The sequence below is a fragment of the Rhodamnia argentea genome, chromosome 1 (genome assembly GCF_020921035.1).
Source record: "Rhodamnia argentea isolate NSW1041297 chromosome 1, ASM2092103v1, whole genome shotgun sequence".
Classification (NCBI taxonomy): domain Eukaryota; kingdom Viridiplantae; phylum Streptophyta; class Magnoliopsida; order Myrtales; family Myrtaceae; genus Rhodamnia; species Rhodamnia argentea.
The window spans coordinates 13,951,191-14,006,164 of NC_063150.1; the positions used below are offsets into that span (position 1 = coordinate 13,951,191).

Sequence of the window (54,974 nt, forward strand, 5' to 3'; positions counted from 1 at the left end):
GGTGATAATGTGTTCGCATTGGTATTTGTGCATGTACTTGTTGGTTTTAGAGTAGCAATATTGGTATGACAAATGTGTGATATTCGTGGACCAGCATAACTGCTGATATTTTAGAATATAGCCATTTAACCGTTTGGATTCAACAAACAAACCTGCAAAAGGACTATTGAAAGTTGACACTTTACGCAATGCGGATGAACAACGTTTATCCAGGATCATTCCTTGCATGCGAATTAGAGTTGTACCATTTGATATTCTAACAAAGACTGAAGTTGTTGATCTCTTGACAAAGACTGAAGTTGTACTAATCGCCCGCTTCCCTTACGAGCACGTACATCCATAACACGCCGTAAGTACTATCCTAGGATACTCTTCATGTACGGCAAATGAAATGAAACTTGCAAGCGAAAAGCGAAAGAAAATAAACCCAACTCCAGTACATCGTCTCAATACATCCACTTAATGAGATGCGGGAAAACTAAAAGACTTTATTCATAAAAAAAAATACCAATAAATAAATAAATACAGGTCCGTACAAACGATACAAAAAAAAAAAACTAACAATATACGCAACTGAGGTCAAAGAGACAAGACGGCAAACCAAAAATGAAACCACCAAGCCACCAAGCCCTAACCTAACACCGTCTCCAACAAAAAGTAGCATCAAAGTCAACCAACAACGAAGACTCTAGAAAGTACTTTTCCTACTTCTCGTCCTCGTCGGGATCATACTCGAGAGGAAAGCATCGCACTTGATTGAATCCTCGTCCATCTCGTCATCCTCCCGAATCCAAATCTCTATTACTTCTATATTCTCCTCTCCCACTAGTTCTATTTCAGGTATATTCCTTGAACCTAAAGTGGACGCTTCAACTTCTATCTCATCCTTGGTAGGGTGGCACCAAGAAGGTACAACTCCTTTTGGCACATCTTGGGGCCTTAACCGTTCGGATACGACGCCGTTTACTCTACGGAACCATGCCTCGAACTTATGAGGCTTATAAGATGCTTCAAACTCATCTACCCAAACCATGGTCGTCCTTCTAACATATACTACATCTCCTCGTTCAGGAAACTCCTCAATATACCTAGTCATTTCTTGGGGTTCACCTAGTCGGACAGGCAACATCTTCAATTTCTAGGTTCTGAAAAAGAAAGGTCCCACGATGGGGTGAGATTTACATCTCGGTAAGGCAAGTCCTATCCCTAGGTTAGACCGAATTAGCTCTTTTGTAAAAGCAACATAAGCTCAATATGCACAGTAACGTGATGCATACAACAACCATATTAAGTACATGTATAACGATAAGTATCAATTACTCAATCATGGCAATATATCTCATCACTTTACTTAAGACAGGTGCACATAACGAAACCAAGCCACGCCTTCCTTTCTTTCCACCTTCATTCGATTCAAGCTCGCGTGTGAAACGCCTCAGGCTAGGTCTGTGTACTTACGCATCAGACTGTCTCATCGATAAAACCCACGTAAAACGGCTCAGGTTTTCAAAATCATCTCGGGCCTGTGTCGATACATCATAATTTCCGTCCCGCGTCACTTACGCATCGGGACGTTGGCCATTTCCACCCCGAGTCTTTACACATCAGGGTACCACAATTTCTCAAGCATGCCAGCAATTCATCCTAATTATGACTTCAAGTTCAAATATAGCTCACACATAGAGCTAACAATAAAAGGTATGCGAGAACATAAATTTTCAACAAACAAAAGGCAATCAATACATATCAAGGCTATTCAATAAGCCTTTAAGCAATTGGCACAACACGATATCATATATCAAACAACATCACCGTAACTCACCAAAATTTGCATAATCCTCATCGTATTCACCCAATTGAGCCCAATCGTTTTAGCCAAGGTATAAGAACTTTCTTACCTTAAGCTTAATCAGCAAAACACTTCTTTCCTGGCCCTTAAACACCTCGGCTCCCACAATTTCAGAACAGGGCAGCAAGCAGCCTAGAGAAAATCAATCAATTCATCAATATTCCTTCGCCTAAACACAAAATCATCGATCATACACTTCCTCAACATATCACTCCACACCCTAACATGCCTCAAGGATCAAATTAAATCTCAATTCCATCACAAATAGCCCCATCTAACTCAGTAAGAACGGAACTAAAACAGGGTACCCCCTGTTCTATTTCAATCCAGCTCAAACAGTCCACAACTCAACCTAATCCTTCAATTTATCCATCAATATCCTTGTTAACACCAAGTTCTATGTATTAAGGAGCCTCACCGAAAATTTTGGCTCAAGGCGACACCGGTTGGTCTTCGTTTGGCGCTAATTCCTTCCGATCCGCCATTGGACAGTTTCTGCTCCTTTGAACACAACAATGTTCAAGGTCAAGATATCATTCATTTTCGCCCAAAAATTTCCAGCAACATTATATACATGTCTACTAAACGTCACCAAAATTTGAGCTCAAAATTCGTCTGTTTGGTGGTCCAATAAAATACCAACAGCAGCCTACCTCCGGTTGAGTCAGTTTCCAGCGACTCGCGGGAGATTGGCCGCCTTGAATTCCACAGTGGTTGAAATGGTGCACTTCCACTTGGAAAAGTTCGATAACAGGCTGATCTTCGCAGTGGTAGGTGGCTCACTGGCTGGTTGTCGACGTTTGAAAAGTTGGACGGCCGGGAAGTTGGCAATCGAAGCGACGTGCGTGAGGGAGTGAAGGAAGGAGAAAATGGAGGTGATGGTGGTGCTGTTCTGTTCTTGAATGTAAGTATCCGGAAGAAAGAAAGAGAAGACGACTCATTCTCATCCCAAATTCTCTTAGGTGTCAAGTTCATTAATTGAGCACCATGGATTAATGACATTTGGCATTGTACACATAATATCACACTTTCCTTCCAATTTTGCCCCTCCAATTTCAGCTGATATAAAGGGAATAATCAAATGACAAGAATGCCCTTGTCCGATTAATAAAAATAGGGTCGAAGCTCCAGGGGCAAAATCGTCTTTTCACACCCTTCGTCCGAAAATCCAATTTTTTTTTCACGATTTTCATTCCCGACTAGGCGTCGTCCAATCCAAACTCATTTTTTTTACAAATCTTCATTTCCATTTTTTTTTTCCATTTCTGAGATCCCATTTCGTGATCGATTTCTCGTCGTCCGTAATTTCAATTTATCTTGAACTAATGGGCGGCTTTTGTGGACATTACACGTATTGACTCTGTGATTCTCATCACACTTAGGAAAATTCAAATCACGGCTATCTTGGTTGTCATGAAATCGCAAGGGTCTATTACTAGCCCCGACGGCTGCGATCGTCATATATCGATTTAGGGAAATTTGCAAATCATACGTTGGTTATGCGGCATCACCCGCGTCCGAATCGTATAACACTAGCAATGAATCCCTTAATCGTTCTTAGATCAGCCTCGGCTCTAAATATTCCCTCAATGACCTTTATGGTTAAAATGCCGTTTTCGAATTGAATTTCCTAGGTCTACGTATCTCGTCATGCGTTAGCCTTTCCCCTTCGATTAGTTAACTCGCGATTGATCAGATCCGAGGGAGATATAACTGAAATACTTCAACGGATATCTTATAGTCAAAGATCTCGAAATGACAGGAAAATCAGACTGCCACATGTACTACCCGACACATACGGATTGTCTCTTACTAGGACCAATACTATTTGTCTTTTTCCTGGATCGTTGTTATTTGCTGTTTTCCATGCGGATAAGGATGTCCATTGTGCTTGTTGTCTAGCTATACGCCCTTGATCGCCAGCTATACATCCTTTGTAGACATCCAAAGGCTAGTGTGAAGCCCGTAGGTCTATATAAGGAGAAGGATAGCTAAAGAGCAAAGTGTGATGTAGTGTGAAGGGAGAGAAAACATTTGCGCGAGTTGAGCGAGCAAAGCAATAGAGTTAAAAAAAAAAAAAGGGAGTGAACCTTCTCCGAACCTCATAAACACCTCGACTTCCTTGTGCAACCAAGATCCGTGCTCATTATCTGTAATCACCGTAATAGACTGAGTATTCATACAAGTGTAAGAACAATGCTCGTATTTTGATAGTGTGATGTATTGTGATATAAGAAAGACACTTGGTGGTTATAATCTCCAGTGTTGATTACTAGTGGAATTCAAACGCTGTTAAAGCTATTAGTCCGAGAGTGGACCTATGTTTTCTATAAACCGAACCACTATATATATTCGTATGTGACTTGGTCTATTATTATATGCTTTACTTAATAGCATCACTCACACTAGTTCATTGCACGAAAACATTATCACTGGTGATAGTTTGTTATTCCACAAGAGTTTTTAAACATCACCACTCAACCTATTCAATCTCCCAATCTAGGTTGTATTGTTAGCCCAAACAAAGACACTAATTGACCATCGGGGGCGGGACGAGCCCGATCACCGCCCAATCGGCACCGAAAGGCATTGGGCAAATGCCATGCCCAGCCGGAGTACGCTCGGCTGGGGTTGTGCCGATCCCCCCAACTGGGCGGTACACGGTCGGTCGACGTCGCCGTTGCCCAATCATGCCGCCATGACGCTTCCATCCCCATCCCGACACCTACGATTATAAAATAGTAATAAAAAGTAAATCAATGCAAAGTCAAGTAAAAAAAGATGAGTGAGTGGATGTCATTTTCAAAAGATAAGATAAGATAAAATAAATGTCATTTTCAAAAGATAGGATAAAATGAATATCATTTTCATAGCATAAGATAAGATGTCATAAATGAACATACAAATGGACCAATCAAATGAAGATATATACCTAGCCTAGAGATAATTATTACACCTAGAATAATAGCCTAAATAAGTACCAGAATAATAAAATTTAGAAAATATCAATCAAACGAAGGACGAATAAAAATCGACGGACTGAGAGCGAGGAGTACTAGTACCCGGCCGTGGCAACGCCGGATCGTGACGCGTCGCCCGGTCCGCCAACGCTAGGCTAAACCGCCCGGACCACGTCACCACCCCTCACCGGAGGTCTTCCTATCCCAATTTCAAAGGTTAGGATTAGTTTAACAATAATTACCATGGTTTAGCTATTGAATAAGCCAGTAATGATTGTCATTAATCTAATTAATCTTCTTGATACATGGACCAATGAAAAATTGCCAAAAATCTAGTTGAAAACCTTAAGGATAATGTGGACAATAGAAAAATGATAAGTAGCTACCCTAAGATAGGATGACACATTTGATTAATAGGCTTGCTAGGTGGTCCAATTGGATTAAGACAAGAAACATATGTATTAATGACAAAATTTTAGGCTACAAAAGGAGATTAATCTCCCATTTTGAGACCACAATAAACTTCACCATCTTCCTTCTCCTCTCTCTACCACTGGCTTTCTCTATCTCCCTCACCTCACGTTGCCACCTCATTCGCCACCTCACCACCGACACCCACACCATCGTCATGCCACCAATGCCGTTCCGGCGCCGCCATCGCCGCCTCACGCTGCCCATGCCGCACCTCACACATTACACGTTGAAGCTCTAAGTCTTCGTATTCGGGTACGGGTAAATGGGATTACTAGTTCTAAGATGGTAATGTTTGCTTAATACTTCCATGAAGTGTTACATTGATGTTGAACGAGTGCATTTGCGTGAATACATGCGTTATTGCATTAGATCACACCGATACTGTCTTGCATGATATAGTTTTGAAATGATTCATGCGATTGCAAGAATGTGTTGAGCATGTCATCCGAGGAATGATGTAATTGCAAGCCAGAGTTGGCTTGATTCGAGGAGCCATGAGTAGCTGGGGCCAAAAATGATCGTTTAGTTCCCTTAAAGACCCAAGGGTTCGTTATTATGGGTAAATTTATGGGCTGTCATTCCAATGAAGGTGATTATGTGAGACATTTCTGTTTGTGTAATGTTGGACCCGCGAGTAAGCGTTCTCGTGAAACGATTATGCTAGCCAAAGTGGGCTTGTTTATGAGATTATGAAATTGAGCTGATGAGTTCATGATGCTTATGGGTGAAAAGCTATGTGATGGAATCTTTGAGTTCTACATATTGATATGTGAGATATGTTGCATTCTTATAATAGATCGCAGGATAGCTTTGTTGTGTACTAGGCTGGCATTCTTGCTTTAGGCCTAATAGTTTCATTTGCTGGATTGCTTGCACATCCCTTTATTTTTCAGGAAATTAAATGGATCCGCCACAAGCTCCTCTTTTTGGAGTGCCCACTCATATGGAATTATCCTAGCGCGAGGTCATCGATGTAGAGTGTGACATAATCTCACACAAAAATGTTCATTTGAGTGCCGTAACTTTTAATCGATCAATTAAGTGCCAATTTTATTTTTAAAACATTCACTCAAATGCTGAAAATCTAACGTGGCATGGCACTTGTGATGACTATTTTTAGAAAGATATGGCACTCAAGTGATCGATTGAAAAGTTATGTGGCAATCAAGTGATCGGAAGAAAAGTTATGACACTTAAGTGAGTGTTGTACGTAAGTTATGGCACTCAAGTGAGCGTTGTACGAAAATTATGGTACTTATGGTATCCTTATCCCCAGTATTCAATGTTCATTAATAAAATTATCACCGCTCTCATATTAAAAAAAATATCAACTCTCCATTTTCAATGCTTAATTTTGTTAGTACATTTTTCTCATTTTTATCGGATAAAGCACTACGTCTCATTCATCATTAAGCAAATGGAAAAAAACAGTCATTCATACATTTGGTTTGACTTCCTCAGGACGTGACCTTAAAGGTGGCGTTAGTAAAAACAAATTAGTAGTTATTCTTTGAGGTATAATAATATGCTTTTTTAGAACTTAATTAACTTCTATTTAGACTGCGTCTTTTTTGGTCAGGAGGCATGCTGATGAAATAATCCCAAATATAATCTCCTAAGAGGATAAAATTTTATTAAGATATTCCCGGAGCAACCTAGTAATAGATTGCTAAAGTTTGGAAGGATAGTTAAGAGGGTTTGTGTGGCAATGGTTGATTGATTCGCAATATTCTCTAAAGCAGCTTTACTTTGTTTGATCCCTTCTAACCAATTTTGAATGGATTTGAAGTTTTCAACCTCTGGTTGACACTACCGTTAGAGATATTGAGGCGTTCCTTTAGTCTGAAAATGGAGACAATGTGAGTTGATAATGATAGAAGGCTAATCACATTTATCCCTCGAAGTTATTTGTCGGTCTGCTTCATCGTTTTACCTGCCGTAAATCTTGTACTCTTTTTACTTTATTTGGTGCACATATTTGGGATGTTTTTACCAGTTGTCGTAACTGATGTCTAGGCATCAGTTAAAAGGGTTTGTGTGACAATGGTTGATTAATTCACCATATTCTCTAAAGCAGCTTTACTTTGTTTGATCCCTTCTGACCAATTTTGAATGGGTTTGAAGTTTTCAACCTCTGGTTGACACTCCCGTTAGAGATATTGAGGCGTTCCTTTAGTCTGAAAATGGAGACAATGTGAGTTGATAATGATAGAAGGCTAATCACATTTATCCCTCGAAGTTATTTGTCGGTCTGCTTCATCGTTTTACCCACCGTAAATCTTGTACTCTTTCACTTGATTTGGTGCACAAATTTGGGATGTTTTTACAAGTCTGGTCGTAACTGATGTTTAGACACTTCCCAGAAGGAGAACATGCATTCTTTAATCGTCTTTATCCTTGACGAGGGGCCAAGATGGAATTTTCTACCTTTTTTTCCGATGCTCTTGTCATCTTTTACATTTATACGCTGAATTCTGCAGGGAGCTCATCCAATCATCAAGTGCATACTAGGAACTTGTGTTGAAGGACATTGAAGATGCGCGCAAGCTTTTCGACGTATACGTGGTCAAACTGATGTGGCCATGGTTTTGCTTCTGTTGGTATTTTTTCAGACTGGCAGATGATTCTGAAGGGTGACTGCTGGGGCAGCAAAATGGCTTCATAGAGTGGATTTATCCTTCATCATATCTAAGTGATCATTCTTCACTTATTCACTTGACTGCTCTTACTCTTCCTTGTACTTTTTGCTTAAAGCAAACTGAAATGAGTATTAGTGCTCCATTCTGGACCCGAGGATAATGGCTGGAAGCATGTTTATGTGAAATCGTTGGGGGCTAATATAGTCTATTAGGCTAAGTCGATTATTTATGGAGACAGTCAGATCGACATCGGTAAGATTAGAATAATGTCACATGTTCTGTACTATGATTAAGACTGTCTGTTGTTTGTACGAGGTAGCCGAGAGATGCTCAGGGAGTATGCCTGGCCCTGGTGAAAGGCGGGCTTCTATGAATTCCTTGGAGAGAGGTCTCCTTCTTGATCATGTTCATGGCTCAATTAGTATGGTCTTTCTCCTCTCACATGCATACCATGCTCACAAATGCCAGGCGAGAAGCGATTCAAGAGCTATCGCGCGTTTAAAGTACTGCCACTCTTCAAAAGATTTGCATGTCCAACAATTGTACTGCAGAAATGAAGTATGAAACAACTTGATACTGGCTGCAAATGACAAAGCGAGACGAGTTTGGACTTTCGAATGTCGCCAGCAACATATCCTTACTTGTCGGGTTAGGGACGTGGACGACAGTGTTTTCTGCGCATTAAAAAGGCAAAGGATGAAGACGGAATAAGATGTCGTATCAGATCCTCTCCTCCTCTTCTCTCGCAGAGAGGCTCGAGATTGATCTTGAAGGACCCTATGGACCTGGTTCGACAAATTCACTGCCGTGCATGCGCGAGCTCTTTCTAAAAGCACTGCTCCGACCAATCTGTTGGTGTGGTTTGTTAGAACGGATTAAGCACGTTGTTATGGCAAAAGTCATGTTCATCACCAACCTCACTTATTGCTCAGATTTGTTTCACATTTTGCTACTTTGTATCAAGGATTGGAACGTGGAATGTGAACTTTTAAGTCTGAATGAATTGCTGTGATTATCTCTACAATTCATGAACCTGTAATGCATCTTTGATGGGCATATATGAGTTACCCATGAATGATTTCAGCTTTGCATTTCTATTTCCAATGAGCTGGGCCAATGCATGTTTTGAACCATCACAATTGGTCTATTAAGTGACAAATTCGAACAGGTAAATGAATCCCTCCTTCGTTAAAAACTTTTAGGGAAGGTTTTTCTTTTTACCAAGTGGGGAAATCTAAAATGCGCTGTTGGGACCGCTCTTCATCTCTATGTATAGCGACAGCTTTAGGAGCCGCCCCAAGAATGCTAAGGCCCCGTTTGTTTCCGAAAAAATGAATGATTGAAAAATATTTTCTTATAAATGATTTTTTTGTATACTCAAATCTTGTCTTTGCCGGTGATCTCCTAATCCGGCAATAGCGAAAGCTTTATTGGGAGACTTCCACATGAGAGAAGGGATCCTCGAAGGGGAGAGTCCGTGAATAACTAATATCGCAACATAAGATGAGTAAAAAGAGAGGGGATCTTGCGCGACAAAACGGATTTCTTTCTAGAATGACTTTTAGCTTGATGAAGGTGGCCAGTTGTGACTTTTTCAATAGTGGTCTCCCGTGCCGGTTATGGAACGTTCGGTATGAGATATAGCTACACACCAACTATTGATATACCAACTATTAGAATTCCCACACCTAACATGGAATATTACTAAAAGCGTATAAATCCCTCTACATGAAGTAGTCAGTGCCCAAGACACGAGCAAATCGGAGATTTGCTCACGATATGGCTCGAACTTGTGATTTCAGGAAAGAAAATATAATCTCGGAGGAAGATAATATGACCCTTTTACCCACTTTGGCTACCATGCTCAGTAGTACACGACTACCATGATCCCCGGGTACCCGCCTAGTTATCTTAAACAGCAACATCCTTAGATGGTGTCGAATTAAAGGGGAAACAAATAACAGAAAGTTGGAAGGAGAATAATTTGGGCAGCAACACTAACGTTCCCTTTATCTTTACTGCTTGTCCTCTACCCTTGATGGCATCACTTAAACTCCAACAGCCAATCGTGACATCTGTGATTAATGCCTACAAATTTGGCAAGAAACACTTCTTTAATCAGAAGAAAATTGACCATCTCATTCCATTCTAAATAATATTTCACAGCCCGGACGGTCTTCTCCGCACTATTGGAATCAACAATATCATACTTACAAAAATAACAAAAGCTGAGGAAAACGGCAGGCACAATGTGGAGACCCAGCAACATTCTCCTCCCCCTCCTCCGTGTTTGATTATAACTAAAACCAGCCATTTGGCTCATTGGCATCTTTGGTTCATGTCCTTCCAAGGAGCTGTCTCTTTCACACAAGATTAAGAAATTCTGGATAGAAAAAGTCAGAAAGTTGTCCTAATGGCAGCAACTCTTGTTTTAAGTCCTTGTTTATGGTGAATACAGATGAGGGAAGTGATAATTTCTAGATACTCTTCTCACAATCTCCAGCTAAAAGCTATAGCCCTCCTGGATTCTATTCATCACGTTTCCCCTCTATAGTTGACCCCCAAAGTATATACCTTTGCCTTAATCCTATCATCATGAATCACCTTGTCTAACTCATACTTCTCTCATAGTGTTTCAAATTCTTTCAATAGACCAACCCTTCATGACCATGGCTAAGTCCTGCAGATTTCACAAACTGGAGAATGAAGAGCGATTCTCCTTTATTCTAATAATATCAGTCGTCTTTGCCGCGATGAATCTCGTGTCCTCTGAAACTGCGACAGCCAACTGTTCTTTGGATGGTAAATTCACCCTTTACGATGTTAACCAAACTTGCCAAAATGCGAGTTGGGGTGGCTTCATCAACCACGAGTGCTGCGGAGTACCCTTTGATGAGTATCTCTATGCTCTAGGCCAGCGAGCGAACCTGACTGGACAAATATTCCTTGGTGCCACGGAGCAGAAGAACTGCTTAGCCTCGATGAACACTACTGAGACGAATGTCCTCGGATGTGGAATCGAGAAGCTGACAAGAGGGGCTGGCGGCTGCTCCGAGTATTCGGTCACAGATGTGGTGACTCGGCTAGGAGATAGCTTAAGGAACTTAAGGGGAGGATTGCGACCTGGGTCGAGATCAAAATGGCTCATTTACTCAAGGTTGCAGCCCTTGTTCGGCTAGGTGGGAGGAGATTGGTGAATCATCTGTTAATGGTACAGAGACAGCAAAGCTTGAGGCCGATCTATGTCGGTTTGCGGTTTTGATTACGTTAACAGGCAAAATGTCTGGTGATAAATATTGGGTAGAGACAGTATACAAATGCCTTGGGGAGCAGAGTCTTCCCGTAGGTAAAAGTTCTATTGCTTTGCAGATGAATTGATCAGTTCTGCATTTTATTTCCATGCACAATGACTATCAATTACCTACCATGATAAGGCTTTCAAGTGATCTAAGCATTTTTTTTTTTTTTAGTCATGTCAGATGAAACGGCCACTAACAACAAGAAGAGTAGCATCATATCTATAACAGGCAAGCTCATCGGAGGAGTCCTTTCAACTGATGATTTCCAAGGCTTAATGTTTCTCTGTGCTGCAATTATCTGTTGTAATTTTCTGTCTTGGATGATCCACAGGCCTAGGGATTCTAATTGCTGGTCTGGTAGGAATCGTCATAGTAATAATAGCTATTGTATTATGGATTTTGTTCAAGAAAAGGGTTACAGTTAATGTCCCAAGAGAAAAGGAAGGTACTGTTGAAGTCACTTGAAGATCATGCTTCAACCATTTCCTCATCTGCTTTTCTTTTTTTCTTTTTCTTTTTTGTAATCTTGTTTTTGCATATTTTAAATCATGACAGATGCACCAAAGCTGCCTTCCGAGGATTCCAGCAGTCTCAAGATATCGATTAAGGAAGTTTATTCGGCGACAAACAATCTCAGCCCGACAAAGTTCATTGGGCAAGGCATAGCAGGTAAGAATCAAAGATCTTGCTCTCTTTTTCTTATTCAGATTCATTACATGCTAGCAGGATTGAATAGGTAGAACACATTGCATTCCATCATCACCGGCAAGAAGACGGCAGAAAAGCCTGGTCTTTTGGCAATAAGCACTTCAAGATCTTTTGGCATCGACCTATCTAGCAAGACAATGGTTTCACTTAATTTGCAGAAAGGGAAGCATTGATAAGAAGGCACAAAGGCCTGGTATCATCTTCTGCATGCCCCAACTGCTGCTTAGGGGCATCTCCAAGAGCAAGGGAACAAAACAGGAGCAAAAACCAAAACTAGAAAGCTGTAAATGAACCAAAAACATACATGAAGAAATTTTTGCACTTACATGGAAAGTATTATCTATGTCGTGACAGGCAAGGTGTACAGGGGCATACTTTCCAATGGTCAACACGTGGCCATAAAGCACATCATCAGCGAAGGCCATACAGATACATACGTTAGAGAAGTCGCGAGCCTGTCGGATGTCCGGCACCCAAACTTGGTACCTCTGCTGGGCTATTGTGAGAATGAAGATGAATGTTTCCTTGTTTATGAGCTATGCCACAACGGTAACCTCTCAGAGTGGCTGTTTGGTATGAATCGATACCCTATCATGTCTATCCGTTCCCGAGTAATCACATTAACCACCGTTGACCTCTTACTAAGATTGTGAATTGCAGGAAAAGATAAAGTTCTCTCGTGGATCCAAAGACTCAAAATCGCCATTGACGGTGCAAGGGGACTCTGGTTTCTCCACACCTATCCAGAAGGCTGTATTGTTCACCGTGATATTAAAGTGCGTTTTCGAGTTCACACAGTGAATGCTTCTCTCTTAACCAATCTCTGTAGTTTTGCTCTGGACTGTCTCTAAGCTTCAACCATTACTTGCTCAATTCCCAGCCTACAAACATTCTTATTACTGCCAACTTCGAAGGCAAGCTCTCAGATTTCGGATTGTCCAAGGTGATGGACGTGGGCCAGTCGTTTGTGAGCTCAGAAGTCAGGGGAACATTTGGTTATGTTGATCCTGAGTACAGAAGAAACCGTCATGTCAATGCTTCAGGTGATGTCTATAGCTTCGGGATAGTACTTCTGCAGCTTCTCTCTGCACAGAGGGTTATCAATCTAACTGTGAATAGACCAATGCCTCTAGAGAGAAGGGTACGGATCAATGCTTTTATCAAATTCGGCAAAGTCATTTTCCCTATGATTAGTTGTCATATGAATGTGCTTTCTACCTCACAGGCCAAACTCCTTACGAAAGGCGGGAACATAGCAGAGTTTGCTGATCAGAAACTCAATGGAGAGTACTCGGCCGAAGCTTTTGATCTCGTACTCAAGCTGGCATTGTCATGCACGGGACTTAAGCAGCAAAGGCCGTCTATGGAGCAAGTTGTATCAAAACTAGAACAGGCACTAGATATGTCTGACTGAAGGGAAATCAACAATATTGCGTGACAAGAGAGAGGAACTCGGCATACAAAGAATGATAGGAAAAGAAAAAAGTTTTCTGATTCAATGCAGCATAATCAACTATATGTTACAGGGGTACATAATATTTTATTTTCAGTGACATTGAAAAGAGAATCAGAATACAAGGGTTTATTTGTACAGAAGGCTTCATGGGTAAAAAAAGCAGAAGCCAACATGACTCAACTAGCTCTTCAAAAATTGAGCTAATTTTGTCAATGCATCACAAAGGATGAAAACAAGAAAGCATCTGCACACATTCTTCTATCTACAAGACTGACGACTGCAACGAAGTAAAAATTTTTCCCTCAAAAAATCGGGTTACCAATCATGGACAAACTGTCCTGTTGGAAAATTGAAAGCAGTGAACCACAAGATCTTCTTTCAGAAAAATCCTGCAGAAGCCTGATGAGAGCGCTGGCCTTCTTGCTTGCGCGAGAAGTGCCCTCACTGAGTAAGGAATAGAGTGATTGCATGAGAGAGCTACTCTTCACCAAATTGGAGATAACTTCTGCACCACCATTGATGCCCAGAGCCAGCAACAGAGTCACACAATGCTCCCTCCCCACCCTTGAGGTAGAAGAATTTAGAATCCCCATGATTATATACAAAGCATCAGCATGTAAAATTGCTGATGTTCCCTCAGGGTTCTCTGCTATGCTTGACAGAACAGCCAGACAATCATTAACGAAATCTTCTCTATCAGAAGACTTCAACTGTTGAACCAGCACCGGGACCACTCCGGATGCAAGAACTCTCCTGCGATTGCCATGGTGCATTAGAAGCCCAAAAACTGCAACTAATGCGTTCTTCTTGCCACGACTGGTTCCATTCTTGACCATCTCCACTAAAACTGCGATGGTTTCTGGAATTTCCCCAATCAATTTCCTATACTCCTCCATCGAGGCAAGGTAAAACAGTGTTGCAGCTGCGTGCTGCCTAGCTTCAACCTTATGCCCATATTTGAGAACCTCCACAACCAATACCAAACCACCATTCTCGACGATAATTGCTTTGCTCTTTGAATGCTTCGAGAGATTCAAAAGAGCTGCAATAGCATTTTCTTGGATTGATGAATCCCTCGACGTCAGCAACTTTAACAAGTGAGGAATAGTTCCAGCTTCAACCAAGCACGATCTATTAAAAATGCTCCTCTTGGCAAGAAGCCGGATCTCATAGGCAGCTTTATTCCTCTCCACACGAGTCCCAACCTCCAGCCTGAAAGCTAGATAGCTCGCGAGCATTTTCATGGCACCTTCTGCTGCCACACTCCCGGCAAGAACAGTCCTCGAAATATCGTGATTCTTGTGAGCTGATTCAGCGAAAGGAATGCCATTCTCGGAACAGTATTGCTCGATCAACCTCCTAATCGTTGCATTTTGAACTAGTTTCGTGCTTGCAAGCATCTCACCTGTCTTAGGACAGGTGAAATTTCCAGCCCTGAACCACTTCACTATGGAAGCTCGATCATATGTATGTCCTGTAACGGTGGTCACTGGATCAACCATCAACTCGAGAGAAATTGGGCACCGAAAATCATCTGGATTGATGCGATCGAGCACTTTAACAGCATGCTCTTCATTGGATTGTCCATTGGATTCGATGTCAACAACCTCGAAAAGCATGCATCTACAGTAGTACATCAACCCCATCAAACTACTCAGAATCTCCACCTCCCGCTTCTCAACACTTAAAAACTCGAACCCTAATTCAGCATCCAAAAACCTAATCTCCTTATGGCAATCGCTCCAGCTCCGCACACCAACATAATCAAGCACACGCTCTAAACCACTCCTCTCCGGAGCAATCCCGCACGCGAACCTACTCAAAATCCAATTCAAATTACTAACCGCTGTCCGATCATCTACACCAACTTCGAATCTCACCTTACGCGCTTGCCTCACGAACAAACCGGCGACCTCCCTCGCTTCGACAGGCACGTCGACGTCTTCCATGGGCAGCACATCCAGCGCCGTCGCCATCGCACGAACCGAGGCGCGAAACTGGTCCGCCACGTGCTCCGACTTCATCAGCATCCACACGCGCGCGCCGTCGCGCGTGCAGTCTTCCAGGAGGTACCGGAGCTGCTGGAGCGCCAAGTGGAGCTCCGAGAGGCTGAGGGCGATGGAGCCGGGAGCGTGCGGAGGGACTTCTTCGAGGAAGATGAGGAGGTTGGAAACGTGCCGGATCGATTCGGCGGCGCTCCGCTTGTTGCACGCGAAGCGTTTGCATTTGTACGCCAGGATCGACCTCGCGAGGCCGGTGAGGGAGGAGAGGATAGTGGACGGAGATGCGTAGTCGCAGGGGGGAACCGCCGGGAACGTGAGAGTCCGGCGAGTCGACTCAGTGGTCGGCTTTTTGGTCATTGGGTTTGGGCGGAAGAGATTTTGTGGGAAAATAATTAAAGAATTGAAAAAAGGAAAGGTTGTTTTTGTCTTTTTACGTGTTGTAGCTTTGCGTTTGTCTCGACTTCGGTTTGCGCTTTAGGAGCTGACAATATATAGGGTGGGGAGAGGGGTAGGAGGCACTGGACTGATTTGCCGCAGGGACACGTGTAGGAACCCAATTGGTCCTTGGGGATGAGTCAGATCTCAAGCGCACAGTTCTTTTTAGCTGGCGATCCTGGGACACGTGGCGAGAGGACAAGCGTGGGGTGGCTTTCCTGGATCGTTCGTGAGGTGACGGAGAGAGTGACACGTGGAGCGAGAGCATGGGAGGCCTCGTGGGACGTGAAGGCACGTGTAGCGTAGTTTTTGTTTTGTTTTTTTTTTTTTTCTCACGTTGAACATTGAGCAATTATCGGGGGATACTTTAGTAACTTTACTTTCGCCGTGCAACTCCCTTCCATTGACAGTACGATTGAAAAATATTGTTTATTTTGCTTATAAAATTGAATGGCCCAAAAAAAGTCGACCCCTCGTAAAAATATTTAAACACAAATCGTCGACGATAAGAAAAACGTTTTTCATTGTTTAATTGTTACAAATGATACAAACGATTATTTTTAGTACAAATGAAGCCTAAGTGGATGCGTGTATTAGGAAACTGTGACAACTTAAGTTATTAATTTATTACTTTTATCCCGATAATTTCATAAGATGTTGATAGAACAACTCAACTTTAGTGATATAGATTATTCAAATCTTTTCAAACATGCGGTTAATTCATTTAATAGGGACGAGTTTATTTTGTCCCATTGTATACTGTAACCTCCGACGGTGGGATTGAATGGCTTGTCGGAGTGGCATGTGAGTGCGAGAGAGTAAATTTAAAAGACGGCGGAATGGGAGGTTTAAGTAATGCTCGCATGTTGATATTCTGCATCTCTTGCTCGCATGTTGATACTCTCTCTCTTCTCTCTCTCTCTCTCTCTCTCTCTCCCGTTTAGTGAAAGACATCCATTTATTGGGAAACATGTGTGGTCAATTTTCAAGGAGGCTCCAATAGAAACTACAAAATGCGATCAGAATATACATTTCGAATAAAGAGAGTAGCATACATTTTATGTCCTAGTTAATTTGCATGCTAATCTAATATGAGCCGTTACCGATTGTTCGAAAAATTGGAACTAATTTCCTCACAAAACAAAAAGATATCTCATTTATTAAAGGTCGGGTTCTTGCATTTTAGATTATTTGGGCATTTACCGTAATTTCTAAAATGGGGTTAGTTTTCTTGAAATCTATTTTGACGGAAAAGAATAAAAAATCTTAATATAAAGAAATAATAGAATAAATATAAAGATAAAGAGGCACAGGACAATAGGACATGGCCGCACAGTACAAGGAAATAAGAGGCATGGGCACAGCCTCGGACGCGCTTTACCTCCACCAAGCCCGAATGCTACGGCTCACCTACTTTTATTTCGCGAAAACTAAATAATTTAAAAAAAATATTTATTTAAAAATGATCTTTTTAAAAAAATTTAAGCAATAAACATTTCTATCATCCGTGAAAATATTTTCGATGATGAAAATATTTTTAATTGACTAATTATTTTAAGGCTCCGTTTATTTTGCAAAAAACGAAGGATTTGCAAAATATTTTTTTAAAACGACCGCTCGTACTGCTTACACAATTAAATAAAGGAAACATATTTTCTAGGGGTGAACATGGTTCCGGGATAGAAGCGAGAACCTGAAACCGGAACCTGTAGGATCCGGCCTGGTTCCAGGTTCCAATGTATGCGGGGTAGGTTCTAGGTTCCAAAAATTGAGAAACATGTTCCAACGGGTAGGTTCATTTACATAGAACGGAACCTGACCTAGATAAATAAATTTTTATATTTTTCTTGGTATATGTTTTTGCACGATCATATAATGTTCTATGGCATCTGATGACGAATGTATGATTTGGAGCCAAACAAATTTTTAGGTTTCGTGTTCAATGGATTGGTTTGGGTTTTAAATGTAACATGTACGAGTCTAAAATCACTCACCCTTTTTTAGATGTTATAGCTTACTCTTTTTTGCTTAATTAAAAATGAAAAATAAAAGAATTGATAGGTTCTCCTGAACGTAGGGTGTTCTGGTTCCGGTATGACGGATGTTCCAGTTTAAAATAAGAACTTTGGAAACCTATATTTTCAACATCCATGAAGATGTTTAGATGTAAATTGTGTCGATAATTAAACATTTTTCATTGGCTAATAATTTTAAGAAGTAAAATTTCATTTGTTTTGTGGAAAATTGATGATTTAAAAAATACTTTCCTAAAAATAAATGCTTGTATCGTTCTCGGGAAACATGTGACAATTTATGTCTAAACATCTTTGTGGACGATGGTTTTCTTTTTCGTTTGTTGATTTTAACAAACAATACAAATGACTACTTTTAGGAAAATACTGTCTAAACCATAAGCCTCCGTTTATTTCTTGAAAATTAAATCATTCGAAAAATAATTTCTTAAAAATAACTACTTACAAAAAATAAATGAACGAAAAAATATTTTTCCTCATGAACAAAAAAATTCAAATTTACATTTTTGCCAATTTACAAGTACTATAAAAGATCATTTTTAAGAAACTATATTTCAAATCATTTAGTTTTCCCGAAACAAACTATACCTGAATTTTTGAATGCTCAAATAATATAGATAAATCAGACTTTTTATTTTTTTGCTTTTCTATTCATTAGGATGCACAGGTGTCAAATGGGTATTTCGGGTTAGGTTTGGGTCGGGTTAAATATGGTCCGGCCCATATTGATCCATTTAATCCGTTTTGACCCATTTTCACATAATACAAATTTTATGACCCATACCCGACTCAATCCAAATTTGACCAATGCCCGACTTGACCCGTATAATTTAAATACTTACATATTTAACCAAATCATGAAATATCTATTTCATAAAATTAAAAAATATAAAAATTGTTTCGCCAATCGACCACCCACCGTAGCCCGCCCAAAGCCACTCCCATGGCTCGCCCGCCTACCACCTTTGTGGTCCCCCTACATGTCCCCACCATGGCCCGCCCACTGCCGCCCTTGTAGCCCGCTCGTCTGCGGCCACCGTGGCTCGCCCGTCTCTGTCGCTCGCTTGCCGCGACAGCCTGTCCTCCGCCATGACCGTGGCCCGCGCACCTCCTGCTGCCGCCATTAGCCTCGCAACCACCGGCCCATCGCTAACCATCGCTTTGTTCAAGGGAAGATTCAGCCCTTCATCCTGAGCCGTGTACTCCCATAGCCTCTTCCCATGCTTCGTCAAGAAGGGCGTGCTCGGGCTCGGGCTCGGGCTCTCTTGAGTCACTTGCCCGGGCAGTGCAATGGGCCTTGTAGGATGGGGTCGAGGATGAACGATACCACCGGCGACATGCCACCGGGCTCGCTTAGCGGGATCGCACGTGAAATGGTAGTGAGAGAGTACGCCAACCATAGTTGCTCCTCGCCATTTTTAGCTGCAAACTTTTGGTGAGAGACAAAGCCGGGTTGGGCAAGGGCATTCATGAGGTGGCGCGGGAAGGGGGAGACCGACGATGCGGTGACAAGCTCAAGAAAGGTCATGGGATGGCCGTGGTGGTGTGAGGGCGTCGGGGATGCCAAGTTCGATGGCGCATTTGAGGGACATGGAGTAGATGGAGTTGAAAGCATAGGTCCATATGTGAGCATGGGCTTGCTCCATCCCGCTCATCACTCCATTATCAATTGAGTCCATTATTCGGGGGGAATGACTAGTGAGATTGGATTAGGTTTGCTGTTACGGTGGGCGGGCGGACGGGCGATGAAGGCGAGGTCCGGGTGGGTGGGCGGAGGGGCGAGTGGAGGTGGCGGGAGGAGGGCAGGCGGCGGTGGTAGTGGCGGTGGGTGGGCGGGCTTTGTGGCGGGCGGGCGATAGAGGCGGTGGGCAGCACATTACAAGCAAATAAAAGTCGTCTTGCGAAGCTATAGATCATGAGTTGAAAATGGGTCAAAAATGGATTGAGTTAAAACCCATATTTGAATACACTTTTAAGCCTCAACCCATATTTGGCCCCATTTTTTTAAGTTTGTTGAACCCATATTTGACCTAAATCAATAAAAGTGAGTTAAAACATGGGCAAAGACCCATATTGACACATCTTATAGTTGCATGCTAAAACCCAAGTTAGCCTCCTTTTTTGAAAAGAAAATTTACTTATCTTTCTTGGTTTGGGATAATAAATAGAAAAAAAAATCAAATTACAATATGATGCAAGAAGTAAGTTGAATACAAACTGTTTCGTACCGATGATGACCTTTTTGATTTAGCAGAAAGACCCACTCGAGTATGACATGAATTCATTGAGAAATTCAAATCTAAATTGGATACGAGATAATACAAAGTGGTTAACTTTCAATTGACATAATTAGCAATCTGTCATAAATTTAATAAAAGAAAATGTTGGTCATCAAGTTGGAACACTTTGTAATACACGAGTTAAGTCAAATGAGTGTTATTTGGCATTTGTGATTATCCGGATTTTTGGTCATTACTAATTTTAGGTTTTTTTTTTCCTTTTTTTTTTTAGGCTCCGTTTATTTTGCTGAAAATAGATGATTTCGAAAATGTTTTTCAAAACATTATGGCTTGTATCAGCTAAGATAATTAGTCAATGAATCTTTTTTTATTGCCAACAACAATATATGTGTAGATAATTTTTAGGAAAATATTTTTCAAATTATTCATTTTTCGTGAAACAAACGGAACCTTAATAAAGAAAGTGTGGGTAATGAATCAATGAATGTGGGTGATCAGTCATTACGACGTTAAGAGCGAGAAGAAGAGAGTCAAAGTTACAATCATAACATCACCAATTAGCTATATATATATATATTTTCATTTTTGCTGGGGGTGACTCGAGATTAAGGTAATGTCTATTTTTAAGGGAAATGAATGATCAAAGTAAATATTTTTTTTATCAATTATAAATTATGCCTAAATATTTTCGTTGGTTCATTTTCATAAGCATTTTTTTTTTCAAAAGGACAACTCAAACGCTAAATTTTACACGGCACTCACTTTGATGCCAATATTTTTGTTGTGAATCACTCAAGTGCCAATTTTTTGAAAAATGATTATTTAAGTGCCGATCCTGGTAAGGTCGTCGAATTTCTTTCCGTTGGCACTAAAGTAATCATTTTTCTCTGATTTGGCACTAAAATGGTCGTTTCTTAGATTACTTAAATGCTAATTTAAAAAAAAAACAATTATTTAAGTGTCAACTCTGATGAGGTCATCGGAATTTCTCGCCGTTGGCACTAAATTGATTTTTTTCTCCGATTTGGTACTCAAGCAATCTAAAATAATAATAATATTAAAGTGATTGTCGTACATAAATATTGACACTTGAAGTATACTTATGTCCATTTTTTTTTCAGAAAAAGGTTTTTCAAAGTGGGCTTGTATGAACTCGTACCTGGGCTGATCTCGTTATGAGCCCATCATCTTGGTATCCAGCTTCGTCTCTTCTTCGCGAAGGTCGGTCGGTTTGCCTGGTTTCTCCATCGCTCAGCGGGATCGTTGCTCTTGCTGCCGGAGAAATCAGCTTGCTCGAAGAGGTACTTTCGCTCGGGGTGGATTCGAATTTCTCTCGTTCCTTCTGTCTTGTATATTTGTTCGGCTAGGGTTTCGAATTTCGACTCCGTCGCTTCTGACGTTCGCTCTCCCTCTGCTCGAACGTTCCGTGGTCAGGGTGGGAATCGGGAGACTCGGCTTAAGCTTCAAGCGTTAGGTTTCGGAATCATGGTGAGTTTCTTTGCACTGTCGTGGCCATTTTGACGACGACTGTTCTTCCGTCACATGCTTTTTTTTTTTAGTTTGGTCCCCGAGTCGTTGAACTGCCTTTCTGTTGGATACGGAATGGGTCCGCTGTTCATTGGTGAATTGGTTCGTGAATTCAACCTAGTTTGAGCTATGCCCACTGTCTGTTTGTTATGTTGCAACCTCAGTAAATGGGGGTGTTTGTCCTTTCATGTAACATTCGTGTTCTGTGCATGGCACCCTGGACTCGTTTCTGTCTCGAATTTTGAAGTTTCCAAGTGTTTTGGATTCTTGTCGGTTGAAGGGAATTATATTAGTAGAGGTGATGCCAAGGATATCGTGGAACACTAATGGATTTTGAGTTACACTGCTATCTAAATGCTTATTGCTTCCTTGAAAGTGAAGCTTCTGTCATCACCTAGCTTCTATAGAACTGTTTATTTTTTCTTTTTGGACCAGAGACATTTCAGTTGACTGGTCAATTTGCAGGTTTTATACAAGTATGCTAGTTATTTAACTTATGATGATACTGTGCTTGACATCGTGTCATCTGGCGGTTTCAGGCTGCTCTGGCTGATTCTTTCCTTGCAGACTTGGATGAGTTATCTGACAATGAGGCTGATCTGCATGTGAGTGACTAAACTATACTTCTTGGTTTCATTACTATAGGCATCTTGCATTGACTTGGTGACATGCTTTCTTTATGATTTTCTTTGAGGATTCTCATCTTATTAATTGGATGTCGATTAAATCTAGGCCAGGCTTTTTTGGTAGAACATTAGCCAAGCCTTCATTTCTAATTTCCAATTACAGGCTTAGCCAATCATGTTCATTCTTATATTGTGAGATTTGAGATGTTTATACCCTTAGGAAGAAGAGGAAAATGATGCTGGAAACATGGAGGAAGATGTTGATGGGGAACTAGCTGACATAGAGACCCTCAATTATGAGGATCTTGATAATGTTTCCAAATTACAGAAGTCACAAAGATACAAGGACATAATGCAGGTTAGTCCACAACCACTGGTTTCTATTATAATATACTAGCATGTTCTTTGGTCTTGAAAACCTCAGTGCTAAGTCTTTCTTTTTCTTTTTTCTCTGTCATTCTTTTTTAGTTTTTTTTAGTTTTTTTGCGTTCTTTTTTCTGATGTTGTTTGTGGTGTTAGCCAGTAAGTAGTCTTGTATTGCAACAAATTGAATGTGGGGTGACAATTCCTGCTGCTACATGCCAACACATTTCTTCCCTGTCTCAAGGAAATTGAGTGGAGGGTGACAAGTCCCGCTACATGCCAAATTTAGTCACTAATACCACAAATTTCACATAAAAACCAATGATTGGCTGACACAAAAAAATTTCCTCTCATTCTCATCAACAAAATCTGAAGCTAACCCCATGTTTAACTAATTGAATTAAACGCCTTTGTCATATCTGCATTTGTATTATATGGGAGATAACTTTGCGATGATAATTCCTTGCAAGTCATGTGCAATCATCAGATTGTCCCCAATTTTCCTCCCTCAATGATTGCAATTTGATTCAAGCTAATAAGATATGGCAAAATCAGCTTTAATCGTAAAACAAGAATTTCAGTGATGCATTTGCCCACAACTTTGCAGCAAGGATTAGGTCTAAACTGTATTGTTCTTTTTAGGAGCAAATGTGTATGAGCTGACAAAATTCATCATTTGTATCTATGAGCTGAAAACATCATTTCTCCTTTTCACTTTTGTGTTTTACTAACTCCTTGTGTATCGTTGGTTGTGAGTAGTATCCTCTGCTTGGAATGGCTTCATTTTTTTGTCACCGGTGACTCATTCATTTCCACTAAAATTTGCTTTTGGTACTGTACTGCTCCATTTATCCTTTAAAGCATGTTGAAATGAACATATGTATGCTTGTGCTATACTTAGGAATTTATTAAATCATGGTCTTGATGTCAAGATTCCAACTTTGATTGGAAATAATTTGATTTATGTGTGGGAATGACAGAAAGTGGAAGATGCTCTTCAAAAAGGTTCTGATATCTCATATCATGGGATGGTGTTGGAAGATGATCCGGAATATCAGCTCATTGTGGACTGTAATTCCCTCTCAGTTGAAATTGAGAATGAAATAATGATTATCCACAATTTTATTCGTGGCAAGTACCATGTGAAATTTCCAGAGCTTGAATCGCTTGTGCATCATCCAATAGATTATGCTAGGGTGGTTAAGAAAATTGGAAATGAGGTGGATTTGACCCTTGTTGATTTGGAAGGACTTTTACCTTCAGCCATTATCATGGTTGTCTCAGTTACAGCATCCACTACAAGTGGCAAGCCACTTCCAGAAGAGGACCTTAATAAAACAATTGATGCATGTGATCGAGCTCTTGCTCTCGATTCAGCGAAAAAGAAGGTTCTTGATTTTGTAGAAAGTAGAATGGGATACATTGCACCAAATCTTTCTGCCATTGTTGGGAGCGCGGTTGCTGCAAAACTGATGGGCACTGCTGGTGGGCTCTCAGCCTTGGCTAAGATGCCAGCTTGTAATGTCCAGCTTCTTGGTGCAAAGAAAAAAACTTTAGCTGGTTTTTCAACTGCAACATCGCAGTTTCGAGTAGGTTACATTGAGCAAACAGAGGTATTCCAGACTACTCCACCTTCTCTAAGGATGCGTGCTTGCCGGCTTTTGGCTGCAAAGTCAACCCTCGCTGCACGTGTAGATGCTACTAGAGGAGATCCATCAGGAAATACAGGGAGGGCATTTAGAGAGGAGATTCGAAAGAAAATTGAAAAATGGCAGGAGCCGCCTCCTGCAAAGCAGCCAAAACCGCTTCCAGTTCCTGACTCTGAGCCCAAGAAAAAAAGAGGTGGTCGTCGGCTAAGGAAGATGAAGGAGAGGTCTGTCTCGCTCTCTCAAAAAGTAGCTTTTTTTCCATGCACATGTGGTTCGACGTGCAGGCTTATTTTTTTATTTTTCAGGTATGCAATAACGGATATGAGAAAACTGGCCAACAGAATGCAGTTTGGTGTACCTGAAGAGAGTTCTTTAGGTAAAGTTGCCTTCTCCACTTTCTTCAGATTATAAACGAGTTTTGAGTATGGTCCGTGTATACTTCGCTGTCTCCTGTTGACCTATTTGTGTTGGGGAAAAAGCTCTCACAGCTACATATATTTCTCTTTGTTAGGTGATGGACTGGGGGAAGGCTATGGAATGCTTGGTCAGGCGGGGAGTGGAAAGCTGCGAGTATCTATGGGTCAGAGTAAACTTGCTGCAAAAGTTTCCAAAAAGTATGTTTCTTTGGTCCTCCCAGGCTAAGATTCACATTTAAATGTTGCAGATCTAGATTGCTAATTTTTCCCTCTAGTCATCTTTTCCTAAGAATCTACATTATCTTTAGGTTCAAGGAAAAACAGTTTGGAAGCAGTGGTGCCACCTCTGGGCTTACATCAAGTCTGGCATTTACTCCTGTCCAGGTCTGTGCTGTCTTTTGTGGCCCGTAATTTATATCTTATCTTCTTGTATCAGTGCCTTGGAATTTTTCTGTTCAAGCAAGAAATGATAAGCTACTGCCTTGACTCCCAATTCCGGTTTGATGCCAAGACTCTGCATAATCATTTCCATCATCGACCTGAAATAAAAAGAAAAGAAAAGAAAAGATCTGCTCTGTAGCCTCCTTGAAATCAGCTTGGCAACTGTATGTGGTGGTTTAGTGTTGTTCTTGTCTTAATGTAGAACCAATCAATCCAAATATTCTCTGGGAGAGACATCCTTATGATGGGTTGTTGTAGGAAGTGCTAATAGTTTCCTAATTTGATCGGTACTGCCCAAATCAGAGGTGTGACTTGCAGGTGCTTATTAAAAATAGGAACAAATCACCGAATTGATTTCATGGATTTACCTAGTTCAGGTTATGGACCAAGAAGCGGTGGACATGCTGCAGTTAATATACAAACCTTGGTGAACCAATGGAAAACCAGGCTAAATGAAATGCTTACTGTGCATTCTTTCTAGTCCCCCAATACAATTAGATAATGTCTTAGTTTGGAGCCTTTTGGACTTCATGACAATTATAAACGTTGGTTTGGATTCCTATATGCTGGTTCTTGTCGTTTGGGTTACACAGTTTTCTGAGCATTGAGCAGAATCAATTGCGTTGTTCCATAATTTCCATTTCAAGTAGTGGTGAGACATTCTGGGGGCAGATGTGCTGATCCTGTAATGGTAGTTAATGCTTTGTTGGAAAGGTGGAGAAGGGAAGATAATGAGAGGTGGAGGAGGTAAGTGGGACAAAATTTATACCCTTTATGAGGAATAAGTCTATTCTCTTTCTTTCTTCCCTCAAAGCATAAAGAGTTATTATTTGCCTGAGGACCATCAAATTGGACAACTCGAGAAAATTTCTCGAGGGGCAAGCATGGCCTGCTGGGCACTAAACATCCTTTCTCCAACACATTCCTCTTGGTGGGCCTGATCAGTCTTCCTTATTGCACCAGATTTACACTTAATAATGCTAATGCACTGGGTGTTGTGAAAGAGACTAATAGGTTCCATTATGTCTGTTTGTATATCTGACCACTCTGGCCTATTACATGAGATGCAAATTTCTTCATTGCTTGTTCTTATTCTTTGCCATAATTCGTTGTTCATTGTTCAAGTCTACTAGACTGCTCATTTGTGGGGTTGGATTGAAGATTTACATATTTATGGCCTCTATCTTTTTGGTGACATTATGGGGCAACCAAAAAGAATGAAAGAAGTGGGTGGAGATGGTCCATCTTATCATTTCTAAACATGAAATTTTCAAACAAATTCAACATGGAATGCTTTGCCCTTCTTGCACTTGCTTGATTTAATTAAAGCTGGATTTCCGCATAAAAGAGGATTGTTTGTCTACTTACAGACACATGCTAAGAAGGAAGAAATCCAACCTAAGTCAGTGTGAAAATAGTTTCTCATCGGGCAAAATTTGTTTCCAAGAAGGAAGAATCAGTACCGACCTTAGATTTTTGAGAAACATTTGAGTTAATGTAGTTCAAACTTCGAACCACCAATATATTACTTTGGTGCTGTTTTAGTGATGACTGTTGTTTCGTCGATATGCTTTAAACGTCTCTTTAAAACTGAAAGGTTCAAGAACAGAAGCACAAGCTGTCTTTTGTATTTTAGGTCGAAAACTTGGCCTTGAATAGTAATTTCCTATAATGTATTGACATGGCATATACGATCAGTCTTTTTCTTTTGAGCTTTTTATATTTTATCATATCTCGGTCTCTTAAACATTATAATTGCAAGTAGAAGTTTTCTGGGTGATTTCTGACTCCAATTTAGTTTTTCCTCGTTTTCTTCATTGTTATTTGGAATGATTTTTCAGCATGATTAGAAAAAAAAAAATGGTACTTCTCATCCACAGGGGATCGAGCTTTCAAATCCACAGGCTCATGCAAACCAGCTTGGCAGTGGAACTCAAAGTACGTACTTCTCAGAGACGGGAACGTTTTCAAAGATAAAGAGGACTTGAAAATTACCTCTCTTTGTATCTGAGTGGAGACTGAACTCAACTATGGGGAGAGAGGACTGAAATTTACACGAGCAGTTAACCACAAGCATTTGTGTATTGACAGACATCCAACCTTCATGTTTGTGATCACCTAGTGTCCACATCAGTTCAAGTTGCGTTTTCTGCTAAATTGTGTTTTTTCCTCCAGTTTAGGTGATGGATCGGTGCAATGCTTTATGCCATATTAGTTCATTAAGTTTTTTAGACTTTGGCCCACGATGGTTGGGTTATAAAGTAGCGACCTGATTTTCAAAATCGGTTCATATTGAATATATCGGTTCACTAGTGAATGTATGATTTGTACATTTTACTTACTACATGTAATACAATCATACTTCAGTGCATGTTTATTTTATTATGACGTGGATGGACACTTTAGATAGGTAAGCCCAAGGCCTAACGAATACTCTCGATACGCAATAGACCATGTTATACGCGAGCTAAAATCTCAGGGCGACACTCAAATCAAACACGGAACTTGTCTAAATTGTGTACTTCATAATGAATGGAATGACACGTACAGTTGTGAATTCATATTACAATGTAATCAATGACTCCTCTACATGGGAAAATTATCCAAAAAATTTTAAATCTATTGCATTTTTACCGATTCAATTCAAGCATTTTAGTTTTGTCAATTGAGTTTTAGACATTTTCCCCTTTTTTCCAATATAATTGATTAAATCAATTTTAGTTGGAAATAGCTAATATGGATACCGGTCGTCTTACGTTAAAGTGGATAACTTTAACAATATTATAAGATTTTTTGTTTTTTTTTTCCTTCTTTGCTTGTTTCTTTTGGGCGGTGGATGGTGGAGAGGAAAAAAATAAAAAAAATAAAAAGAAAAAAAAAGGTAAAGAAGGAAAACCAAAAAAAAAATTAATAATAAAAAGTATTTCCGAAAAATATTGAAATACTATCGACGAGAAAATGTAATGACCTAAAAATACCACGTCGAAAGTTAATACATAGATTTGAAAGCCACAATTAAGATACATGTCGAAATTTAATCGATGACGAAATATCTGAAAATTACAGTTAAGGTACGGGAAGTGAAAATAATTGAATGATAACAGATTTTTGTTATTTGTTCAAGGGCGATCTACAATACACGAACACTAGTATATTATCATATGCTTAACATAACTGCCGGCAGACTTTTCTTCAGCGGTTTCAACCTCACTTTCGTGTCTTAATTTCGGCTTCACATCTTCACGTTGCCGTGCCATCTCATCTCTGGGCGGTTACTACTCCAAAATTTTGCCTTCAAACGATCAAAAATCATCGTGCTCCGTCTTCCTGTCTGTCTTATCAGCAGTTCCATAGCCAGTAGTTCATCGTTTCATTGTACATGATCTCGAGTTATCTGTTTACTTAAATCGACATTATGTTGATTATAAAGACTTGGTTATTTTTGCGTGTATATATATCATTATCATCATATATGTATAGAACATGAAGCAGTTGAGATACCGAGGATATCTCATATACAGATACGACATTTACGTTGAATAAAGGAGAAAAATCATTCAAACGGGGCGTCCTAAATAATATAATAGAAGATTTCATCGACGAAACCGTTGTCTGAGCTTTTGAATCAGTAGTACCAATCGACAGCGAATCAGCGATGTATGCACGTGTGTAGTAACCGAACAAAAGGAAACCTTCCAAACTCTGTAAAAATTGCAGTGGTGCTATTGATAATGATCTCGATTCAAAAATCAATTATTTCCATAATTGATTTTTTATGATTCTGCTTCCTAGTCAAGTTTTAGAGAATCGGAACGCTTTTGGTAATTGTATAAAATTTTTTTTCCCGTAACATAAATGCGTTTGGTACCTGGATAAAATTTCTATTTCTAGAATAATTTCCCTTCTCAATTTTTTCATTTAAGTTAAATAATTACGTTTTGTCACTGTAAAGTCAACCTATATAACATCACTAATAAAATGAATACAAATTATATATGATTCATAATTAATCTATTTATTTTGTGGAACATGAAGATATATACAAGATCAACCTAAGCTCAATAGGCAATGTGTATTTAAAATTTGGTCAGATTTCTTGGGAAAATTATCAAAAAATTCTAAACCTATTACTTATCAATTCATATTTTTTTTTTTTTTTTTTGTCTAATTGAGTTTAAAATCTTTTACAATTGTGCCAACTCAAGTCATTTAGTCACCTAATGCCGACGTGACAAATTTTTAGTAATTTTATAACATTTTTAATTTTTTTAATTATTATTAATTATTTTGATATTGTTTTCTTTTTTTCTTTTTATTTTGGTTTGGGCTGGCATGCGGGCCACCGGGCAAGGGCCGGGGACCTTCCATGGTCCCCGAGTGAGCTGGCCCAAACCAAAAAAAAAACCAAATAAAAGATAGAAAAAAATTATTGAAATAATAAAAATTAAAAAATTGAGAAAATATTAAAATATTTAAAGAAGTGCATGCGTTAGCTAAAAATTTTAGATCAATTGGCAATTAGTGTTAAAATTTTAAGACTCAATTGGCCAAAAAAAAAATTTTAGGACTTTTTTTCACAATTCTACCATTATTTTCTTGAAAACGGAATCAACACTTTTTTTATTCTTGATTTTACTCCAAATATGTTCTCGAGAATATAATTAGAGAATTCGAGAATCAAAATCATTGACGTTACTAAATAAGTTTCTCATCTTTTTATGTTCCAAGAAACAAAATTAGAGAGTTGCCTCCTAATTTTACTTTTATGCACTGAAAGCAAATCCAATTTATATATTAAAAAAATTTCCCATCTTTATTCATTATTTGATCGAACCAAAGCATCTTTTGCTAAGCTAAAGCTAATACCCCATTACTAACAAAAATATTTGGATTCTATGAGAAGTTCCTAATACCTAGATCAATGATCATGGACTTTCCCCTTTTCTTGGAATGTTTCAATGTCCGACTTCAGTGAATTTTCAGAATGAATATGTTAGTTATTTTCCAAGGATCAAGTGGATTTATCGGACACTCGGTAGCTATATTTAGAATATGCGCATTTACTGACAAATAAAAAAATATATATATGTATTTGAAATTAGGTGCGACGGGACTAAATAAAATGCAAACATGTTATGTTTTAAATAAGTCGTGAAATGAAAATGCTAAAGTATCTTATGCTTAATTTCCTTATTGGGTGGTACTCATATTTAGAAAAAGAAAGATAAATTTAGGGGATTTGTAGATTAAAAACTCTTTAATCTTTACTTAAATAGATTTGACTGAAATATATCCGCAAGCTAATTGCGCCGGGGCCGTTTTGGATTGTAGCAATTAGCAACTGCGCCTCCACCTAATTTTTTTTTTTTTTTGTTTTAATTATTATGATTATTAATTTCCGAATCCTTGCGCGAGTTGGAAGGACAGAGAGATCGACAATCCAGATGCGCCCTCTCTGATTTCTCGATTTTGCTTACGATTCTCCTTCCTCCCCCTGCGCAACAATGGCGTCCTCCCGCCGTCCGCTGCCGCTGATCCTTCTCCTCCTGGTCGGAGGCGTTCTGCTCGCGTGCGCGTCGGACAGCTCGCGGGACGACAAGGCCGCCCCGGCCTCTCCCTCCTGCCACAACGTCTTCCAATTGGTGATTCTTTCTGGAACGCTCTCCTCTTTCTCTTTCGATAGATTTCGAGCTGCTTTATTGCCTTTTTCGCCTCCGAGAAGTCAGATTCTGGTGCCGCATTCGTCCTACGGGGCTGGGGCTTCGTTCGATTTTTAGCTCCTGATTTGGGGGGCTGTCGAAGCGGATTGGGTTGGTCGCCTGTTTGTTTTGCTGTTGAATTATCCCGAGTTCGATTCCTAGAGCTGCGTGTAGCTGTTGGGATAGTTGTTGCTTGGTGCATTAATTTGCCAATAGTCAGTTGCGATTGCTCAGGAATAAGATGGAATTGGACTGGATAGAGTGAGAGATGCTTGCCATTTGCATAGAGGGAAATAATAAGTAGGATCCAGAATGACAAGATGTTGTGTCAATGAAGTAAGCTTTCTTCGTTGAAGCTGAGAGAGTTGAAGAAGCGCTAGAAAATCGAACTAGTCACGGTGGAAGTTTTAGGAGACCTAGCATGAGTAATGCAGCCATGTGTTTGTTTGCTTTAGGAATTAAAGTTCCAGGAAGATATTTGGCAGTTCCGAACTCTTTTTTTTTTTTTTTTTCACTGAAGGAAATTGTTTTAGTTTTGTCATTTTTTAGGTTGGAACTGGGCTTACATCCTATAGAACAATGGTCTTCCTTAAATTTCCAAGGTTAGGAAGGTAGCAGAAGGTGTGTTTCTACAATAGCAATATGTAAAGGTCGGTTGAGAAAAAAACCGGTTTATTCTTCCTAAGAAGCTTCTAAGTTCTTTCACAAGTTTTTCTGGTATGTATCTATGAAGTAAACAATGGTGACTACTCCAATTGTCTTTCAGTGGAGGCAACACGAATTACGCATGATTGTATATTTATATCATTTACAAGTTGCATTTGAGTCATCATGTCAAAGTAAATCTTGATTTGGCTGTTGCTTTATTTTCTGGAACAATTACTTAAAGGTGAAATGAAAATTCTCTCAATGCCATACCAGACATGCTGGAAAGTACTGGTGAGAGTATAACAATGATTTTTTTGGAGGTTATACTTTTTGAGGACATTTGAGGTCTCTTTCAAGACATGTCAATAATTTTGGCATGTGGCTCATGCTATTGTTGGTTGAGGATTGGTGTAAAGTGTCCCAGGGAACTAAGATTGTTAGCATTAAAGTCAAGGAACCGAGCTTTATTTTGGAAATGACACCTCCATCTCTGTGGATAAGAAGTTGTAGAATGTCTGTTTTTAAACTGGATTTTTGGTGGTTTATTCGTATTTGGAGACACCTGAAATGGGTTAGCTATAGAAAGTTAAAAAGAAAATTTAGGGATGTGAGTAGAAACCTTCCTTCATCGATGAGGCTGCAGAAGCTCTGCGACTTGAGCAGGCTTCAGTTTTCTAAATGCTATGGCAAAGATATTTCTTGTTAACATCAAGATACAGGCTTTATCTTACGCGAAACAATCAATCTATGCCCTTCATTAAGGCGGGAAACTATTTTTTTTTTTTTTTTTGTGTCACTAGTGTTCTTAACACTCATATGCACCTAACCACATGACATCACCATGTACCAATTCCATCTGTAATCGTTAATCCCAAGGCTGACTAGTTTTTTATCTATCTGGATTTGAAAATACTGATATTGGTAGTTGGCCAGCAGAATTTATTCTTTTTCTCCCCTTGGTACGAGAGAATTAAATAAGCTTTGTGACACTTGCAGTAACATTTGTCAGCTCAAGATCTATGCTTACTTATGTTTGAAATTCTTTATTCTGCATGATGGATGAATATGATCATTCTTTTGGGAGGCTGACTCTCTGATATACTGAGGTAAAACCTTCAGGTAAAAGTTAAAAGTTGGGTTAATGGCGGCCAAGGTAAAACTTTAGGTGGTCTAAGTGCAAGATTTGGGGCCTTGCTGCCTTCTGATGCTGAAAAAGGTGTCAAACTACCTCTTGTTTTGTCAAATCCTGCAAACTGCTGCTCAAATTCCTCCACAGAGGTATTCCTTTCCTCATAAAGTGTCTTATTGTGATCGTCAATTTACTACTCATTTGACAGGATTAAGATCAACCTGTTGTTGATGTTATCTTTGTTTTGATTTCTTTATTTTTTGGCAGCTAAAGGGATCTATCGCTTTAGCCACACGTGGAGATTGTGACTTCACAACCAAGGCGGAAATTGCACAAGTAGAAAGTGCTGCAGGCCTTTTGGTGATAAATGATGAAGAAGGTAGTATAACAAATGCATCATTATGAGGAATTTGGAGCATTTATTCGATCCTTTTTCTGCTTTAGCTTCTTTATTCTTCTACATCTATTGCAATAGCAGCGAAAGTTAAAGCTAGGTGTTACACGTGGTTCAGTATTGCCTGATATTCATCTATCAAAACATTGCAGATCTTTTTGAGATGGTTTGCCCTGAAAATGGTACTGCTCTCAACATATCAATTCCTGTCATAATGGTGTCAAAGTCCGCTGGAAGTATTCTGAAGTCTATGCTAGTTGATGGAAGAGGTGAGCTTTCTACTGTCTAGAGCATGCTTAAATTTTTCATACTGCTCTTGATACTTCCTGACATTATGTGCTCCCCTTGAGTGCACTTGATTTTGAGATTTGGTACTGAGGAAAAATCTTTTGTACCTTTCAAAAAGTCTATATCTACATATTCAATGGTTTAAAAATTTGATATTAATTGACATTCATAAGTTAGTGTTGACATTAGGATTATTGATTTATTATCTTTTTCTGTTATGGTACTTTTGTAGCAATATAACAGAAAGGAGACTGCTGTTAATGAGTTTGAGAGAGAGAAAGGGGGTGGGGATTGGGGAAGGGGCACAACACATCAGAAAAATTGAAGGACATACCTTGCAAAGTGTCAACTCTGAAAGTATAGGGGACCGTAGTTTCTTTGGATTTTTTTTTCCTTTTGCATCTTTTGCTAATTATAAGTCATGCTGGACAAGACAAAAGGCCTAACCGCTGCTTGACTGATAGGCGGATGAAAAGATTGAGTACTTCTACTGAAATGCCTTTTTGTTCTTTTAATCGCTTCTATGAAAATGAGGATAAAATGGTGAAAATAATTTGACCCAATCAACTTTCCTAAAGCTAGCCAAATACAAATCATCTTCACTGAAGCAATGCCTTGGGCGAAGGCACGCCTTGGCTGAGCCACTGATCTTAGTGATGCCCCGGTAAAGGTGTGTTGCTTACTACCAGGCAAGGGGGATTGATGCCTAGCCTGGGTACCTAAGATGCCTGGAGTATCTTTTTTTGACAAAACACAACATATAGCTTGTAGAAGGGATTAACCATGGCGCAAAGTAACATCATTGCTTTAAAATAGAGTAACTACAGTCTATTTCCCAAGTTGTCAGGATTGGCACCCTATGTAGCATCATTTTGAGGTCTTCGGGGATGTGATCGGGTAAGCATAATGAGATCTGGAAAGCTCAACAAATTGAGGCCTAAAACATGATATATATATATTTTAACTTTGTTTGATGGAATTATTTACCTATTAAAATCAAAAGGAGGGAATAAAGCCCAAAAGTCAACCTCTACTTAAGATGAGGTCAATGGTTGAATTGGTGCTACTGTATATTCCTGATATTTAATGTAAGAATAGTGTTATTGGTATTGTTCAGATTTCACCATTCACCATAAGCATGGCAGTTGCAAAAGCAAATGAGTTTCGCATGAGTAGATCAACAAACGACGGAAAACGTCGCTACAAGAACTTGCATTTCTAAAATCCTTTGATGTATAAATACTTTACGGGCACATCCACCATGGCCTCATCCATAAAAGTTTCCTCGTGTCACTCCTCTTCACATCTCTTTTTGGAAATGATACTGATCATCATCTCATTTGTAATGACTTAATGAATTCTGATATCTTGTCAAATCTGTCAGATCCTCCAACCAAAATTGAAACAAAAAACAAAGAAATCAATGAGTTGCTTTTTGATAGAAGTGATATTCACTATATAGACTTTAGTAAGATAATATGTTCATATAATTCACACGCTCGGTCTAAGGTTGATGCTGTGTCTTCCACTTCATTGTCCTCACTATTGTCGCTGCAGACTCTTGTTGAATGGTCCCGTCAATAATATTCACCACTTTGTTTTATATGGACCTCATCTTTTGATAGGATTTATTCAAAGTTATGGATTCTCTCCTTCATTTTGGTATCTCTCTTCTTGCCGTAACTTCAACCTCAAGTCATGCATTGCAAAAGCCAAATCATTCATTTTCTTTTGTTTGCAAATGACTTCTTTTCAATTTCACCTAATTTCAAAAGAAGCAAACATTCCCTCACAGAAATGATAAAACTAGGTGAGGTGATATAAGTAACTTAATGCCTCACCATCTCAAATGTGCTCCAATTTGTTCACATCCAGTGGAGCTACAAGTTAAACTCAAAAATTTTCAAACATCTTCAATCCTGGACATTGATCTTAATAAGAATCCCACCACTCAGCTATAGTCGTATGAAAATGTATCTTCTTGGCTATCTAATGGGAAGGTTCTACCTCAGACCTAAGATAAGAAAGGTGGCTCGAAGGTCTTGCTCTGAAAACATCGACATAGGAGCAGAAGTCCAGTATGCTGCAAAAGTATAAGGATCACTAGTGGCATTACACCTATTAAAAGCTGCAACCTGTTTACCTCCTTTTAACATTATCACAACTCAGCTAAATATTGTCCGTCAAAACTAAGCTAAATTTTGTCCTTTGCTTGATCCATCTGCTCTTAAATGAACCCCATAGCATGACTTGCATCAGAATTGGTCATCCTTAACTCCTTGATAAGTGGAAATGCATCTCTCAAACATGTCAACACATTAGACCAAATTCCATGCGAGTGGGAAATTGTTGCCTAAATTTTGTTACCCTCCTTCACACTAGTAAATCTAGGTAACCTCCATTCGTTAGAAGTAAACATTGATATCAGCGCATCTTTATTTTCGGAAAGGTTGTATCCGAAGGTGGAGTAAGCTATTGCAAAAAGTGTAACTTAAGTACAATGAATTCCTTTCCTTTGGTAAAATACCTTAACCATGCGAGGAACAAAGTTCTTCAGTGTTAAGTTGTGATCCTCCTACCCTGAGCAATGGTCGCTTGATAAACTGTTTTTCTCCTCAAAATTTTCAAACATCAAATCTATACAATGAGCTGCACAATTTGTCCAACACAACTTTTTCCTTTTCTCCATTAACATTTTTCAGCCAACTCATAGTTTGAAGCATAACCGTACAACTTGAATGATGTTTTCTTTAATGTTGTCTAGCTATGAAAAAGTTTAGCAGCAGATGTTGAAATGTCAGATATATCTATGGGTGCTAAGAACACTGCTCTTGGTCTATTCACCGCAGAGCTGCAAATTGATCCCCTCCTTCTATCACCAACCATCAGACACAATAGTAGATTCCTGTTTTCTCCGCTCTTGTTTATACTCGTCAAGCACTCCGTTGTCCTTTCTACCTCCTTTCTCAGGTATCTCCCTAGTATCATTGTAGGATGGTGGTTTCAGATCAGGCATGTTGTGCTATCAGTTCAATCATATTCACTAGTTCTAGGTTTTTAATGTAATTAAAAGGAACTGCACTACTATGAAAAATGTCCAATAGGTTGGCATGCTATATCATGTTAATCATCCTTAAAAAGATTACTAATGGTTGATTGTTTTGACTTCTTCACATAGCCATAGATTGTCTCCTTGTCTCTTTTGCTTCTTCAATTGCTTTATCTCATTATCATTATTTAAATAATAAAATTTTTCTTTCTTTCTTTTCAAATTCTTCTGTTTGACTTCGGAGAATGCCAAAAAATTTGTGTTCTAACAATCTCAGGAGCCTTAGAACATGGTTTGACATTATGACTTGTCCCGATTAGATGATGTTTTAATCGATAAGTTCCACTAGCAAGGGCAACCTCACAAAATTCATATTTGAAATTTCTACTAGCATCATCAATCTCAATTGCATGCTGGCTATCCAGGTTCAGCCTAGTACTTGAAGTATTCTCCCTAGTTTTCTTAACACCAAACATGACGGTCCAACAACTCCTAAAGCATAGATTGGTGAATTGATTCAACAAATAGTCATCTTTACTTTAGCCAAAAAGTAAAGAACAGAGAACACAGAGAACTCAATAGTAACAAATGAGAGCAAGGTGACCAACAGAGTTTCAGAATTGAGGATGGAGAAAAACTTTACCTTCAAATAGCATTGCTCTCCTGCTTGAGCTCCCAAAGCTCATGAATCTTTTCTTCACTACTGCTCGAGCTCTGGATTTGGTCTTCAACCCTTGCACAAACAGGGAATAAATGAGAGAGATGACTCAGTCACTCATCTGATCTTTTTTCTTGTCTTACGGGTTTGGGCTGTAAAAGAAAGCATATTTCTACAAATGGGTCTTGGGCTGGCAAAAGATGGGTCCATGTTCCATAATCTTAAGCCAAATTGGCATATTTGCGGGGCATAAAATGATCCCTGTGATCATATGTGGGTGCAACTCTTCATAATCCTGTGGCCCTGGATTGCAATCCTGCTTCGCTTCCTATTACCTGCTATTTTTTTTTAGTAACCTTGGATCATTTATGGAACTTCGGATCTTAGGATCACTTACAATCCAATTTGCGATCCTGACAACCATGCCTGACAGGGTTGCTTACATGAGGAAACTTGGAGATACTGTAAATGGGGGAAGCCATATTACAAACCAGAGAGAACCTAGAGCACTTTTGACAACACTGGACCACATCATTTGGTCATCCCCAGAACCATGGGCTTTAGCTAAATAAAGAAGAGCTAGGGAAGCTGGATTCCAACAAATGATGCCATGCTCTGAAAACATATGGTCTGAAACCATTACATGCTTGTTGACTGCTTGAGAGCCAAAATGAATTTCTTCTACCATCTCCATTTTCAAACACAATCTTTTTGGATAAAAGAGTTCCATCTCTTGATCAAATGTTCCCAACACAAACCCCATAAGGTGAGGAGATACTTTTGTCGCTCCAACCATTTGAGATCAACAACATACTTGCTTTGACAACTTTCACCAAACAGAATTACATTATGAATCGAATCTCAATAGCGATTCACTCAAGAGGCTTGCTTAAAGATAAATAAGTTCTTAAATCTCAATAAGGCGTGTGATGGCCTTTTTGTGATGTCAACCATACTATCCCAAATGCTGTACCTTTGGAGCTGTTCAATTCTCTTGGAAAGCAAAACAGTAATTGGCTATAAAGAGAGAAAAAGAGTTATGATGTCTTTAATACCACCCCAAGGGCTGTACCTTTGGAGCCGTTCGATTCTCTTTCGGCAATGAAGACAGAAAATGAGTTGGGAGACTGGAGAGTAATCCTTTTTAAAACCACTAGGTGTATACCTTTCAACCTTCTTGAGGGTTCCCTCCCTAATATTAGATGATTGAAAAGAAGAGCCTAATGAAAGTTCAAAGTGTTACAGAGGAAGAGCCCCAAGCCATACCTTCATCTGTGCGTACTTTTCTAATTTTTTACGCAACTTTGAAGTGATAGAAAGATTGTGCTAAGTAGTGCTTCTACCCAATGTTTCTTGACAATTTTTCCTATCCACTTTCACTATCTAAGCAGAATTACTGTAGCTCGGTTTTTATATATCTTTGTTTGGATGCTGTCAGTGTTTCTAATGACATTTTCATTTGCAGTGGAGATACTATTATACTCCCCAGTTCGCCCACTAGTTGACTTCTCTGTTGTCTTTCTATGGATGATGGCTGTTGGAACGGTTGTCTGTGCTTCACTTTGGTCTGATTTCACTGCTGCTGAGCAGATCGATGAGCGATATAATGAGCTATCACCAAAGGTTATTCTTCTTCTTATTTTGAAGCTTATGGTCTCTCGACGAAGTGCATTAATATGGTTTTAATTGATATTGATTTTTACAGCTGTTTCTTTTAAGTCAGCATATTTGTCCTTCTATGCATGTGGACAATGTCAAATACATTCCGTCCTTTGTACCTGTCAATTTGACAGATAGACTATTTGAATATTGTTTTTCTTTTGATGGATAGGTGTCTTCAAATGGTGGAATAGCCAAAGATGATTCTGAGAAGGAAGTCTTGGATATAAGTGTAATGGGTGCTGTTTGTTTTGTCATTACAGCATCGATATTTCTTGTGCTACTCTATTTCTTCATGTCATCATGGGTCTTATGGGTGCTGATAGTTCTCTTCTGCATTGGTGGTATCGAGGTAATTGCTCATTTTAGCTATTCATTTTTGCTGTAGTGAACTTTTGAAGGTATGACCAAATGCTTAGCATGATCCCTTGCCAACATCTGCGTGAAGTTCCTAGTAGCAGCGGACAATGTGTATTAGATCCTTTCTGTGTACCCGTAGTCCTCAGTCTTTATTTTGTTCTTTATCCATTTTTCTCTTCTTTTATCATCTGGGGATTTTCTCTCTTTGGGGGGAAGCGGGGGTGTTACTTCTCGAGGAGCGAAGGCAGGATGTGTGGAAGTTGGGGAACAAATGGTTGTAGTCCCTAAAAGATATTTTGATTCTGCAAAAGGAAAAACTAATACAATATCTGATCGATACAAAAAATTCAGATATGCCGATGTCTCCAAAGTTATTGTTCATTAAGTTTGAATCAGTAAGAACGAGGAAAACATTACATGGGACAGTTTATTTTTTTTTTTAATTTTTTTAAATTTTTTTTTTTTTCAGTCAAATGCATGGGACAGTTAAGGAGGAGAAAATTTAAACATATATAATACAATCACTGAATATAATACAGAGTGTTATCTTCCGTGGAAGTCAGTTGTCTTCCTTTTAGGCCTTATTTCGTAGGCATTTTATTTCAAGATCCTCTAAGCTACTAATCAAAGCTAATGAATGTGAAAATATTTATAGAGAAACCACCAAACGTAGAGTTACAATCTAATGTTAACCCCCAACAGTATTGGAGTAGATCCATTTCCATATAGGTTATCAAGATGATTCTGTCTGTGTTGCTACAGTTTCTGTTAGTAATCACAACTTGCTTGGCACTTATCACATGTAAAAAAAATTGAGACATTTTTCTGAGTCCTTCACATGAACGTTTAGATAGCTTTTGTCAGAGAATGTGGAGGACTGTAGGTTGTTTTTGCTTCATTGAGTAATGTGGAGATGGAAATATATACTGCTTTAATTGCTGCAGAGAGGAGATAGAGTTACAGCTCTGTAAGCTCACGGATGATTACCCAAATTTCACTTTCAATCTGCACTCACTGCAGTGTGCGATTTTACATTTCTATAGACTAGTCCTTTATATGCCAGTTTTGTAGTATATGGATCTTGTTCATCTGTCCATTGGTTTTTCTCAGTATAAGTGGGAAATTGGTAATATTAGTGTGTTATAATTTTTTTTTTTCACTTACATGATTCTTTTCACAGGGAATGCATTCTATTATATTAGGTTTAATCTCAAGGTATCCTCTTAATCCTTTATTTCCATTATCAAAGATGTTAAATTTCTCTATGTCAGACATGCTTACTTTGTTTAGTCTTATGAAAGCAGAAAATCCAGGAACTGTAGCCAGAAGATGGTTGGTATACCTCTGATAGGAGAGGTGTCGTTGATCTCTATTATTGTGCTAGTTCCTTGCATGGCATTTGCCATATTCTGGGCTGTACATCAGAAGGCTTCGTGGGCTTGGATTGGACAAGATATTCTTGTGAGTTCACTACATTGGACTTTATCTATTTATTTATTTGTTTTGCTTGGCGTGGGCTGGAGATAAATAAGTTGTCATCTTGATGCTTCATATTACTTGTTTATCATGTTTGTCTAGAACTTTAAGTGTGCTTACGCAATTTAAGGTTGCTTATTCGCCCTGGGTCCATCTATGGACAATCTTTGCACAAGGTGGAGTGTATGACAATAGCTAGTTCCCAATGAGGAATTGTTGGATTTGTGCCAATAAATGGATAAACTTATTAATCGTGTTATGTGTAGACCAGAAATTCCCATAGAGCAGCGAGACTTAAGTAGTAATTCATGTTCGTACAATGTTTTGATAGCAAGCGGTGTTTCTCTTTGGAAGATTGCCAAAATTTGTGTCTCCTTCAAGTTGAAAAGACACATTTATCCCCAAACCCTACACCGATCGCTTTCCCATCCCTCTCTTTTTCTCCACCCTCCTTACTTAGTCACAAACAATAGGCTCTCTCTCTCTCCTCCCCTAACTGCTGCTACCTCTGTTGCCTGCCGCTGCCTCCTCCTATGCCCCTTGCCACTGAGCCACCCTATCTTATCTCATAGAGGTTCGCCTTGCAGTCATGGGAAGTTGAGTTTGCGCAAGACGCATGCTAGACTGAGATGGGCTTGCGTGAGTTGTGAGATCCCAGGGCTCACGCAAGCCTGGCAAGCTTGGTGACAAAGCTCAAGATGGCAATGTGAAGTCTGTCACAAAGCCTGCACATCTCCATGGCAGTGGGCTCCGATCTGGACTGGTAGGAGGGAGATGGCGGAGGGGAGAGAGTGTCTTAGGGTTGTTGTTTCTTTTTTTTTTTGTTTTTGGGGGGGGGGGGGGAGGGGGTAGGATAGTTTGGCAAGGAAAAGGGAAATTTTTAAATAAGTGAAGTTCTGAGGATGCAAGTTAATATGAAAATGACAAAAAAGATCTAACTTGTAGTTTTTAAAAGGGGGGATGGTATTTGATATGTGGGTGCAAATCTCAGGAGGTTTTTTTTTCACTTATTGATATTTATGTTATTTGGGATGATTTGTACCTCTATCAATCCTGATATCCTGTAAATGCTCCTCATTGGCCCCCTACCTCAACTGACTTTATAATGCTCATTGAAAAGGATGACGTTTTGTCTAAATTTTTTCAAATCCTTACCCTAGGTCATTACCTAAATTGATCAGCAATCATGATCTATTTCTTGAGTTAATCCTGAACATAGAAATCCAAGGTAACATGAAAGTCTGGTCTATTTGTGGGAAAACAAACAACCTCAGGTTTGAGGTTTTGGTTATTGTTGATAAGGGTTAGTACTCCCTTATCATTGCAAAAGCACCTCACGACATGATACCATCATATCCCTCTCCTAGGCGACAAATTGACAATGGACAATCAGGGAATGATTGACGAATTGATCGTTTATCTTCGATGGCGACGGCAATGGGGGATGACATTGGGCGATGGTGATGAGATTGATCAGTTTACATGGTGGGTGATTGTTGAATGTGTAATGGGCTTAGGCTGTCTACACTGTCATCTGCTTTGTACTGGTGGCAGTCCTCTAGATGTTTAGTGTGTATTTTTGCAATGTGCTCCGCTACCTTGTAACAGTGGAAACAAAGACTAGAGAAAACCGTGTGTGTAATTAGGATGGCGCTTAAGTATTTATTCAAATTTATCAATTGCAATCTAGAAAACATGAAATTACAGAATATCACAATCACTAAATATGAAAGTTACGCAGTTTCCTTTATTCCTAACAAAGAGTATCATGCATTTCTGTAAAGCAATGTTAGAAGTCGATGATTTTACTGCTATGATGTGGTGTTCTTCCAAACCTAGATTTTTCGAGGCAGTAGCTTGACAGGCTGCATGTGTTCATTTGTCTCATCAGAGCAATGCCATCATTTTTTGTTTCTCATTTTGCTCCATCATTTAGGTCTGCACTTGGAGGCAGTGGGGACTTGCAAATAAAGATAATCAACATACATGTGCTTTTCTTTTGCATTTTTTACCTTTGTTTCTTCATTGTATAACAGTAGCTGGCTTCTGCTTTCCCTGTAATGCTAGTTGACATTTGTTAGTGATATATGTCCTTGAAGTGTATCTTTCCACTTACTTCATATGTTTTCTTCAGGGAATTTGCATGATGATAACAGTGTTGCAGGTTGCACGTCTTCCAAATATTAAGGTAGCTCTAGTTATACTCATGTTTTGCGCATGTGATTTCTGTTGCCATACTGAAAATTGTATTCCAATCAGGTTGCATCGGTATTACTATGTTGCGCATTTCTTTATGACATCTTTTGGGTCTTCCTCTCGCCTCTTCTCTTCAAAGAAAGCGTCATGGTTGCGGTAAGGTCTACACCACTCTTCTACACCAGTTTTTACTCTTTTAAACCTGAAAGTGTAGGAGTCCTGATTAATAACGGCATTGTTGATGTTATGAATATTAAAATAGAAGGTATATTGAGACTGAAAGATTGGGGTTAGTGTAACCTGCCTGTCTATTTATAGTGAATATTGTAAAAAAGCTATTTACAAATACACCTCTGCCATTACAAGAGCTCTCAACTTTTCCCCCTCAACATGAAGATATATGTCATATTTTCCAAGCTTGTTAATGTAATTCACTTGAGAACCATGGAGAGGCTATGTAGATATGTCAGAAAGCCAACCATTGGACCTCAAAAAGGCTAATTAAATTTCTCTAATGATTAACTTTCCCTTATAAAGTGAGGTCAAGCATAATATGGTTAGGTCTCTGAGGAAACACAGGATCATAGGCTACAATGTAGTGCAAGGAAATGTTTTTGAATAATTTAGGTCTTCATTTAGTTCACTAATGAGATTTAGTTGGATAGGTTTTAATATTCATTTTGGAAGTTACTCATGTGCGTATGAGTTTTATTTTCTTAAATGATTTTTTCCCCTTCGTGTAGGTTGCTCGAGGTGACAATAGTGGTGGAGCTTCTATTCCAATGCTGTTGAGAGTCCCTCGGCTCTTTGACCCTTGGGGTGGTTATGACATGATTGGGTTTGGGGACATTCTTTTTCCTGGTCTTCTTGTTTCACTTCTTTACAGGTACAGATTTAAAATGTGCTTAATTACCCCTTAGCATTGGAAACGAAATAGATAAAAAGTATTTCTCCCGGCTTTTTATGTAATGAAGAGAATAAACGAATGGAGCTCTCATAAACACAAGAATGTTTGCTTGTGCGGATTCCTGATTTGATAAGGAGATATGGGTTAGAGAATAAAGAGTTAGAAAATAGAGTACAAGCATTTTCACTAATATAAAATTACAGTTGGGAGCATTTTCTTGGACTATGAATGACTTTGAAAAATCATATGGACAACGTACTAATTTAATTTACCACTCTTTTCATCTTTGTTCATTTACAAGATAACGTAATTAGGCCTTCCATCATATTAATTCCATCAGGGACAATCGTCATACCCTTTGCACACTGCTACTATATACATATACATGCCTTGTATTCAGCATTCACATTTCTATAACTTATGTTGGTCATTATGCTAGTTATAGGCCTGAGTACTTGCTAATGTGAAACTGCATATGTAAAGAAAAGTCCAATTTATGTTAAAATATGACTGATGTCTCATGTCAAGTAGACTGTAGATTGTGGGAAAAAGTTCAAGTTGCTGAGATATAAAGAATCTGCTCACAACTTTTGTTAGGAATGTGCCATATGATAACATGTTGAACTCATTGCTTTTTCCATTATCCGGATAGAATCAAACAACTAACTGTTGGAAGTTGTTTGAATCCTTCGATTGTTCATTTCTTTTTCCACTTAGGCTCATTCAGTTGTTTTCTTTCGACTCATATTGGAAGTTATTCCAATACTACCCTCTCTCTCTCTCTCTCTCTCTCTCTGCCCTGCATATAGCTGTATCGTCCAAGAAACTGTTTATGCCCAACCCTTGGAACATACTACAGCTCCAGGTGGCGAAGAGCCGACATAAGACTTTCTGTTGGCTTTGCCCAAAAAACAAAATCAGTCTTTGGGCATTCTCTTGGTCGTAGTAATTGGGGTAATTGCTCTTGCGGAGGATGCCTTAACAGAAACTTATCATCAAAGATCAAAACAATCTGCGAAAGCTATCGTTCTTTTTCTCTCGTCTCAATGTTGCGTACTCTCCTTTTCTGTCTTTGACTTTGCCACTTGAGTACTTGGACTCTGCTTGTTCACACTACATGGTTCTGGTGTAAACAATCGTCATTGGAGTGGGGTTGTAACCAATGAAACTGTGTATTATCTTTTGATATGGCAATGCATTTTGAGACAATTTCAAACACCAACCATGATTGCTTGGTCCTTGTACTTCCTTCTCTCTCTCTCTCTCTCTTTCTCTCTCTCTCTATGTGTGTGCGCACGCGTGCATGTGTATGTGACAAGTGTATCATCGAATCTTAACTCGGTGTTTCATCTTATTTGACAAATGATTTCATTTTCAATATTTCAAATTTCTAGGAGTTCCCATCAGCTTTTTCTACCAAAGTAATCTATTGGTTTTTTGTCTCATTTTTAGATAATTAATAATGGTTAGATGATTGGTTAGTGGATTCTCTTATTGTTCTTGCGACTTTTATATGATCGGCGTGTCCTTAAATTGGTGGTTGGGTTGAATTCTATATATGTATATCATGTATTTCTAACCTTTGCAACTATGAAATCAACCTCATAGGAATTTACTCTTCTCATATTTTTTAACTCATAAATGATGTCGATATTAGGAGCTATCTAGGTAGAGTACAATGGTTATGACTTTATATGACTGGTGTGATTGAATGTCATAAATAGTGGATAGAAAAAAGTTATGCAAAATGGACAAGATCAAAAGCTGAGTTTTTGGACAAGGATATAGTAGGCTTTAGAATTCTTCAAGGGAAAATACACTTTGCCCTTGAATTTTTCTATGAATTTCTTTACCTCCTAAAATTTGTTTGTTCTCACTTCAGTTGTACCCTTTTGCTATATCAATTTGCACCAAATTTTTTCATCTTTCATCTGTTCAAGTTGGGATATGTGATTTCTAATGAATAGAAACTTGTTCAAATGATATTTTGGACTTAACATTTGCCATTAGAAGATGGAGCTTTAGTTGGGAGTTTCATTGTTTTGTAATTGTAGTTGGGAAATTGATACCAAGAATCTCTTTTGACTACTTAAGTGACCAATTCTAACGAGGGTTTCATAGGTATGGACTTGGAGTTAACTGATGCATGTTTTGAAAGTGCAATAGAAACAAACTTCAAAGTGAAAAATAAAGACGACACTTGATGGTGCAGATTGTACTTTTGCCTTATGGATATTTTATTCAACCTGGGAACAGCTATAAAAGGCAGGATATGTCTAACACCCAAATGCCCAATGGCTGCTTTTTCTTTTATGTGCTAGGTAAACAATCGATCGAATATAAATTTTGAAAGTAGATTAATCCTTCTGCAAGCCCAACTATGTCAAAGATTACTCAAGCTATGACTATACCAATTGTAACCACAAAAGCATTGACAGCTTCAACAAATTACATAAATTTGTCAAGAACCCACTTCTTACAAATTAGGAATTGCCAAAAACAATTAATTCTATACTTTTACCTATATTTTTGTGAAACCATAGCCTAGACTGTGGTGTTGCTGGCTTTGTTGAAGATAATGAATAGTAGGGGTAACGGTAGACGTGACAATGGTGAATGGTGGTAATTGCAAATGTGGTGGTGGTTAGAGGTAATTCCAAGGACAGTAAAGGCAACAGAGGAGGTGATGTTGTGACTGATGCTGTGATGCATTAATGTTTTACTGATGTTGGAGTTGGTGAAAAGGTGGATGGCATGAGAGACAGCAAAGAATTGGTTTTGATGAACTCGTTTTTGTCCTTGCTTTGTTTTTCCTGTAATCCTCTTGTAGCTTTCGCTGTGGATACCATGTTCTGTATATGTACTATAAAGTGGAGTTTGCTCCTGATTTCGCTCCCCCCCCCCCAAAAAAAAAAAAAAAAAAGAGAAACACCTTAAGGAATCTGTAGTGTTTAAGATTGATATTCAAAAGAACTTGTGGATATACTTGCCTGTGATGCTCAAGTAATTATTCGCTTAAACCTATCCATGCATGATATTACAAATGGATGTGTAGAGTTTGCTTTTTTTTTTTGCAAATCTTGTGTCAACATCATGTATGACTGTAAATGCAATAGTTCTGATTATTTTTGAGTTGGTTGTCTCAGATTTGACAAAGAAAATAAGAGAGGTTCAGTAAATGGATATTTTCTCTGGAGCACAGTTGGATATGGAGTTGGTAAATACTTACGATTTTCTATGTCTCACTATTTGCTGTCTCCTCTAGCATCGCTTTTATTATGCTCTAAAGATATTTTATTTCCTTCTCATGTATAATAGGAGTTGGTTGTATTGTCTGTCTTAAGTGAATGAATTTCTAGTTCCTGTTCTTTGTGAATAACGTGTATCATGAAATCATTTTGTGTTCAAATGCTTCTCGAGTTGGTGTTGGTTTTGTCCTCCCAGCCACCATTTTATATTCCTATTGCTTTTTTTCTCTGCGTCATCTATTTCCTCCTTGTTCAAGTGGGTTGTTAGTGGCATGCTTGGCTTTTCTCAGTTTGTTGCTGTTTTTGAGACCAACCAAAAAATTTTGGCTGGTCATGAGATCATACTGAACTTCCAAGGATAAGGCGAAAATAGATAACGATGGCTTTTTACTCTTACCTAACTTTTTGGTCAGAACTATTGGCATTCAGGATATTAGAATATGAAATAGCTACCATATAGCAATTTCTTTTTTTTTTTCCTTTTTTGTGAGCTTCTATCGAAAAGATGCAATTCTTTATCCAAGCGGCTTTTATGAGAAAAGTAGGCATAGGTCAATCTTGCTAAAATGCATTCATGTGATGGCATCAATATGGACATGCATCAGGGGTTAATTTTCACCCTGGGTATTTAAACTACTTTTGATCATGATCATCTGATTTACTATCAAACCAGTGAGTTCATCTTTAGAGCAGTCTCTAGTCAAATATGGACATGCATCGGGGGTTATTTTACACTAATGGTATTTGAGCTACTTTTGATCAGGATCATTTGATTACTATCTCACCAGTGGCTTCAACTTTAGAGCAGTCTCTAGTTAAATAATTTTACTTGAAAGAAATGGTGTAGTGCTAGCAGTTGAAACCATAGCTCTAGAAACAGCTGGGACTGGCCTGTTAACTGGGCTTCAGCCTTAGTTCAATCCGGCTAGCTTGGATTGGTGGCTCTCAAAATCAGATTAAATTGGTGTTCAACACTGTTATGTTGCTGTCCCAAATCCTGATCGTCTGGATCCAACTGCAGTAGAACTTCACTGGAATGTGAGCATGGGAGCTATGTTCCTCTATCCTCAAAGTCATGAAAATTGCTTCATTCTGTTGGAGCTACTTTAGTATTTTAAGAGAATATGTTGATGTTGTATTGATACAAATGAACCGAGGTCCAAGATGTAAACATTTTTAGCGCCTCAGCCATAAAAATAAGCTCCTTGGCAATTTGTGTGGGAGCGCTCTGGTTCTGCACGAAGAAGAATTATACATTCGTTATGTTTCCAATCCTGATGACTTCAGCATTTTGACCTGCCTTTCAAACATTGATCTGATTGACAAATGAGCTGCTTCCATTACTAGATTTTGCACTTGACTTTCAAGAAATTGCTTTAATATTCATTTGGGATTTTTGTGATCAGATTAAATGCCATCTACTTATTGATCGCTCTTCATTTTTGCTTATTAATGTAATCTTTACTTAATTAATCGTATATTCAGTTTTTTTAATTTAAAGAATATTAATATTCTTTAAATAATTTGATATTCGCTCTATTTTCATTTTCTATTAAAAAGAATGAATATAAATTATAGAAAATAGAATATAAGAAAGAACATAAATTGACTCCTGATAGTTTTCCTGCAGTTTGGTTTATTGAAAGTTTTTATCTCTTTGTTATGTTCACCTGACTACTTTTTATGTGATATCATGGTTGTTTGGACACTGGCATGTACTTTTTACCATTTCTGATGTAGCTTTCTATTCTTTTTGCAGGCCTCTGTCTTACATACCTAGGCTTATACCTTATGAATGGTCATGGCCAACCTGCTCTTCTTTACCTTGTTCCTTGTACATTAGGTACCCAAATGCGTGATTCGCTTGACTCATGATGGCTTTCTGCTTAATTGTTGACTAACATGCCCTTTTTTTGGTCCAGGGCTGTCTCTAGTTTTGGCTTTGGCGAGAGGAGAATTGAAACACCTTTTGAGCTATGGAAACGAGCCATCATCCTCAGATGATCGTGCTGGGGAAGCTTGAGTGTTTTCAGCTGTAGAAGCACCTGCAAGAACGAGGTGTGACGAAAGCTGATACATGAGGAAGCTTATTGGGTAATGACAACGACTTTTTTCCCTTCTGGATGTATTAAATACATATATATTAACTAATTAGGGAAAAGAGCACCCGGAAAAGTTGAATATTGGTCGTAAATATGGCAAATTACTGTAAGATCCCATTGTAATTTCCATCTGGATGTATCACCATTCACAATGCAATTGTTGTCGCAATGATATTTGCCTTTCCTTTTTTTTTCTTCTTTTTCCTTTTCTTAGATCTTTGCATATGGCATTTCTAGCCCTAAAATCCCATACTAAGAATAGATTATACTGAGAGAATTGTAATTGGCATGATTATATGATGGTTCCATGTTGTCTAGTCTGTGAGCCTGTTATTTTATGGACGAGCCGATTGTTGATTCCATGTGGGTCTTAATCTTGTTTTGTTTTTCCATTGATTTGCTTTTAAGCGCCTTTGCCATCTTTGCCCAACACAAGATGTGTCATTCAGGTGTTGTATTTTATATATGATAGTGATTTTGTTCTATTTCAAAAAGAACGTTTGATTTAAATATCACCATGCAATTCAAGATTAGCTTTGATATTAGCGACCCATTTTGATCGGCTTGTAATTCAAAGTCTGCTTGCAGTTTCACCATATTAGCATACAACCCAGTATTATCGTTCAAATTTCAAGCAATTTTGTTATAACAGCCTGTAATAGCAAGTTATTCCGTCCAATTTTGAAGAAAAATGCATTCAAAACGTTTTGCAATTTCAAAACAGTAGCGTGCAATTTTCACGTGAAACGTACCATTTCAAAGCAGCGTGTAGTTTTCATGACGATGATTACATCATGGCAGCGATTTCATGCATTTATGAGTCATATAATTTTACCAGCGATTTGCATGATCATGGCACGTCCAATTTAGATGCAATATTCTGTTCATAATGCCATGAATTGCAATTATCTAGTCTTATACCTTGATTTCTATATGAGAGACATTGTCCATCAACACTTCAAGAACTCAACTAATGGTACTTTTGTCAATTTAGTACTAAATCGATGCTTATGATGTCTTTACCTCTACAATATATTTTTGGACCGATCCCCTTGGTGGATGAATCATTGCTTAGCTTACCTAAATGGGTTTTTTTTCTTTTTGCAAATGCAAACACGTCACAATTGCTTTTCTTGGTCACCTACTTCAGTTTAGTTGACTAGGGGAAAATTGTTCAAAAAATCTTAAACCTAATGTATTTTTGTCAATTGAGTCCTAAAAATTATTTTTATATCTTTCAAAAAATTTTATTTCTCTTTATTTTTTTTCTTGGTTCTCTAAGAAAAAAAAAAATAAAACAAGAAAAAAAAAAAAAAAAGGAAACAGAAGATCACAAAAAAATAAATAATTTTAAAAAATATTAAAATATTGTTAAAAATTGTTCACGTCGTCGATAGGCCAAAATTGCCAAAATGGACTCAATTGGTAAAATGTGAAAATGTTTAGGACTCAATTATCCATGTCAACTCTGACCATCTACGTCAGCGTTTTTCAGCTAAAATTGATCGGAAGGACTTAATCTGCAAAAGTAAAAATATTTAGTACTTAATTGGAAAATTTATAAGGTTTAGAACTTAATTAGCAAAAATACAATATGTTTAGGACTTTTTGGACAATTTTCCCGTTGAATCATGCCTTGGCTGTCTTGCTTCATCTGTTCAAGGTATACACACCTCTGTCCCTCTCTCTCTCTCTCCTTTCGCTTGTGGTTATTCACCAAGGATACCGAACTTGCAGCCACAGTTAAATACCAAGGTACGGCGGCTCGCCTTGCCCTCACGGGCATTGCGAGCCCGTTACCTTGGTTTGCCGGTCCATTAGCTTGGTTATGGCACCTCGCATGATCTTCGAAAGTTTCATGCCCAGTAGCGTCCACACCGAGCGTGCGTTAGGGCCGGTTTTTCCAACTCGGACCGTGACCTCTGGCGGCTCGCCTTGCCAGTTGCCACTTCCCTTCACTTTTTGTCTTGAGAGCTTGCGTATGCGCCTCGGTTCATGGTTTGGCCGGGGGCTCCATTGTATTGTTTGAGTTCATTTCCTCAATATCCGTTCTTGCTCGTGCTCTATTTCGTGATAAATTAGGGTGAGTCGTATCATTTTCTAGTTATAAGTTGCATATATGTTCGACTCCAAGTTGATTGAGCCAGGTGTGTGAACCGGTCATGGAGGACCCACCCATTTAGTGATGGTATTTGCTCTTTCCCTTCTGTCGTTCATGTTGTCTAGCTTCATGTCGTGGGCTAATCACATTGTTGGAATTCATTTGTCATCAATATTGTGTCCCGTTATGAATAATTGTTTAATCTTGAACTCGGTTTCCTCATAGGGTCTCTCGGTTCAGCCTTAATCACACCTGGGGCGTTGGAGGGCCTTGAACGCCATCTTGCGACGTCCAGCCAGGGGGGTCGGCGGCGGGTGTCCGGGGGACTGTTGTTGTGTCGGGGTGCTTCGGGATTCGATTGGGACCGTTTGGAAGAGGAGCAAGCCTCTTTAACTCGCTATCCAGCACACTTTAATCGGCTGGACGGTAGGCTTTGAGTCCTTATTTGCCTTTTTTTTAAGGTCTTGGGACGTCCATTTCACACTAGTGCATCATTTCCGAGTCAAACTTGCCTTTTAAGCCATACCATTATCATATTAGCACTATTGGGGTTAATTTATATTTATTGGTACATTTTAGTATGTCTAGATATTTCATCACTTAAAATAAAATATAAATGAAAATATAAAAAAATTTGAATAACTAAATATTACAAAATAAAAACAGGAACTTGCACTTAGTGGTAAATTGCATATTTAGGCCTAGTTCAATCCGTGCCTAATCGGTACTCATTGTCATTAGAAATCATATACAATATTTACTCGAGTTGTATCGGATTTTATTTTCTGCCCTTTTATCGCTTTATTATTATGGTGGTTTATTTGTTGAGATGTTCTAACTGTTCTTGTTGGTTGTTTGTATATTTAAATCCTGTTGTGTGATTTGACAATGCGTCGCCACCAAGATGTGCGTGGCTAGGAATGCTAAAATCGAAAACACCGTATGAAATGTTTTCAAATAAAAAGAGAAAAGGTATTCATTTTGGACGTTAGATAAATCTCTAGTGTAATCAAGTCCTCAAAACCCTAATTTCTAGTTCACGGGGAGTAAAAAGTCCTTCCACATTTTACTTGACCTCTAATTGGTTAGTGGAAATAGGTTAGTAGCAACTCTGTAAAATAAAAGGAAATTTTCATAATTAATTTAGAAAATCAAGTTGTGTTCGATAGGATTTGGGAAGGTCCGTGCCATAAGTGCCACTTCGCAAGAGGGACCATTCGTGCCCACTTGGCAATCCATTAAACTATCTCGGGAAATTTAACAAGTTCGTACCGGGGAGGAGTCTAATAGACATGTAATTAGATAACATTATGCTTATAAATGAAGAGATGTCTCGAAATTAATAATTAAACCTGTCAAAATGGGTCATAGACCAATTTATTAACTTATATATGATGGGCTGAGTCATTACATTAGTAATTTTTATTCAGTAAATGGGTAGATGTGTTTAGAATGGAAAAATCTAAAAAAATATGGGTTTTAGATGGGTTCATAGTTTGTCGAAATTCAACCCATTTTTGTGACTCTATTTTCACCCTCTGTATGAAAATAACAAACTCCTTGGACTGTTCCATGTTCATATATGTCTTGGAGCACCTGGAAGATGGGCTTGACTTCACTCTTATAAAATATATCAAGACGGCTTCTTTTTTTTTTCCCATTACTTTGTATTTTTATTAATCGTATATGTTTTGTTTGTAATTATTGGATAGCTATTAAAGTACATATTTCCTTGGTTGCATTTGGCATTGTTATTTTGACGTAATATTACAATCTTAATTCTTGTAATTGCAATTCATGGTTAGCATAAATCATCTTATTCAATATCTTACTTCCATTTAGTTAAAATTTCATTTCCTTCACGTTATTTTTGGCCGTGATTTTGTATATTCACGACCAAGTACTAACTTCCTCTTATACTTCATTATGAATTAATAGAAAATTTAAAAAAATTATGCACTATAGAAAGCCAATGCTTTAGCTTCATATAGTCAAAATAGAAATTTTATTTGAATAAAATATACACATGTATAGCTTAAAGTGAGTTAACTAGATAAATATGGATTTTTATATGTTAGATTAAATATAAAAGTATTTTAGAAATATGGGTTGGGTCCGATCGGATCGGGTATATGTTACTAAACTTGTACTACATATATATAACCGGGTCAATTTGGTCGGATCATTTTCAACTCAACTCAAACCCAACCTGACTTGCCCATTTGATTGATGGCCTCACTAATCACAAAGTTAGAATAGAAATAAGCTTAGAGATCACCAACAAAGAGCTTTTTTTTTTTTTTCAGAGTGAATAGTTGCTTATTAAAATAAATGAATGAAAAGTATTTTCATCATCTATGAAAATTGTTAGACATAAATAGTTGTTGATAACGATAATATTTTTCATTAATTAATTATTTCAAGCGATACGAGCAATTATTTTCTGAAAAAAATTTAAATTATTCATTTTTCGTGAACAAATGGAGCCTTAATTTGTTTTGGCTCAACGGTCAATCTCACTAACATTCAGCCAGGGAATATGTTGGACCTTCTGAATTACAAGATGACCGGCAATCTAGTTTTCAATCCATATCTTTAATCTCCTTTTTCGTAAAAGGTCCTTACTTTGTCGTTGATCTGACCGTGGCAATTTATGGATTTGTTCCTTGGTGATGAGATCTGGCTCATGGACATGGAGCCAGGTGGTCTCAATACCTTGCAAGCGCATAAAGAGGCTTTCGGAGCACACAGTTAAGATGCGCTTGTTTAGTGAAAAACGAATATTTCAGAAAATATTTTCTTAAAAATAATCGTTTGTATTATTTATGAAAATGAATAAATGAAAGATATTTTCACCATTCACAAAAAATGTTTAGACATAAGTTACTATCGATAATAAAAACATTTTCAAATGACTAATTATTTCAAACGATATAAGTGATTATTTTTAGAAAAAAGTATTTCAAAATTTATTTTTCGCGAAATAAACAAGCCTTAGTGTTGCGGCAACATGAATGGGAAAGATAATTTTCTCTCTACTTTGAATAGATGGTGTTCCAACACTGACTTGTCTTCCATTCCCTCCAACGTACCTCTTCAATTAAAACCACATCAAAGGACAAGTGACAATCGGTATTAGGTGCGGACGACCTGATCCTGGCTCGACGGGCTAGAGAGGCTGCTCTTACCAGGCTAGCTCGTCGTAAGGGCCGGCCTCGCCGATCTTCAACAAAATCTGAGTTGGGCGAACAAAGGCATGCTTGCTATTTTATTGAGCTAATTTTGACTTGAACAAGGTTCGTTCATTGCCACTAAAGTGAGAGGTGAGCCACAACTACATGAGGACTCGTCAATAGTTTTGTCATTTAAAATGGAAGGAACTCACGAAAGTACTTGTCACTTTTTTTGGGATATATTTTGGGACTTAAGTGCACAGTTTGAAAGTTTTAGACAACTTAACAGCATTTTCATTGCAACTATTTGAATTTTTGATGCACTTATCCCTCTTAAATATACTTATGGTATAAAAATTTGAACAAATAGGAAACGTTAAGACGTAATACTAATCAAACTATCGACATTACTTACAGATTTGTTATTTGGTTGATTAATACATTTTCATTTATTAAGCTTCGTAGAAATATTTATATGCTTTATTTGGTTTTGTCGTATGATATTACCAAATAAAATTTTCAATTAGTTGATTCATAACTTAAGAAAGGGAAAATTACCTACGGAGTTTAGGAATACTAACTTGATCCTAAACTTTTTTCATTTCTATCAATTTGGTCCTAAATCTTTACGTGAAAATTCCAACGTAGTCTCTTTCTCCAATTTTCTTTGAAAATTGCTGACGTGGCGATATAATCATCGCCGGTTGTCCTACATGGCACCCAACCACCTTATTGATTCCCCAGCAAAATCACATTGGAATTTCGTGCA

General features: G+C 38.5%; 3 protein-coding genes, 1 long non-coding RNA gene and 2 pseudogenes across 4 annotated transcripts; 3 read left to right on the forward strand and 3 right to left on the reverse strand.

Moving 5' to 3' along the window:
- Positions 1 to 10,607: 10,607 nt before the first annotated feature.
- On the forward strand, positions 10,608 to 13,609 carry LOC115730536 (annotated as a pseudogene).
- On the reverse strand, positions 11,895 to 12,397 carry LOC125316154. The gene is made up of 2 exons (XR_007199470.1): positions 12,256 to 12,397; positions 11,895 to 12,162 (listed from the first exon to the last, which is right to left on the reverse strand). It is a non-coding gene; the product is annotated as an uncharacterized LOC125316154 (long non-coding RNA).
- LOC115730535 (U-box domain-containing protein 19-like) lies at positions 13,397 to 15,838 on the reverse strand. The gene has a single exon (XM_030661155.2). It carries the CDS (start codon positions 15,743 to 15,745, stop codon positions 13,688 to 13,690), a length of 2,058 nt encoding a protein of 685 aa, XP_030517015.2. The 5' UTR covers positions 15,746 to 15,838; the 3' UTR covers positions 13,397 to 13,687.
- Positions 15,839 to 18,812: 2,974 nt separating this feature from the next.
- Positions 18,813 to 19,564, reverse strand: LOC115729682 (annotated as a pseudogene).
- Positions 19,565 to 21,309: 1,745 nt separating this feature from the next.
- Positions 21,310 to 27,348, forward strand: LOC115729683 (U4/U6 small nuclear ribonucleoprotein Prp31 homolog). Its single transcript, XM_030660304.2, has 8 exons — positions 21,310 to 21,584; positions 22,163 to 22,228; positions 22,470 to 22,607; positions 23,593 to 24,485; positions 24,567 to 24,637; positions 24,773 to 24,875; positions 24,986 to 25,061; positions 26,999 to 27,348. Exons 1-8 carry the CDS (start codon positions 21,582 to 21,584, stop codon positions 27,104 to 27,106), a joined length of 1,458 nt encoding a protein of 485 aa, XP_030516164.1. The 5' UTR covers positions 21,310 to 21,581; the 3' UTR covers positions 27,107 to 27,348.
- Positions 27,349 to 30,521: 3,173 nt separating this feature from the next.
- LOC115757197 (signal peptide peptidase-like 2) lies at positions 30,522 to 49,120 on the forward strand. The gene is made up of 14 exons (XM_048275972.1): positions 30,522 to 30,760; positions 32,585 to 32,743; positions 32,862 to 32,973; positions 33,141 to 33,257; positions 38,449 to 38,606; positions 38,815 to 38,994; positions 40,183 to 40,217; positions 40,307 to 40,463; positions 42,613 to 42,666; positions 42,738 to 42,830; positions 43,418 to 43,560; positions 46,728 to 46,798; positions 48,589 to 48,672; positions 48,752 to 49,120. Exons 1-14 carry the CDS (start codon positions 30,623 to 30,625, stop codon positions 48,850 to 48,852), a joined length of 1,602 nt encoding a protein of 533 aa, XP_048131929.1. The 5' UTR covers positions 30,522 to 30,622; the 3' UTR covers positions 48,853 to 49,120.
- Positions 49,121 to 54,974: the final 5,854 nt, after the last annotated feature.

Excerpts from the sequence above, each read along its gene's own strand:
- LOC115730535 (XM_030661155.2), bottom strand. The coding sequence starts at position 15,745 with ATGACCAAAAAGCCGACCACTGAGTCGACTCGCCGGACTCTCACGTTC.
- LOC115729683 (XM_030660304.2), top strand. Across the intron at positions 22,229-22,469 it reads ACAATGAGGCTGATCTGCAT|GAAGAAGAGGAAAATGATGC; the intron begins GTGAGTGACTAA and ends TTATACCCTTAG. Across the intron at positions 25,062-26,998 it reads TGGCATTTACTCCTGTCCAG|GGGATCGAGCTTTCAAATCC; the intron begins GTCTGTGCTGTC and ends TCTCATCCACAG.
- LOC115757197 (XM_048275972.1), top strand. The coding sequence starts at position 30,623 with ATGGCGTCCTCCCGCCGTCCGCTGCCGCTGATCCTTCTCCTCCTGGTC. Across the intron at positions 30,761-32,584 it reads GCCACAACGTCTTCCAATTG|GTAAAAGTTAAAAGTTGGGT; the intron begins GTGATTCTTTCT and ends TAAAACCTTCAG. Across the intron at positions 32,744-32,861 it reads GCTCAAATTCCTCCACAGAG|CTAAAGGGATCTATCGCTTT; the intron begins GTATTCCTTTCC and ends ATTTTTTGGCAG.